The 72,089-nt window shown below is 36.6% G+C and overlaps 1 protein-coding gene and 1 pseudogene across 1 annotated transcript; one reads left to right on the top strand and one right to left on the bottom strand.

Annotated features, from left to right (window-relative positions):
- Nucleotides 1-18,258: 18,258 nt before the first annotated feature.
- Nucleotides 18,259-18,378, bottom strand: LOC129904860 (5S ribosomal RNA; annotated as a pseudogene).
- Nucleotides 18,379-33,765: 15,387 nt separating this feature from the next.
- Nucleotides 33,766-48,673, top strand: LOC129889959 (agmatine deiminase). Its single transcript, XM_055965477.1, has 10 exons — nt 33,766-33,958; nt 35,310-35,423; nt 35,543-35,632; nt 35,732-35,816; nt 36,591-36,646; nt 36,745-36,823; nt 38,292-38,426; nt 46,217-46,449; nt 47,262-47,420; nt 48,283-48,673. The coding sequence occupies exons 1-10, from the start codon at nt 33,872-33,874 to the stop codon at nt 48,370-48,372; spliced, it is 1,128 nt and encodes a 375-aa protein (XP_055821452.1). The 5' UTR covers nt 33,766-33,871; the 3' UTR covers nt 48,373-48,673.
- Nucleotides 48,674-72,089: the final 23,416 nt, after the last annotated feature.

Raw genomic sequence — 72,089 nt, 5'->3', positions numbered from 1 at the left:
GCTTATAAGACTCCCTCCAATTATCTCAAATAAGCCCTCACGACTAGTTTCATGTGGGACATTGCCAACTCATCAACTTTATTCTTATTTCAACTCAATTAAGTCATAATGGCAAGTTCCAATTAGGACCTCGTCCACTCGTCAATTTTATCCTCCAATCAACTCAATCAAGCCTCATTTAGATAAGCAATTATAACCTCTCCTTAGGGCTCATCACAACTCTAAGGCTTTAACTCAACTATTCAAGAGGGATATCACATTTAAGGAAATTGACACATTCAACATAAACACATGGTTAAGGAAATCAACAAAGCATATTAATAAGTCATTTCCATCAACTCATACTAACATGAAGGTTTTAGGAACTTCTTAGCTCAACGACATCAACACCAATAAAGTCAAATTAATAGGAGACAAAACTCATTCAAACATAAACCATACCAAGAAACTCCATTCTCATGGACCTCTAACCTCAAAGCAAGAGTAGGGCACATGGATGGACTCAACCCATGTTTTGGATATCCTTACATACCTTAGTGAAGACTTGAAGAAAACCTTTATGTTGGGTCTTCAATGGAGAACTTGAATCTTGAAGCTTTTGGAACTCTTCTTGTTGGAAATGGGGAAGAAGAAGAAGAGAGAGAGAGAGAGAGAGAGAGACTCCTAGGGCTTTTAGAGAGAGAGAGAGTTGGAAATTATGATCCCAAAATGACCAAGGGTGATACATATATAATTTGGGTAAATTCCCAAATTGCCCCTCCTCAAAAGTTCTGAAAATAGGCTAAAAATGCTCCTAGCGCGATAGTGGCGCATCGCGCCAGTGTAGCATCAGGCCAATTTCGCCTAAAAAACTGCACATCAAATAGTGGCGCGCCGCGCCAAGGACCAAACTACTGAGGCACATTCTTGGCGCAATAGTGGCACGTCGCGCCCTTACAGCGCCAAGGCCATATTTTCTGGGTTCTGGAAATTTGGCCTAAAAAACCCTGCACACCTCGTAGTGGCGCGCGCGCCAGGGACCAAACTACTGAGGCATGTTCCTAGCGCGATAGTGGCGCATCGCGCCACTGCAGCGCCAAGCCCAGATTTCCAGTAGTTGAACCCCAGGCCTGAAAATCCCTGCTGTGCTAGTTTATCTTAGGATCGACATATCTTTTGACTCCGAACTCCAAAAGTTACATTCTTGGTGGCGTTGGAAAGAAGACTCGACGACTTTTAATTTGATAGGTCGTGGGCCACCCAGATTGTCATCTTTAAAAATATAGGGTAATTAGAAGTCGACCCCATACACGAACTCATCCTAACTTAGCCACGACGAACCTTTTTGGACTTGGCTTGGTCCTAGGGGTCCTCTGTGACCCCACATTGCCTCCAACACTCTTCAATTACTTAAGGACTCATCTTAACTCAATCACATACTTCAAAATAATTGAGTTAGACCCTACACGTGTACAAGGAAGGTCCGAATCTTAGGGAAAAATTTTGAGGGGTGTTACACATATAATATGAAAAATATCTTCTAAGGGGGGGGGAACTCAGTTTTTAAAAATTTAGTAGCAGCGATGTTGTTAAATGCATTATAAAAAATACATAAAACTTTGTGTTGAAGACCATAATATTTTGCAACCATTGATATAGGATCAGAAATAAATTGTGCATTATGCTTTCGGTCTTCATCATATTGAAATGCTAAAATATATTTTTGTATGAAAAAATCACTATCTATCCAATGACAAGTAATAATTAAATAATCATTTTTATTTATAGCACAACCAATATCAAAAGAAAGTGAAACTCTAAATTAAAGATTTATTAATAACCAACGTAAATAATATGCATATTGTCCATGAAGTCTAAAAATATCTGATCTACAAGTACTTCTAGGAATACCATTAATCGTGAGATGATAAACTAATTATATATAATGAATAAAAGCATTAAAAGAAGCAAATGAAAAAGGTAAATAACCCATAGCTATCATTTTCGCTATTTTTTCACAGTCGCTCATTTTATCATACGTCCCCATTAATTTTTCGGTATGTGGGTTTAATCTACCTTGAACTGTCCCACTAGCACCCCTTATTTGTTCTTTCCAATCAGGATGATCATTCTCTAGATGTCTAGTTAATTAACTTATCCCGCCTTTATTACCCTTGGTCTTATGCTTGAGTTTTTTTTGACATTCTTTACATTGAACTTTAATTGTTCCGGCTATGTTTTCAAAATAATGTCATACTAAACTAGGTTTTTTCTTTCTTTTAAACGTCGTTCAAAATAATGACATACTAAACTATCTCTTCACAGTCGCTCATTTTACTATACGTCCCCATTAATTTTTTAATCTGTGGGTTTAATCTACCTTGAACTGGTCCACTATCACCCCCTACTCATTCTTTCCAATCAGGATGATCATTCTCTAGATGTCTAGTCAATTGACCCGTCCCACCTTTATTAACCTCGGTCTAATACTTGAATTTTTTTGACATTCTTTACATTGAACTTTAGTTGTTCCGGCTATGCATTCAAAATAATGTCATGCTAAACTAGTTTTTTTCTTTCTTTTATAGGTCATGGAAGAAGATTAACAGTTCTAGATTGAGCATCATTACCTATATCTACATCAGCACTAGTTGGTGTAATATCCTCATTATCATTATTATCTTGTTCTATTTCTACTTCAAATTCATTTGGTTCTTCTATACCATAAGTTTCTTGATATTCATTTTCATTCATACCATGTGCACATACACCTATTTCTCCAAATTCACTAGGTGGTTATTCAGGCATACAAAAATAATTTCTACTTGTACTACCTCTATCGGAAGAAATTTTTTTCTTACTACCACTACCTCCGGAAAATAATTTTTAAACACTTTTACCGATATTTTTTAATCTATCCATTATGCAAATTAAAATAATAAAAATTATTAACGCAAAAATTAAATATTTAAATATACTAAAATTAATTTACTAAATAAAAGCAAGAAAATGGACGATTATACCAAATTGCCGGAATCAAAAAAAAGAATCATAAAATTGATGAAATATTAAACACTTGAAAGTTAAAAACTTTAGCTTGATGTTGTTAATTGTAAAAAATAATATAAGATTGATATCACTTTAAGAGAGAATTGAGATAATTAAATGATTGTTGATGGAAAAAAATAATTAAATGTTGTAGGCATTTATAGAAAAAAAATTTGATTAATAATCTTTTTTTAAAAAAATATCCATTTTTTGCCACTTTTCAAAAAGTGGTCATTGGACTTTCTGAAAAGTGGCCCAACGGAAAAATGCTAATTAAAAAAAATTCTTTACCGAGCTGATGGGCCAGCTACCGTTCCTTTATCGGATCGGTCTTACTGGGCTTGGGCCAAAAAATCGCCAGACCATCCCAGTCCATTAAGAATATGGGCCGGCTGTCAGTCTGGGCTAACCGATGTCGGGCCCCTATTAGGCCGGTATTAATGGACCGGCCACCGGACGGACCATCCTATTTGACAGGTTTACTCCACCATCACAACTAGCACCCCATCAACTACCACCATATATTTTTCGATCACCACCGCCACCTCCACCCCTATTATCAGTCACTACTACCATTGTTTTAAATCTCGACTATCAACCACCTCCATTATCATAACTAACACTGCCGCCATCTATCACAAATACATCATCAACCATCACACATTTGCATTCAACATCAACTACTAACATCAATCAACTTCACCATTACAACTACTAAGACCTATCTCAATCATCACCATTATGACAGTTACCACAATACCAACCACCTCCACCCTTACAACTATCGTCGCCATTATTAATAGCCACTCAAAACAACTATTACCATCAACACCACCATTATAAACTATCTCCATCATCACTAGCAATCATAAGTGTTTCATTTTTTTAATCAAATATTGAGTTTATATTATTATTATTTTAATATTTAACTATTTTTTTAATTTTATTTTTATTTTTATTATGTACATATAAATAAATTATGTACATTCAGATATTGAAAAACAAACAGTCTTAATCATTCAGTCAACCCATTGCCTAGTAAATCCACACACATGTCTGTGCAATAGATTTCACTCTTCATTTATTTTATTTTCAGGCTTTACAGTGGTAAGAATAGTTGATAAGAATTCTTGACAAAAGCATATCTTTCATTTTCCCCTTTCAAATGACATAATTAACACAATTCAAAGTAACTATTCTACTAGTATTGACTTTCATATTCCCCCCCCCCCCAAAAAAAAAATATATAACTATTATAAATCAAAGTAAATCTTTTTTGATATGAAAGTTTAGACTATGCTGCAACCACAGAGCATACTCAGATAAAATCTTGCTCTCATACTAGTTTGTTGGGAAAATAGGGACTAACACAAAAATAAATATAGTCCAAATAGTAGAAATAAAATGAAAAAATAATGACAACAAGAATTTTACGTGAAAACCTTTTTAAATAAGGGGAAAACCACGGGCCAAGAGAAGCAACTGGTATCATTATAATAAAGAATTTTTACACTAGATAGTACCAAGTACAATACTCAAAAATGACTAGCACAAACTCAGAAGGAATAATACTCTTTTGATCTCTCAGCTTACTAAAAATATCGCTCACACTCTATATTTTTTCATAGACTATTTTCTTATATAGTCTATGGAAACCTCACAGCTCTCTAAATATTTTTCTCTCTGTCCCGTCTGTGAATTTTTTATGATGAAAATATTTTTCTCTCTATCAGTCAAGAAGTCACGAACCTTTAAACTATCATGTCTATCTGCATAATCTACTCCTAGCCCATGCCTGCGAGCCTGCCCTTCCATTAATCTGGTCAATAACTGAACTACGTCTCTCATGGCCCTATCCTCCGCCCCTAGCTAGGGAGCTAGAGGCTCAAGTAATGGGGCCTCAAGAGTTGGTAGTGGAGCCACCCCCTGATCTGCATCTGCTGTTGCTCTAAGCTCCTCTAGAGGTGGTGGTATAGCAAAGGTCGCTGACTAAAGTATAATATCGGGCATGGACTGGGCACGGGCCCTAGTAACTCTCTGAGTCTGACTAGTCTCTCCTGCTACTGATTTACCCTTCTGGACAGATGTCGCATTCTTTGGAGGCATAGTTGTAAACATAAAAATCTGTTGGGGGGGATTATCCTAAAAATATAGCTTTATTGCATGATTTAGAATAAGAAGGAAAGATAACATCCTAAATGTCCTGTAGCTTTATGTTTATAGATGTAGTTCACAACATACCGATAAACAAAACTCTATTAGACACAATCTATAGACACTCCAAGGATGAGCTGCTCTGATACCACTTTTGTCACGACCCAACCCCGTAGGCTGTGACTAGTGTCCGAACTAGGCACTCATGTACACCCATGTTGTCTATAATCAATCTGCAACTAAACATGATATGGAATTTATACGGGCGGAATGTTGTCTCGAAACTGTCATATATATATATATATCAATGCCACCTTTCTCTTGAGAAGTCACAACCATCAAAAGATAACATAGTACGTAAACCGACAAGGTTGTCATAATGTGTGGGAAAGTCCCAACTATACATGTAACATCCCCTAAAAATATTGTATACGATGTTTCAATTCTCGCCTAAAAAAATAATATAGCCTCTATATTTTGGGCATAACTTTTCATAGGATTATCCAAATTAGGTTATTCAAATTTTTGAATAACCCCAAGCTCATTACCTACAACTTTTGTGAAGACCGTATTTTAATTTTCAAAAATTAAGTAGGTCAAATAAATTAATTATTGTAAGATAAGATGTTGTGACGGAATGGAGTATTTATAGAAGCAAAATCATATCTTACTGTAGGTTATCCAAATAGGTTGATTCTTGAATAATATGAAACTAGACTTCCATATCTACAATTCTTATGAAGACACCTAATCCTAATAAAGAACTTATCATATTCAAACGCAACTCCGAAGAAGAGTATTCTGTTAAAAAGAACTCATCTCACCTACCATGGAAAGATCTAGATACATTTGACATCACTCATGACATCAATTGTTCTCTATTTAACATCACCCATGACATCTCAATTTTCCATTAAATTTTCAGATTTTTTCTTTATAATTATTTTATTTATTGTTAGGTCCCTCCTCCACACCTATAAATACCTACCTTATTTCCTCATTTTATTCATCAAACTTTCTCAAGCAACTCTTCTCTCTAAACACTTCTTTACTCATTTTCAAATATAGTTTTAGTTCTTAGTAGTGAAGAAATACTATTTCGATGATTCACATACTCCGTGTAGTACACAAAACATTCTGGCGGGGAGAAAAGCTAGGACTCAAGAGTGTTCATTAAGTCCTTCGGTTCCGACTAAAGCTTCAGATTCCAGGTATGTAAGGTTTCAATGAGAGTATTCCTTCCACTCTCATGCCTAAAGTATTTTAATTATATGATAAATTATGTTTATTTTCTTTAAGCTTTACTCTAAGTTATGTGGGTGTTTATACATGGGTTCTTCCACCTATGTAGTCCAAAAACTTTTTCAATTAAGTCTCTTGATTTCAAGTAATATTTTCTTATGGTAATTCTTATTTTTACTTAATAGTATGAATCGTGGTTAAATTAATAATTATTGATCTATTTTGATGCAACATAATTTCATATGTATGAATTGATGGTTTGCAAGTAATTCCTCAATTTATCTAATCAAAGGTTCTTGAAATTCATGGTGGGTTGTTTAAAATATGATTTTTAATTAATAAATTTCAAAGTATTTATGTATATTTATTTACATACATATTTGCAAGTTGAAGTGATTTGAACTCACCTAGTCTTACTATGTTTTTAATAAAGTTTGACTTGAAAGCTTTGACTCCAAATAAATATTTATGAAAGCAATATGTATGATCAAAAGAGAGTCTTATGAAATGAAAGAATGATGAAATGATATGAATGATGAATTCTTTATGCAATAAGGAGACAATTCTTGCATATTTGAATTTTCAAATATTTTAATGAGATATTCTACCGAATATGATGTTTGAATTCTCAAGTTATATGGTATTAATATTTTGAAGTATTAAACTATTCCATGGGATTGACTTAGCACTGAATGAGGCATTGAGGTGAGATTCGGTAAGGTAATCCTAGTAGCAACCCCTTGTCTCATTAACTATGTTCCAACATAGGAGCCCTTGTAGGCTTAGGCTAATGGATCCATGAAAGCCCTTAAAGTTAAAGTTAAAGAAATGAATGAAGTTGACAGAGTTCTACCTGGCAAGTATTCTCCCCGGCCAACGTAGGAGGTTATGTTGGATTCCATGTAATGGCTCGCATGGTCTTAAATGTTGGTTATGGTCATTTTCCCATAAAATGAATATTTTAAAGGATATCTATATGATTTATTATGCATGCATTATATTATGTTCTATATTACATAAATGTTATAATGTTTCCTCAATGTTCATGCATCCTTACATACTTAGTACATTTAAAGTACTAACGCATACTCTTTTGCCAACAAGATATTACCATGTAGGGATCAGTGCTCCTTCTCGTTCTCCTCCACGTGGCTAGTGAGATTTTGTTGAATACTACTTTTGGTGAGTTCCCATGTTCCGAGAACAATACTCCTTTATCTTTCTAGCTTATGATATGTTGAGATATTTTACTATGGCATTTCTTCTATTATGATTGAGGGTGAGCTAGGGACTTGTCTTAGCCCCGTTAAATCTAATAGTTAGAGGTATTGTTGGACATATATAATTTGAAGATTTACTATTATGATTTTCGCTTTTTTATTTATCATCCTTACCTATGAAAGGCTAAAAGAATGCTAAGAGGCTTGTTTAAGGTACTTTTAGGTTCCTCATTCACCATGTCACGTCTAGGCCCTAGGCTTGGGTCGTGATAATACATACGTAATCCGACAATGTTGCCACTATGAATGGAAACATCCTAAAATATAGGTCATATAGATACAACTGAACACATATACACACAACCCACACATATGTCTATAGACCTCTAAGAGTATCAACAGTATCATATTGTTACACCCCGAACTTTTGAACCTTGAAACGTGTTCTAAATCTTCTTGAAAGTGGCCATTATACCCCTACTGTCCACACACAAAAAACAATCCTAAGGAAAGAAGAATGCGACACCCCACAATAGAGAAGGTTGGAAATAGAGTTATAAGAATCCGAAAGGAGTTGGAGGCCCAGTAATGAGTCGTAGGACTCGCTTTACCTACGTAAGCTACTAACTTAGAAGTATTACATACTTAAGCTACTTGAAGATATACCAAGCTTACGTAGCACAGATTACATAGGCTCTTAAAATAAGACGAGATTATAAACCCACGAGGAAGGGAAGAGAAGAACACGTGGCACTCTAGGAAGGTGACACATGGCAGCACCTCAAGCAAGCAGGCAACCCACCTTCTTGGGGTCAATTAGCTGACCCACTTACTTGGGGGTGGGCCCCACCAAGGACACATGGCAGCCCCTCATTGGTTGCATGGTTGAGGTGGCCCAATAAGGGCTTGACATGTGTCACCCTTAGGGGCTAACACGTTTCACCTCCTAAGGGAATGTATATCTATCTTATTTTATGACTTAGTCATCATATTAACATTTTACAACCTGAGAAAATAAGAGAGACTTGAGAGAAAAACTTAGAGTTAAGGCAAGGAGAGCTATGGGTTTGCCAAGGAGAAAAGGTAAGGCCCGATTTTGTTCCATGAATTAATTATTTGAAGTATCCTACAGTGATATAACGGTGTTTAATAATGAAAATTTTCAATTTGGAGAAGCGAAGAAGGGATACAAACAACCCGCTCAATTTCAGCACGTTTAGAGAAGTTCCGAGGCGAGTTTTGGCGAGTTTTAGCAATTTTGGGTAAGGTAAGGTTTCTCCTTTCAATTTGGACTTTATGGGGTTGTTATGAATTGTATAATTGTACGTGGCTGGAAGTATAAAAATGTTCATGGAAATGCTCGATGTTAGAAACAATCTAAATTGAAGTCGTCGTAGCTAAATTAAAGTCGAATAGTGCATTGTGCTTGTGGTGTGTGGCTACTGGTCGTGTGGTGGTGTGTTAAGGTGCTAGAACGTGGTTTAAATAGGGTGTGGGAGCTGCTGGTTGCATCCACATGACCCTCCGTCTCATATGGTTAAAGGTTTTACGAAAAAGAGACTAAAGATCCTATTTTGATATCATAGTTTTGAACGAGTTGTTTGAAGTTGTATTTTGTAATATTGAGGTGAGTTAATTGTGTATATGCTGCTAGTTGTTGTTGTTAGTGGGGTTGTTGACACTGTGGCCGAGTTGCAATCTTGGGGATGTTGAAGTTATAGAGGAGATGCTGCCCAAATTCCGTTAACTTCTAACTAGTAGACTAGTTGGGACTAGTCGAGAAAGGCAAATAAGGAATTGGTTCCTATGAGTGGTTGGTGATAGAATTACAAGTTGGACAGTCGAAGAATACTAACATTAGTATCACTCTTATGTTAAATAGGTTAAAAGAGTAATGGAGCGATCTTGAACGCGATTAACCCGTAACAGGTATGTGAAGCTTTCTCTTGGTATGTTTTTGACATAAGTATGTAAAGCCTATCTTTTCTCTTCTTTTGGCATGTCTTAGATGTATACTATGGATGATGTAAGCTTTGGGGCAACTTCATTCTTAGGTTCTGAATATGACTTCAACACTCTTGATCACTTCTGGATGTTAAGACTCTTAAAGTAGTTAAACTCCTATTCCTTGAGTCTTCTATATGACTGTATAGTGATCGATTCGACAAAGCTCTTCTTCTTTTTTTAAAAAGAAGGCTCCGAGATAACCAACGCTCGGACTTCTATAAGATATTCCGCACTAGCATATGTCTAAGATTTCCAAAACTCCTTTCTACATAGTCCTTAGCGACATTTAGAGGGTATACGCCAGATACTTCCTACCCCGATCTCCAAGTGACGATTCGCTTGATGGCCTCATTGAGTCTTAAGTAATGATTTAAACTGTGTTTTGTTTCCCACTACTCTACTCGTGTATACTGTAACACATCATTCCTCGAGTCCTGGGCCAGCTATCAGATTTGTGCTCAACTCCACTGTATTGTTCATCGAGCCCTCACTAGAGGGCTGGGTACGTATGTATATATGTGATGATGTGTTGTAATAAGGGGGTGATGGTTCTATAGATATGATTCACCGGATCCCTAATAGGGCCAACTATATTGTAAAATTTGAGCATGTATGATTTTACTTCCCTAGGTACAGGTTTTTGATTTGATATTTTATCCCCTGCCTCTCTATTTCAGATATATTTCTGATCATATTATGTTATGTTTTACATACTCAGTACATATGTCGTACTGACCCCCTTTCTTTGTGGGGCTGCGTTTCATATCCGCAGGTACAGGTACAGGTTTTGGGAGTATGCAAGCCTAGGATTCTGCTCAGCCAATTTAGAAGAAGCTCCATTAGATCAGAGCCTAGTTTTGGTACTGATCCTTGATGTACATATTACTTTCGGTTGCATAGAGGTACGACGGGGGCCTTGTCCTGTCATATGTTAGTGCCACTACTTTTAGAGGTCTATAGACATGTATATGTGGGCTATATGTGTAAGTTTTGTTCAACTGGGTCTACGTGAAGTGTTGTAAAGGTTTATATGTATGGCAGCCTTATCATCTTATGTGCCCGTCCATGTTATGATGAAAGAGGCTATATGTGTATGAAAATGTTATACCCCATTGGGGTTCTGATTTGACTTGACCACAGCTGATAGATATGTATACAAGGGTCCAGATCGAACCCCAATTGAGGTCTACGGGGTTGGATCGTGACATATATGATGGGACACGGCCCTGTCGTACCCCTGGATACATAAAAAAAGATATGTACCAAAAGTCTAGGCTCCAGGACAATGGAGCATCCAAGATAGCTAAATAAAAGTCCTAAGCTGGCGGATCACCAAAGAAAGTATCTACATCTGTGGGCATGAAACGCAGCCCCCCAAAGAAGGGGGTCAGTACAATATTGAGTATATAAAGCATGAAATACAATATGAAAGATCATAACTAAGGTAGAGAGTCCAGGAGACAAGTATGATAATCAAGAACTCACTGTACCTATGCCTTATGAAACAAATCATGCATATCATTATCATATATCGTACCCGATCCATTATGGAACTCGGTGCCATTATCGTATCATCATATCATCATATACATATACCATACCCGGCCCCTTAGTAAGGGACTTGGTGAATAAAATCATGTGCATGTATACCGTACCTGGCCCATCATGGGACTCGGTAAATGATGTAGTAAAACTGTGCATGATAACATACCCAACCCAGGACTCGGTGAATAATACAATAACAATATGCACAGTGGAATATCATGAGCAACCATATACAATTAGATTATCATCTGAGCTTCAATAGAATAATCAAAATGAACCATCATTTGAAAATCAACACCGTAGTCATCTCCATTACCCTTTGAATGTCATTATGAATTATACCAAATATGAATTATACCAAAATATGAGTTATACCAAAATATGACGGCTAGAATCCTACACATGTATCAAGACATAATGATATAAGTTCTGGGAATCAAGAACATTAGCCATCCTAGTATCTCTAAGAATAGGAACTTCTTTGGAATTTATATATTCGTCGTCTATTTGTTTCCTTTGGATCATGCCAAAAGAAAGAAGGATAGATTTACATACCTCAAACTCTATCTAAATGTCCAACGTCTACTTCTCGATCTTGTGGGTCTAAAATTGAGATAACATAGGCCACAGTTAGATATCCACATCACTTACTAACTAATTCAAGTACGAATAAAACTCAACAAAATTCGAGCAGCATTTCCCCTGCAAACTTAATAATCCTCGAAATTCCAATTTATCCAAACACCAATTAAAATATCAACAATAATAATACCAATAATTTCATATCAAACTAGAATTAAATCCAACCTTAAGTTACTTCCAAAACAACTCAATATACATTCGGATGTCAATGCTTGTATACACTTCTTTATTTCCATATATCCATAGTATATCAACAACAACAACAACTACAGCCAATCCCCCGATATTCTAGCCTACAAAACAGTTCATAACAACCACAAACAGTCCCCAAAATATCATCGCAAAATAGCCATAAATATCTTACCAAACAGCTCCAAAATATCATCACAAAACAGCCATAAAAATCATGTAAAACAGCCCTAAATATTATCACAAAATAGTTCGGTATATGTTTTGTATACAATATCTTCATACACTTTATTCTTCCAAATTAAAGAAAAACAACTTATCAACAATATCAAAAATAATATCAACAATTATTATACATCATAACTCAGCTAATTCCATCCATTTAATCCACCTAAAATAGCCCCTTAATTCATAAATCTCAACAAAACAACAAACGAGTTTATAACGTTATTTTCTCCATTATAATCCATTAAAACTCTAAATAAACTCGTTAACAATGAAAAAGGGACTTTAATATTACCTTAAGTATGCAGCAACCACATTAACACTCCTTCTTGGCTGATTTTTAGCTCAAATTGAAGGCAACGCGACGTACACCACTTTTCTCTTCATGAACTTTGGGATTCGGGGCTCAGATTTTGGGTAAAATTGGTATTTCTCTCTAAGATTCTCCTCTTTCTCTCTTCTGGAAATTTTGAATGTTTTGGTCTAAAAAATAAAGGAGAAAGCTGAAAAATTTCCTTAAATGGCGTGGGTATTGGGCCTGACCTGACTTGGAATCAGGTTGGGCCAAATCCACTGTTCAGCTCGACCTTTCTTCCTTAAAACGTCTATATATCCTTATTACGATGGCACATCCCCTATGGTTGGAAATCTATTTCAATTATCTACAAGTTTTATTTTGAGAGGTTTCCCAAATTCCCAAATACTGAAGGGGTTATGATCTCCCGAAGTCAGATCACCCGAAAATGTAACTGAAAATTATTTTTTTTGGATGGCATCCACTTTGATTACAAATAAGTCATGCCATTTTAAAATTCGAAATTAAAAATTCTTGAATATATGTCCATTAACTCACGAATAGTCTAATGTGCAAAAATATAGAATATAACATTATCATGACCAAAATTTTCTTGGCATGACCCAACTCTTTCATTGCAAAAGACTTACACAATTCTTTCTTCAACTCGTCAATCTTGGAAGTATTCCTTCCCACAATCAACATATCATCCACATATAACAAGAGGATGATAAAATCATCATCAGGAAATTTTTGTACAAATACTTAATAATCTAAAGAAGTCTTCTTATAGTCTTGCTCCTCCATAACAGATTCAAACTTTTTGAACCACTGTCTAGGAGCTTGCTTTAGACCATAGAGACTATTTTTGAGTTTGCACACAAATCTTTCTCTACCATTTACTTTGAAGTCCTTAGGTTGTTCCTTATAAATCTCCTCTTCTAGGTCACCATGAAGAAAGTCGTCTTCACATCCATCTACTCAATCTCTAAATTAACAATAGCAGCCAAACCAAGAACTGTAGGAACACCCACTAGTTCTTCAAATCCTTTAACAACTAATCTAGCTTTGTACCTGGGATTCAAGCTATGTTCTTCAATTTTAACTTTGAACACCCACTAGTTCTTCAAAATTCTCATGCCTTTGTTACACCCGACATCTTTGAACTCGGAAGGTTCCTTAAGTTACTTAGAAGCTAGTATGTGACCTACTTAAGTTACGACCCTATTGAACAACTCTAAGAAGGGAGAATGTGACACCTCATGGTAGGGAAGGTTGGAAATATGATCAAGAGAAGTCGAAAGGAGTTGGAGGCCAAATAACGCATCGTAGGACTCGGCTTATCTATGTAAGCTACTAATTTGGAAGTCTTACATATGTGAGTTACTTGATTACATACCAATCTTACGTAACAAGGGTCTCATAGGCTCTTAAAGTGAGACGAGATTACGAACGAGATTACGAACCCACGAGGGAGGAAAAAATATTGGACACGTGGCAGCCTAGGAGGGTGACACGTGGTATCACCTCAAGCAGGCAAGTGACCCACCTACTTGGGGTCAAGTAGATGACCCATCTTCTTAGGGGGGTGGACCCCACTGCCATGTGGCAGCACCCCATTGGTCGCATGTTTGAGGTGACCCAATAAGGGCCTGGCACGTGTCACCCTTAGAGGCTGACACGTGTCACCTCATATATATATATATATATATGTGTATATGACTCTTCATGGATTCATTTATCCAAAAGCAGTAGCAACATAGGGAGAAAACGTGAAAGAGAAAGGCAGCCATAGCTTGGAAGCTTAAAGGTGAGTTTTCTAATTTTCTCTCCGTGAATTAATTATATGCGATGTTCCTAAAATACGTGGAGGTGTATATATGTATATTACAATGCTTACGAAACCATATTTTCAGTTCTACACTTGAAAAACTAAAAGAAGCTCAAAGAAGAAAACCTAGAGGATCAAAGGGAGAGGGCTATGGGTTGGGCCCTTTTGGGGTGAGATTCCGGGTTTCGTTCCGTGAATTAATTATTTGAAGTGTCAATAAGCAGTATAATTATGTTTAATAACATAAAATTTTAATTTGGGGCAGCGAGGAAGTCGCACAAACAGCTCGCTCAAGTTCAGCGCGTTTGAAGAAGTTCCGAGTTGCAATTTGGCTAGTTTTGGCCAATTTCAGGTAAGGTAAGACTTCTCATATAAATTTGGAATTTATGGTGTTATTATAGGGTGTATTAAACACCTTTTGGGCTGCTGGAAGTTGTGGAAAAGTCGTAAAAAGTTCGATGTTCGGAATAAACTAAATTGAAGTCGCTATAGTTGAATTGTTGCCGAAATAGAGTGTTTTTCTTGTAAGGTGCTGCTGCAGGGGTGTGGCTTGTGGTTGCAGGGTCTAAAAATATTCTAAATGAGGTGGTGGAGCTTCTGGTTTCAGCCACACAACCGCCCACTTTGTACGGTTAAAGGTTTGACAAAAATGGAAACTAGAAACCCTATTTTGATATCGTAATTTTGAATAAGTCGTTTGAAATTTATGTTGTATATGGTTGGTATGAATTGATGCAGGTTGTTGTTGTTGGTTGGCTGTAGGTCTTAGGGACCTAATTGGAAATTTTGATAGGGCACATTATAGGGGAGGTGCTGCCCAATTTTCGTCGACGCCTTAGCAAATAACAGAACTAGTCGGGGAAACGACTAAGGAAATAGATTCCATTAATACTAAGATGTAACCTGAGGTGCTGGAAAGTTAAGAGGGGTTGATATTTATACTAATTTCATGTTGAATAGGTTCAAAGGATGACGAGGCGAACAGGATGAGGAATAACTCAGACAAGGTATGTAAAGCTTTCTCTTGGCATGTTTTGGTATAAGTTCGTACAACTATCTTTCTTTCCTTTTGGCAATTTTTAGCCTTAAGTTAATTGTATATGAAGTTTGGGGATAATTCCATTCCCAGAATTCCGAGTACGCCTCATAACCCCTATCCACTGTTCAGTATTAGAGTTTCTGTGAAGATTAAGTATTGCATAGTAGGGCTTCTATGTGTCAGAATGTAATGTATGGGAAGCTATCTCTCATTTTCATTGAGATGTATTTGATACGAAAATGAGGTTACAATGCCATAGTGGTTCACCGAGCCCCGTGAAGGGACGGGTACTAAATATGTATATGAAGATCACCTGAAGAAAGGTACAGACTAAATAGAGCTTATTCTCTTTCTTCTTTTGGGGCATGTCCTTGTCTTAGTCGTAAGTTGAATCTGATCTGAACTCCGAGGTAACTCCATTCTTAAACATCTCTTAATTACTTTTGAATATCGAACTCTGATAGTAGTTGAACTATTTCCCTGGAAACTTTTATATGTTAAAGAGGTAACAAATATACAGGCTCCAAGTCTTACAGACTGTATGTTAACAAATGTTCCTGGTTCCATAAGCGATTTGGCTTTACTTTAGTACATGTCTAGGAGCCCTGAGATTATAATTGATATTTCCCATAATGGCATTTAGAAGTCACTCGAGATGACTACACTACTACTCGAGTCCTCCGACAAAATTTGAATCTTCTTATACGGTCAAGTCTCTAATAATGATTTAAATTGCATATAGTAACTCACTACTCTACTCGTGTATATTATAACACTTCTTTCCCTGAGTCCCAGGACAGGATATGTTCTCGTGCACAGTTGACTGCATTATTCCCTGAGTCCCTCAATAAAGGGCCAGGATACGTGTATAGATATATGATGATATGTTGTAATATGGTGGCGATGGCGCCAGACCTATGATGGTCCTACAGATGTGATTCACCGGACCCCTGAAAGGGCCGGCTATATTGTATAAATTGAGCATGCATGCTTTTGTGATTCATAGAGTACAGGTACATAACTTCAATTTAATAATTTGTTCCCCTGCTTCTCTATTTCGAATATACCCCCAGTGTATTATGTTACATTTTACATACTCATTGCATATGTCGTACTGACCCCCCTTTCCTGGGGGGCTGCGTTCATGCCCACAGGTACAGATACAGATTTTGGGAGTCCGTCAGCTTAGGGTTCTATGCAGCTCAGCTGGAAGAGGCTCCATTGTATCGGGGCCTAGTTTTGATATTGTCCACGGATGTATAGAAATTGTTTTATCCATTCAGGGGTATGGCGGAGGCCCTGTCCCGCCATATGTTGTGATTTATATGTTTAGAGGTCTACAGACATGTATATGTGGGTTGTATATGTCAGTTTGGTTCAGCTGGGTCTATATGATATATTGTACATGTTGTTATGTTATGGCAACCTTGTCGGCTTGCGTGCCCGGTCATGTTGTAACACGAACAAAAAGGGCTACAGGTATATGTAAATGTTATCGCCTAGTGGGGCTCTGTTACATGATATTGTTTTATTTACAGTTCAATATGACCACAGCTGATAGATATGTGTACGGGGGGTCCAGGTCGGACCCCAGTCGCGACCTACAGGATTGGGTCGTGATAGAAGTGGTATCAGAGCAGTTCGTCCTTGGAGTGTCTGCAGACTGTGTCTAGTAGAGTCTTGTTTATCGGTGTGTTGCGCGCCACATCTATAAACAGGAAGCTACAAGGCATTTAGGATGTTTCCTTCCTTTCACATCTGAGATGATGCTATAGATCTTAGTCATAGGAAAATTCTTTATAGTAACCTTGGATCTTAACAGAGGGAGGACACTAACAAAAGGAGGTAATTGATGACATGGGACATTATGAAGCACGCAGGTAAGTAAAGTAAAGGCACGGAAGATATCCGTTTGGTAATGTATTGAACTAATATTGAAATGTAAAGTGGAACCACTAGTCAGACGCACATAGTACGCGTTGACTAAGTTAAAGGCCTGCGTTGAGAACGCAGTAAGAGCATGGGGCTTACAATACAAAAAAATGACGCGAGTACACAACGTCGCCCCAAAAATAGTGGAACCCTTAAGGGACGAGGATGGAAAACTTAAGGAATAAATGGCGCAACTTCTATTCGCCCCAAGAAGCACAGGATATAGGTTGGGATAAAGCTACTACTCCAAGAAAACCTTATCGTTGGAATATTAGCACTACCTAATTGGAATTAGAACGACTACAGGTACAAACAAAGGAAAGTATGAGTACCCTCTAAAGGGGGGAAGTTAATGAGAAAATGGCAAAAGTAAGATGAAGGCAATCGATATGGGAATATATTTAAGATGGACGTCTAAACATCAACAAGATATCTTACCAAACCAAGTTAGAAAGGTCTGGAAGCTACCAATAATTGGATGGAAGCTAGAATGCTATCTAAGGCAGCGTTAAGGAGTTTTTGACGAGACCCTGACAGACATAACACTAGAAGGCAGCTGCGGATAAAAACAAAAGAGTGTAACCATGAAAGGATATCAACCAACTTAAGAGACATTACGAAGGATAATGACAGCATGCTAGACCAAAAGCCAAAATGTTGGTTATAGAGTTAGTCGCAAATGATGTTGCGATAGATAAATCACCAAAGAAAAAGGAATACAAAGCCTCCTGTGGTAGAAAATAAGAAGAACATAAACTGAATAGAGGATAGTGGAGTTAAAGGTCTACGTCGGTACTGGATGCAAGATAACAGACGAAAGTACAGGGCGAAACATAAAGACTCGCGAGATAACGCTGAGGTAAATCTTGGGCTAAATTGAGTGCCCGCACATCGTGGAAAGGATTACAATGAAATGCGACATGAAGACTTCCCAGGGAGGTTACCCATCCCAGTATTACTCTCACCCCAGCACGCTTAACTTCAAAATTCTGATGGAACTTAATGTGTTAGTGCTGGTATGATCACACGAGATGGAAGAATCTGAACTAGCGACGGAGAAATGATATGAGATTATGTACCTGGAGTATTATAAGATACGTTAAGGTAATTCTAACAAGGACTTAAGCAAAACAAGAAGGATTAGCTAATTGCTAACTGACGACATATTCGAATGCCATAGTTCGTCAACATAGTACCTGTTAATAAGAGGCAAACCACCGAAGGGCTATATGGGCTAGTGGGCGAGGGAATTTCGACACCACTAGGCAACCAACTCTGAGGGCAAGAAAAAGCAAAACCCAAAAGGTAAGGATATCATTTGATGTAACTTACGGATAACAGGAAGTAATACCCAAGGTCAAAAATTCCGCAGTATGACCTGGGCTACAAGACTCACTTCACACTCCATTGACAGATGGCTCTACAGGGAATGTTACCTGTGAATTAATGATATTAGTCCCTTCTCCTTCGATCACAGGTTACCTACTCCACCGAGAATGTATAAAGTTGTAAGGTAAAAGAGTGGTAGGACCTTACGGAGTATCCGCATCTATTGTCCTAGGCAAGGGAGCCCAAGTTATAATTAACTATCGAGAGATGCAAAGATAGGTTAAGTCAAACTATCGAGATGGAATTAATACTACGAGTGAAGTAAGACATGATCACGAATGGACCAATGATCTACCCCAATATCGAGGGTAGGATAAGGGAGAAAAATGTAGGGTAAACAGGAACACTCGTGAGGTAACACTAGGGTACCTCTTGTACCCTCTCATAATCTTGCAAAGGTAAAGAATAACACGAGACAATGTGTCTAGAGGATTACAAGCGGGGGTAAGGGAAATTGTGAAAGGGTCTAAGTAAAACTGGCAGAACTAGCTGATTTCTACAGGATGGCGAGCTTCTATGCCAAAATTCCTTCAGAGTTAGACCAGATCATGATAGGAAAAGCACAGAACGACTATGAGATCCACTATATGAGTGGACTTCAGCATTATTCAATAACCAACCTCTAAGGATTGGGAAAAAGAAAAGAAGAACCCAAAAGATAGAGTGCCAGTTGAAGTCTAGGAGAGAGTCGAGAAGAACTATACGAGGTTAAGGAGCCCTAAGTTATCAACGTTATTATGAACCTATCTTATACTTTGTAAAAGTAGGGTTCTATGTGGGTTATTGCGAATAGGCCGATGAATCATCCCATTTGCTCCAATCAAAAGCACCTATATAGTTGAAATTAGGTGGAATTATAGAATATGAAGAATAGTAAGGTTTCGTGAGGTTTCCCCAATTAATATCTCAGATAGAGGGACTTTGATTATGGTTAACGTCTAGAGATCAGTCCAAGAAAAGGTCGGGAGCACAGACAGGTCTTCATACCGTATTCTTCCTCAGGCTATTGAGCAGACTAAGCATACTATTATATGGTTGGCTTAGGAGCAACTGAGATGATCATCCACCACTTATTAAGATTACCTACCATAATGGCTACCACTCTGGTATCCCAATGGCTCCGTACAAGACTGGTAGAGTAAGATGTGTAAGTCCCCTATTGGATGGGTAGATGTTAAAAAGACTAAGCTAAGAAGGCCCCGACATGATTAAGCAAGCTATTGACTAAAAGCCCAAAGTCGGCAAAAAATGATATACAGATAATTGACATCGACATTCAGAGTTCAAACGGATGATTGGATGTTCATAACGGAGTCACCCAGAAAAGGGGACTTAACCCAAAAATATATTAGACTGTATTAGGTTGCGTGTAAGGTGGGTAATGCGGCTGGTAAGTTGAGCTCACCACCTAATTTGGAAACCATACGCCCAGTCTATCAGATATAGATGTCTCACAAAGGTACTAGTGATCCACCCATAGTATGTCTCATAAATAAAGTTCGTGAGATGGAAGAGTTATCCTACGAGGAGAAACTTATTTCCATCTTTGATTGGCAAATTGGAAGGTGACGAACTGAGGACGTGCCTTCCGTTAAGATACGGTGGAAAAACCAAAACCAGAAAGAGGATGACCGGGGAAATTAAAGAGAACATGAAACACAAGTATTCGCACCTCTACAGGTAACTCCAACTCTTGAGCACTCGTATGTTAATAATATAGATGGAAATGTATGTGCTAGCATAAAGGAAAAGAACCCCTCTATAATTTTTATAAAGTCTTAAAGGAAGTTGTATTTAACATTCGGGGATGAATGTTCTAAAGGGGGGAAGGATGTTACACCCCACATCTTTGAACTCGGAAGGTTACTTAAGTTACTTAGAAGATAGTATGTGAGCTAATTAAATTACGACCCTATTGAACAACTCTAAGAAGGGAGAATGTGACACCTCATGGTAGGTAAGGTTGGAAATAGGGTCAAGAGAAGTCGAAAGGAGTCGGAGGCCAAGTAACGCATCATAGGACTCGGCTTATCTATGTAAGCTACTAATTTGGAAGTCTTACATACGTGAGTTACTTGATTACATACCAAGCTTACGTAACAAGGGTCTCATAGGCTCTTAAAGTGAGACGAGATTACGAATGAGATTACGAACCCACCAGAAGGAAAACAAATTGGACATGTGGCAGCCTAGGAGGGTGAAACGTGGCAGCACCTCAAGCAGGCAGGTGACCCACCTGCTTGGGGTCAAGTAGGTGACCCACCTGCTTGAGGGTGGTGGACCCCACTGCCACGTGGCAGCACCCCATTGGCCGTATATTTGAGGTGGCCCAATAAGGGCCTGACACGTGTCACCCTTAGGGGATGACACGTGTCACCTCATATATATATGTTGACTCTTCATGGATTCATTTATCCAAAAGCAGTAGCAACATAGGGAGAAAACGTGAAAGAGAAAGGCAGCCATAGCTTAGAAGCTTAAAGGTGAGTTTTCTAATTTTCTCTCCGTGAATTAATTATATGCGACGTTCCTAAAATACGTGGAGGTGTATATATGTATATTACAATGCTTACGAAACCATATTTTCAGTTCTACACTTGAAAAACTAAAAGAAGCTCAAAGAAGAAAACCTAGAGGATAAAAGGGAGAGGGCTATGGGTTGGGCCCTTTTGGGGTGAGCTTCCAGTTTTTGTTTCGTGAATTAATTATTTGAAGTGTCACTCATCTGTATAATTATGCTTAATAACATAAAATTTTAATTTGGGGCAGCGAGGAAGTCGCACAAACAGCCCGCTCAAGTTCAGCGCGTTTGAAGAAGTTCCGAGTTGCGATTTGGCTAGCTTTGGCCAATTTCGGGTAAGGTAAGACTTCTCCTTTAAATTTGGAATTTATGGTGTTATTATAGGGTGTATTACACACCTTTTGGTCTGCTGTAAGTTGTGGAAAAGTCGCAAAAAGTTCGACATTCGGAATAAACTAAATTGAAGTCGCTATAGTTGAATTGTTGCCGAAATAGAGTGTTGTTCTTATGAGGTGCTGCTGCAGGGGTGTGGCTTGTGGTTGCAGGGTCTAAAATTTTTTTAAATGAGGTGGTGGAGCTTCTGGTTTCATCCACATGACCCCCCTCTTCGTACGGTTAAAGGTTTGACAAAAATGGAAACTAGAAACCCTATTTTGATATCGTAATTTTGAATAAGTCGTTTGAAATTTATGTTGTATATGGTTGGTATGAATTGCTGCAGGTTGTTGTTGTTGGTTGGCTGTAGGTCTTAGGGACCTAATTGGAAATTTAGATAGGGCACATTATAAGGGAGGTGCTGCCCAATTTTCGTCGACGCCTTAGCAAATAACAGAACTAGTCGGGGAAACGACTAAGGAAATAGATTCCATTAATACTAAGATGTAACCTGAGGTGGTGGAAAGTTAAGAGGGGTTGATATTCATATTAATTTCATGTTGAATAGGTTCAAAGGACGACGAGGCGAACAGGATGAGGAATAACTCAGACAAGGTATGTAAAGCTTTCTCTTGGCATGTTTTGGTATAAGTTCGTACATCTATCTTTCTTTCCTTTTGGAAATGTTTAGCCTTAAGTGAATTGTATATGAAGTTTGGGGATAATTCCATTCCCAGAATTCTGAGTACACCTCATAACTCCTATCCATTGTTCAGTATTAGAGTTTCTGTGAAGATTAAGTATTGCCTAGTAGGGCTTCTATGTATCAGAATGTAATCTATGGGAAGCTATCTCTCATTTTCATTGAGATGTATTTGATACAAAAATGAGGTTACAATGCCATAGTGGTTCACCGAGCCCCGTGAAGGGCCGGATACAAAATATGTATATGAAGATCACCTGAAGAAAGGTACAGACTAAATAGAGCTTATTCTCTTTCTTCTTTTGGGGCATGTCCTTGTCTTAGTCGTAAGCTGAATCTGATCTGAACTCTGAGGTAACTCCATTCTTAAACATATCTTAATTACTTTTGAATATCGAACTCTGATAGTAGTTAAACTATTTCCCTGGAAACTTTTATATGTTAAAGAGGTAACAAATGTACAGGCTCCAAGTCTTACAGACTATATGTTAACAAATGTTCTTGGTTCCATAAGCGATTTGGCTTTACTTTATTACATGTCTAGGAGCCCCAAGATTATAATTGATATTGCCCATAATGGCATTTAGAAGTCACTCGAGATGACTACACTACTACTCGAGTCCTCCGACAAAATTTGAATCTTCTTATACGGTCAAGTCTCTAATAATGATTTAAATTGCATATAGTTACTCACTACTCTACTCGTGTATATTGTAACACTTCTTTCCCTGAGTCCCGGGCCAGGATATGTTCTCGTGCACAGTTCACTGCATTATTCCCTGAGTCCCTCAATAGAGGGCCAGGATACGTGTATAGATATATGATGATGCGTTGTAATAAGGTGGTGATGGCGTCGGGCCTATGATGGTCCTACAGATGTGATTCACCGGATCCTTGAAAGGGCCGGCTATATTGTATAAATTGAGCATGCATGCTTTTGTGATTCACAGAGTACAAGTACATGACTTTAATTTAATAATTTGTTCCCCTGCTTCTCTATTTCGAATATACCCCCAGTGTATTATATTACATTTTACATACTCAGTGCATATGTCGTACTGACCCCCCTTTCCCGGGGGGCTGCGTTCATGCCCACAGGTACAGATACAGATTTTGGGAGTCCGTTAGCTTAGGGTTCTATGCAGCTCAGCTGGAAGAGGCTCCATTGTATCGGGGCCTAGTTTTAATATTGTCCACGGATGTATAGAAAATATTTTATCCATTCAGGGGTACGGGGGGGGCCCTGTCCCTCCATATGTTGTCATTTATATGTTTAGAGGTCTGCAGACATGTATATGTGGGTTGTATATGTCAGTTTGGTTCAGCTGGGTCTATATGATATATTGTACATGTTGTTATGTTATGGCAGCCTTGTCGGCTTGCGTGCCCGGTCATGTTGTGATACGAACAAAAAGGGCTACAGGTATATGTAAATATTATCGCCCAGTGGGGCTCTGTTACATGATATTATTTTATTTACAGTTCAATGTGACCACATCTGATAGATATGTGTACGGGGGGGTCCAGGTCGGACCCCAGTCGCGACCTACGGGGTTGGGTCATGACAGCCCTTAGGCAATTTCACCAACTCATAAGTGTGATTCTCATGTAAAGATTTCATCTCATCTTATATGATTTAATTAACTGATCCTTTTGGTTATCTTCCATAGCTTCCTCATAACACTCTGGTTCACCATCATCAGTGAGTAGTACATACTCATTAGGTGAATAGCGAGAGAAAGGAATACGTTATCTTGTGGACCTTCTAAGAGGAATATTTGATTCGTCTACAACTTCATGAACAGGAGAATTAACAATAACATCATTGGTATCATCAAAATCAACATGTTAATTTGATACATGATTCTCAGCATCACCATGATCATCAAGCCTACCAACGTCATGCACACTTGTATGAGAAACTTGATCAAGATGGACTACTCCATCTGAACTTGAAGATTTTAGCTTCTCCGTTCTGTCAATATCTTCAATAGTTTGATTTTCCATGAAGACAATATCGCGACTTCTCACAAGCTTCTTCTCAATTGGATCATATAACCTATAACCAAATTTATCAAGGCTATATTTAACAAAAATGTACTGCCTTGTCTTAGCATCTAACTTTGACCTCTCATCTTTCGGCACATGTACAAAAGTTTTGCAACCAAATACTCTCAAATGGTCATAAGAAACATCTTTATCATACCAAACTCTATTTGGAACATCATTTTGCAAAGCAACAACAAGAGATAAGTTAATGACATGTACAGCGGTCAATAAGGCTTCACCTCAAAAGGAGTTCGGCAACTTTGCTTCAGAAAGTAAACGTCTAACTTTTTCCATCAAGGTCCTGTTCATCCTCTCAGCCAACCCATTAAGTTGAGGAGTTTTAGGAGGAGTCTTTTGGTGCCTAATACCTTGATGCTTGCAGTATTCATCAAATGGTCCATAATATTCACCACCATTATCAGTACGAATACATTTAAGTTTCTTTCCAGTTTCTCTTTCAACTGAAGCGTGAAACTGCTTAAAGAAACCTAAAACTTGGTCCTTAGTCTACAAGACATAGACCCAAAGCTTTCTTGAGAATTCATCAATGAAAGCGACAAAGTAGAGTGCACCACCCAGAGTCTTTGTCTTTATTGGACCGCATAAATAAGAGTGCACCAACTCAAGCAACTCTGGCTTTCTTGAAGGAGGGTTAGACTTAAAGGAAACTTTATTTTGTTTTCTAGCCAAGTAGTGCTCACACTTTTCTAATTTAGCACTTTGGAAATCTGACAATAATTTCTTCTTGGCCAAAACATTAAGTCCTTTCTCACTGATGTGGCTAAGCCTCTTGTTCCATAAAGTTGAAGAGTTATTGCTCTCAACTGCATTCACCGTATTGGCACAAGTAGAAGTTGTAGTCCAGTATAGACCACGGCGTTTGTTACCATGTGCCACAACTAAGGAACCCTTAATAAGTTTTTATTTTCCTCCACCGTTGATACTAACATATCCTTCATTATCTAGAACACCAATAGAAATTAGAAGCAGACGAACATCAGGTGAATATTTTACATTGTTCAGAACTAGTTTAGTTCCAATACTAGTTTTCAAATAAATTTTACCAACACCAACCACCGTGGATACAGTCTCATTACCCATACTCAAGGTTCTAAAGTCGCTCGGAGTATAGAAAGAGAAAAACTCCTTCCTTGATGTCACATGAGATGCGGCACCAGTGTCCACAACCCAGCTTGACTTATCACAACTAATATTTAGCAGATCTGCATCAAGGACTATAACAAGATCTTCGGTGAAGATGGTGGCTAGACAATTTTCATTGCCATCTTCTTTATTTTCTACTTTGTCTTTGTTCTCCCTCTTTAATTTCTGGAAGAACTTCTTTGTGTGCCCTTTCATGCCACAATGATAGCACTCAATATCCGTAAGTCTGCCTCTAAATTTGCTCATGCTATGTTCTTTATTCTAAGAATCATGATTTTTATTTCTCTGTTTGGAGCCAGTTACCAGGACATTCGATGAAGAAGAAGAAGAACCTTGAGATTTTCTTCACATCTCTTCGTTCAAGACACTACTCTTGGTGAAATCTATAGAAATCACATCATCCGTAGTAGAATTTGACAATGAAGTTCTAAATATTTTCCAAGAGTCTGGTAGGGAACCAAGTAGAGGCAAGCCTTGAATTTCTTCATCAAATTTAATGTCCATAGCAGACAATTGATTCATGATTTCCTGAAAATTATTCAGGTGATCTGTCATCGGAGAGCCATCATGATATTTTAAACTTAACATCTGATTTATTGAGAACATTTTATTGTTCCTAGCCTTCCGAGCATACAAGCTTTCAAGATACTCCTATAGGGTACGAGCATGTGATTCCCAAAAATATGGTTCAACACATTATCATCAACCCATTGCCTAATAAATCCACACACCTGTCAGTGCAATAGATTTCACTCTTCATCTATTTTATTTTCAAGATTTACAGTGGTAAAGACTGGTTGATAAAAATTCTTGGCATAGAGCAGATCTTCCATTTTTTCCCTTCCAAATGGCACAATTAACTCCATTCAAAGTAACTATTCTACTAGTGTTAGCTTCCATCGTTTCTCCCCCAAAAAGATGTAACTATTATAAATCAAAGTAAATTTTTTATGATGTGGAAGTTTAGACAATGCTGCAACCACAAAACATACTCAGATAAAACCTTGCTCTCATACCAGTTTGTTGGGAAAACAGGGACTAACACAAAAATAAATATGGTCCAAATACTAGAAATAAAATAAAAAAATAATGACAATAAGAAGTTTACGTGGAAACCCTTTTAAATAAGGGAAAAACCACGGGTCAAGAGGAGCAACTGATATCACTATAGTAAGGAATTTTTACATTGGGTAGTACCAAGTACAATACTCAAAAATGACTATCACATACTCAAAACGAATAACACTCTTTTGATCTCCTACTTTACTAAAAATATCGCTCACACTCTATTTTTTTTCTTCATAGACTATTTTCTTATATAGTCTATGAAAACCTCACAGCTATCTAAATATTTTTCTCTCTATCTGTCTGTGAATTTTTTATGATTAAAATGAGGGGCTGAAGAGCTCCTTTTATAGGAACTCTTTTCACCAACTTGCCTACAAAATTTGACAAAACTCTGGAATTGGAGGAGCAATTTGGCAGCCACTTTTGACAAAAGCAGGCACTTTTGACAAACGCAAAAGTGGGACTGGACCCCACAAATGGCTCATGTCAGCATAAGCTAGCATGATTGAGGTTTAAAGATATAAAGTCAGTTTATTTGATTTTTTTAAATACTAATTGAAAAGTGAACAAAATATTTGAAATTAGATTCAATGTTTCAAAAGATACCTATGTACATTTTATATATTAACAAAATATGATGTATTAAGTTCCACTAAAGATCAGACAGGGTATAGTACTCTCATTTATTGTGATCGTCAATAAGAACATTGGATCCTGTTACATAAGGTAAATGATACGCTCAAATCACGCTTTTGAAAAATTTATAGCGGTCACTATCAAATGTAGAACTCAAACAAGATTGGAATCGAATTCCATAGAGAATAAAACGAGAATATTATTCTTAGGCATAATTAGAACAACCGATCTTTATTTCTAAAAACAGTGTGTAGAGTAAAGTTTAAAAAGTTTGTTTAGTATGCTTAATAAATAAAGATTTGATCATGCTTTAACAACGAGAATGTGAAACTAAGGTTGTGGATTTTCATTTCATGTCATAGCTTTAATTCGGTTGCCTTTACAAAATTCTAATTAAGTAATGTTAAGTGTAAAAAGATTGATATTTAAGGTACGTCTAGAGTCTTTCTGGTCCATCTAAAAGATATTATCCTAAGTTCATGCGGTACTTCCTATGTCTCAAGTAGACTATATCTATCAGATGTCAAGTCCTTAAATGAAACATAAGTCCCAAAGACGTGTGCTTAGTTCTTTTCCATTTTTCTAATCTTAACCTCTTTTTTTTCAAGCAAGTCTAGAAGACAAGTCAGTTTTAATGTAGACCTTTCATTAGAATCCATACAAAACGAAAGAACTAATGGAAATGTTGCTTTTCTTGAATAAGGTATCGTTCCATGACTCATAAACTAATAAAAACTAACCTCTAAATTTAAAGGACCAAAACTGCTATGTGCATAATTAAGAGACTACTTTGAATCTATCCTCAAACATGAGGGGCCATTTTGTTGCTTTCTCATGAAATAACTAATACTCCTTCCGTTTCAATTTGATTGTTCTGTTTTGACTTGATACAAAAGTTTAAGAAAATAGTTTTTTTTTTGAATTTTGTGGTCTTAAATTAAAAATATGTAGAATGTACCATAATCTCTTTTAATCTTGTAACCTTAAACATGTCATGTGAAAAGTTAAAATTAAAGAATAGCAAAAAAAAGATATTTTTTAAATAGACTAAAAAAAAAGTAAAACATACTAAAATAGAGGAAATGCATAAATAACTAATACATAAATAATTAAATTATACATAACTAATCGTGCATAAGATTATACATAAATTTTTCACAACTAATTCATATTATTATTAATACAATTATAACGTTAACTAGCCGCCAAACTATCTTTAAAGTAGTGTGAAACCAATATAATTTTTTAACTTTAATTACTTTAATTAAAGATCACATCCAATGATTCCCTCCTTTTTAATATTTTTAATTCCTAAAAGAGGAAAAGAAAGAAATGGCGACTTGCGATTTTTTTCCTTTTAAAAAAAGTTTTATGCTTTTTTTCTAAAAAAAAATTCATTTGCTCATTGAATAAAAATAACATGCATAATTGAAACATACAATTACTAAAGACAGAAGTTAAAAATAGTTAAAATTCGAGAATAACATTCCCGAATTTGAAGATTAAGTGTGAAGAACTCTAATTAATTTTTATATTCAAAATTAATGGATTAAAACTAATTATAATACTAATAGAGTCAATTCAAGAATTTAAATCAAAGGTAGATCGCTATTTCGAAAAGATTAGAGACTATAATAATTAACATAAGACCAAATTTCTCCTTTAATTTACTTTAATAGAAATCAAATATATTAAGTTAAGAACCTGTTTGGATGAGCTTATAACTATAATTTATAAGTCAAAAGCCATAAGTTAAATTTCTAACGAATTTCACTTATTTTTGTGATTTTGAATTATAAATAAGTCCTTAAAAATATTTTTTATTTTACCCAAATACTTTAAAGTTATTTAAAACTATTTTGACTTAAAAATACCTCAATTAAAAATCTTATCTCTTAAAGAATATTATTTTACAGGATAAATCTATAGTCCCCGAGCAGAGGCAAATGTAATATTTGTAAAGCATGGATGCATATTAAAAAAGGAAAAATGTTTTAAGTGAGACCTAGTTTCTAATCCTACAAGTAAATAATTAACATTCAGTGTACTATTTAATCTTTTTTCTAGGATGAGTGTCAACAAAAGATATTATACCAATTTTATATATTATATACATAAACACTTAATTTTATGAGAAGATCACGAATTCACGTGTTTCAATTTTATTTTATTTTTACATAAATTCGATCCAGCACTAAATAATTTTCTTTTAATTCAATTTGTAAAAATCTCACATTTTACACGACACACATTTTTTTTTTCAATTTTTCACCTGGTGTTCAGAGCTAATGGAGCCCCGATTAAATTCGGATCGCTCATTTGGGGATGGTGCTCCCAACAATTTTTTTGTCATATCCAAAACTCAAATATAAGACCTCTAATTAAGGGTGGACCCACATTTATAACTGGCACACATTATTTGAAGTGCTTTCTGAAATTAAAAAAGGAATCTCTAGTGTCACAAACACTTTATTTTTGTTGTCTTTCTGCAGGTTCCTGTCTTTTTGTTCGGGCCATTTGGACGCCATTAAGATTTGGTAAAAATAATTAAAAATACTACGTAATATATATATATATGTACGTAATGTTTTAGGCGTGAGGCGAGACATTTTATTTGATGTGAGGAAAGGTGTAAGTTGAGAGGTGCTGGATTGTTAGCCCTTGGATTTTTCAATTTATACTAGTATTTGTATTCGTGTAATGCACAGAATATTAAAGTATTATTTTTAATTATTTTAGATTGTGATGCATTGTTCGAAGATATTAAATCTTATTATCTTAAAAAAATCCAACTATTATATTGTTACTCAATGAAATATACTCCACCTTCTATCTCTCCACAATCAATCTATATGCATAGATATAACGAATCATGCAATAGTCAAATAATTTTTCTGTTTCTATATTTTTTCTTATTACATTGTTCCCTATTTTAAATTATTAGTTTGTAATATTAATTATTATTAATTTATCACTTGACTTAATATAATCAAGAGCTCTTTTATTAATATAAAATAAATATATTTATTATGTTTACTTGTAATTTTTATTTAATTTTTAAATTTTTATTATCTAAATACTTCATTATATTATCAAATTACTTCAAAATATTATCTTTTCACCCCCACCCCGTCGTTGTATATTTTTTTTTCTATGGTAGTTTAATTACATTTTGCTAATTAGACTTTGATATTTTGTGTGCGTTACATGTCATAAGCAATTGATTTTTTTCTTTTATTTTTTGAGTTTAAATTTAAGCTACTAAGATTTTTATATTTAATGTTCTCTAAAATCATTATTTATAAAGAGTTTAGTTACATGATATACACAATTTAAGACTTAGCATTAATCAAAAACCTATTATCTCATCTAAAAAACTACAATTTTTTTTTCTAATTTTATCTGCAGTTAGGCGGATTCAATCCTCTGTAGAGTGCATCGAGCCCTACCTAAACGCCCAAAACCAATGGACTACACCTTCAATTTGTTCCAAGGGTGTTCAAATTGTGTTATATTATCATATAGAGTAGTATTTTATCTATATATAGAATAAAATTTTATGAAAAAGGCCGTCCGCCTAGCCACCCTCAATACACTGTAACTCCGATCCTGACGTGAGGATGATGTTAACAACTCTTACGGATATAAATTGCATATAAGTTTGGACTCTAGGTCCTTGAACAACCTGTTTTTAAAAGCTTTGCCAAAGGTAAACTTCCATATTAAATAGTAGGATAAAGATGATAGCATTGTTTTAAGATCTGATCTCAGACTCATACTTATTTTACAGTGTCTATATAGTTTCTTTGAACACTTTTGATTTTCTCCAAAAAAAATTACGAAAGGATAATAATTAGACAAAGTTAAAGGCAAGCCAATATAATAATAGAGAAGAAATTAAGAGACAACAATTCGTATAGAAGTCACTAGTCTAGTTTTCTCATATTGAAAATTTCACAAACACATTACTTTATTGAAATTTAATCATTAATTGCTAAAACTAATGTTTTAGGACAAAACCTACGAAAGATAATGCTCAAAAATCACTAACATCAACTGATTAATAACAGTTGACAATTTGTAAGAGAATGAGGAATGGAAATTTGTTGACTTGAGATGCTCGCATGGAAACAACATTGTTTATACAATATTTTAAATATAATATATCTCTTAATTTGGGTGATTCATCATTAATGTTTTTAATGGAGAACAATTAACCGTTTTGAATTTATTTTTTCCAGACATACGACACTGAAGATCGGGCTTCCTCCACTTATCATCTTCGTCATCAAAATATATAATTCAGTAAGCCATTTTTCGTCAACTCATTTGACATTTTTTGCCTTTCCTTCTTCACCACCTAACAATACAAAAAATCCAGCAACCATCGTGTGAATTCCCTTACTTTTCTGTCGTAACAACTCTTTTCTCCACCGTACGTTTCATTTTTGTTTTACAGATTCAAAATTCAAAATCTGAATGCATACCTTTGAGTTGACTGAATGCGGATCCGCTATGAAAGTGATTTGTTCTGCAATAATAGAATCCAAATGGATTCTTTAAAGCATTATAATGTCAAATAACTCCATGATGATTTAAGTGTAGGAAATGTCAATTGCAAGTCTAAATGAATTATCGGATGTAGTTTGCAAAGAAGTTCCTACTTAGAAAATGAATAATTGGTTTGAATTGAAAATGGAAAAAACGGATACAATAGAAACAGGATAGGATAAGTAAAAGGTTTAACATGATAACAGTTATACGGTTTCAGATTATCAAACCTGAAATTTGATAGTTTTTGTTATCCAATTTTGTCAATTGGAACTTTTAAATTTCTGCATCTTTTTATAGATTGACATTAACAGTTTTTAATTAATATTTTATTTGCTATTTTAAATTTAATTAATTGATTTTTTAAAATTTGAAAATTCGAGAATAATTGTAGCGATGACACGTGACACTTAGAGCCCGTTTGGATTGGCTTTAAGTTGGTCAAAACCAACTTAAAGCCCCTTTTCAGCTTTTGGACGTGTTTGCCTAATGCTAATTTTAAGCCAGAAAGTTCTTAAAGTCTCAAAAATGAAAAGTTAGGATTTCTAATTTTTTTTTTCTAAGTGCTTAAAGTCATTTTCTTTGACCATGAAAATTACTTTTATATCCCTTATATTTTAACTAAATTCCAAACTACCATTTTTATTCTTTTGATCCTAAAATTCACATAATTTTCCTCATTTAAGCACTTTTATCCAAACACTCAACTGTTTATTTATAAAAATAACTTTCAGCACTTTAAAGTTCTAAAAGCACTTCATACATAAAAGTCACTTTTTTAAGCACATCCAAACGGGCTCTTATGCTTCTCCTATTATATATATATAAATTTTATAAATTAATATTCTCTCTTACGCCTAGGACGTTGTCTGGGTCAAGAGCCATAGTTAGTTGCTGTTGCTTATTTTTTCTTCCTCGTTGTTGATACCGGCACGAGCTTGCTCGATCTGTTCAATTAAGACCTTATAATGCAATCAATCACATTCTCTGGAATCATCAAAAGACCAAACCATATAATGTAAAGACGATTTTCAGTGCTGATTATCCAATTACAGAAGCGACCCCATAGGCTTTTGCTTTCGCCTCTCTCTAAAATTTGCAGTAAAAATAAATAATAAAACTTAAAATTAAAATTAAAATTACATAGAAATTATAGAAAATTCAAAAATAAAATAAAAAAAGTAAAAAAAATACATATAACCGCTTCATCTTACAATGTTAATCAAAATCAACAATTGATTTAAAAAATAATCAGAATTGCTCATTATAAAGAATAATTAGATTTTTCTTTTAAAATTTTAAATAGAAATTTATAAATTAAATTGTAAAAACAAGAAAATGCCTTGAAGGAACCTATAATGAGAAGCATCAAATCAGAGCAAGCGATAACGCATTTTTGCTCTGTAATTTGCGCAATAATTGTTTTTTTCTTTTATCCCATGAAAGACGAAGAAAAAAAGGTTGGGACTATGAATAAAAAATAATTAAATTTTTAACTTTTTAGCTTTTTAAAATTTAATATTTATTAAACAATTTTAATTAGAAGATATTTTATGAACTTAGCCCAAAATAGAAACTCACCTGGTGTTACATGAAAAAATAATCTAAATACATAATTTATTTTATTATATTCTTTAAAATTTTCTACTATTTAAAAAAATTACAAAATTCTATTCTCTTATATTTTCGGACATTACTTTACGCGATGTGTCGGTCAGTTACATTACTTTACACGATTTATCTGTCAGATATATCACTTTACGCGATATATCAGTTAGATACATTACTTTACGTGATGTATCAAGAAGAATACATCCATTTACGTGATGTATTAAAATGATTTAGGATATATTCAAATTTTACTGTATAATTTGAAAAAATTTAAAATATAATGTAATTAATTCTTTAATATTATGTAATTTTGTGGAATCCTTCCGTCAACTAATATGGCTTACGCCCCATAGATGGCGCAGTGCTTTTCTAGTAGGCCCCGCCCCAGAAGGCCTTTTAAAACAGTGTACATAATGTAAGCTTGTGTTGGTGGTGAAGGAGAAGAAGAGTTTACTGATGGATCTGAAAGGGACGCCTGTTGAAAATGGATACCGTATGCCTGCAGAATGGGAACCCCACTCTTATTGTTGGATGGGTTGGCCAGTGAGAACACTCTATTCTTTACGCACTTCCTTCAACTTGTTATCTTCCTGCTCACTGTTTCACTCAAATTTACTCTTTCTTGGACTTTTAGTTGTTTATGGTACTCTTCTTGCTTAATTTTATTTTTGGTTCTGGTTCTTTGTTTTTAGGGTTACGTTAGTTAGCTGTGTCTCTGTGGATACAATGGCGATGGCTAATCATGGACGTTTGCCTCCGTTTAGTCTCTTCACGTAGGAGAATATGATGAATTTCAATAGGAAGTTCATATTTGACTTGAAATCCCTTCACTTGGGGTTTAGCAGAAACCACTGCTTCCATCTTGGACCATGTATGCATATGCGGCAAAACATAATAGTAATACTAATACCAGTAGATAATTGAAGTAAAATAACATGTAATTATATATAATCTCACCCCATAGACTCTAATCCTTAGATAATTGATAAGTGAGAATGCATTATATAACATGTAATTCAGTAACATGCCAAGTTGTAGCTGCAAAAGTATGTATTGTGCTAATCAGGATGAATGGAATTGGTGCCACTCGTTGTTTAATGTGAATTTGCATATCATTCAGGAATACAATTCATTGCACTACTTGTATAAGAGTGAATTGTCGTACTAGTATTTTAAAACAGTTTTGTTGCAAGTGAGAAGAAACTTCACTCATCAGCAATCACGAACACAGTTCCTGATTCTATCTTTTCTAATTATCTGTTAAAGTTATCTTTAGTTCCCTTTCGTATCATAAGTGTCAGTAGTCTCTGGTTGAAATTTTGTATTGGAGTTCCATCTAGGTAGAGTCTGACCAGAGGCGGATATATAGAATATATCCCCACCTTGTATATGTGTTGGGAATTTGAACCTCCATGGCAGCGGTTTGTGTACATTTTATTAAAAAAAATAGGAAATGTTGGGAAATCCGCTAAATATGTACATATATAAACTGCCAATACAGTTGCATAAATGAGTTGTGGGTTTGATGGCAAACTAGAATTGCTAAAACCCATAAACTTCAAATTTTAAATCCGCCTCTGAGCATGGCTGGTTGAGTAGATTTCGCAATGTGAACAATCTCTTTGTTTGAACAACAGATTTCACATTTCTTAATGACATTTTATGATACCATTTGTATGGTTGACATCTTGACATGACTCTTTATAATCTCTTAAAAGGCTATGTATCTTCTTCCCTGGTCAATTAGTACTATCCCCAATTTTATTTCTTTTTCCTTCCCTTTCTTCTAGACTCAACTTTCCGTGCAGCACGATATTGTGGTAGTAATTGCTTAAAAAGAACCAGAGAAAAGTTTGGGTGTCTATTTGCTGATAGCTTTATTATTGAGATGTAGGAGCGTCCAGATAACTGGCGAAATAATGCAGTCCACGGTCAGCGTGCATTTGCAACTGTAGCATCTGCTATTTCAAGATTTGAACCAGTAACAATCTGTGCTAGTGCTGCTCAGGTTGACAGTTTTTGAAGGCACCAAAAAAGTTTTCTTATTACATCATGATAGTCCCTCTTTAGTTCTAAAAGAATCATATTCCCTAGCGCGTGGTTCTAACACACATCTATGTTGTACAGTGGGAAAGTGCATGCAGCTTGTTGCCTAAACATATCAGGGTTGTGGAGATGAGCATGAATGATTCTTGGTTTCGTGATACTGGTCCAACTGTGAGCTACTGTTTCCTTTCTGTGGAATTCAAATGGTATTACTTTTAACCGTCACACCCCAGAGGAAGTTACAAGAAATTTTTTTCTTTATCTATGCAGTTTGTCATCAGAAATACCGCAGCAAATGCAGAACATGCAGCGTCAAGTGTTGCAGGGATTGATTGGACCTTCAATAGCTGGGGTGGTAAGAGATTTGTATCCCACTCTTGATATCTCTGAGGAACATCTATGCTGTTTTTCTTTTTTTGTGCAAAAGCTGTCAACTGGAGTATCCCGTTCCAGGAGCTTTCATCTGTTAGCTGCAAAATGCAATCCGCTTTCCATTAATTTTAAGGTTTTTTTTTCTTTGGAGGCTTAACAAATATACTCAGTCTCCAATCTGCAATTTATGGGACTAAAAGTTCGAACTTATGATTATCTTGTTTGTAGAAAACTATTAGTCCTCCATAGGTTGATCTTTAAAGCTATACACGCTGGAGTAAAAAATGCGAGTTTTTTTTTTTCAAAGGAAAATTCTCATCTATCCCACTAAGAAAATCTTTTTTACCAAGATGTCAATCATCAGATAATTTAGCTAATAGCCAATCTGACATGATGGTACTTTATGTTGACCTTTTCCTTCTCAAATGCTTGAGGCTTTCTTAGCATTTCAGCTACAGCATATGAAACGATTATTCTCCTGCTTGTCATGTCATATGGAATCCATAGAAATATAGTTTGTGATCGGTTGAAGGACTCAGGATATTATCTTCTGTGTTTAGTATTCTACTTTGATTGCCTAGAACTTCCACAAAGAGAAACATACCTGTGTGTGTTTGCTTAAATCATATGTGCCATAGTAATATTGTCTCAAAACCATATTCAGCAATATATGGTTGTCCTTGGATTGATGCAAGATACTTTTGGTTTCTTTCTCTCTGGCAAACACATTCATGATGGTGATATTTGAAATATCTAGGTGTTGATGAGGGCTGTTACAAAGACTGGAGTCTTGACCTTCTTGTTGCAAGAAAGGTCTGCAAATTTTAAATGCTGCAGATGTGTCTTATTGATAGTACATTATTGGTTATTAGATACTCCATTGAGTTAACCATTCTGTTCTTTTTGCTTAGATTTTGGCAATTGAAAAGCTCCCAAGGTTTTCGCAGTCTATGATTCTTGAAGGTGGAAGCATTCATGTTGATGGAGAAGGTAGATATATTTCGTTTATTTTCTGAACTCGACTTGATTTCTTTATAGTTTGAAAACGAGGCTCTTTCTCCATTTCAGAGAGTTTTGATTTCGGTAGTTGTGATCTATTTGTGAAACTCCAGTCACAGACAAACTCCCGATCATCTGGCTGTAATATATTAAGCAAACGAATTATGGAAGCCAAAAACCACGTCATAGCTTCTCTGTACAAAACTTAATTATTAACTCTTGAACTAAATGACATCTTAAATTTTGTAAGTAATACAAAGTACTGAATGTGCCAACAGATTGAATTTAGAATGCTGAAAACAAGAGTTGAAAGTTCTAATGGTAATTTTCTTTCATGTACTAAGAGTGCAAGTTCAGTGAGACACCTCAGGAGGTTGGCGCGGAAGTTAGGCTTGGTGACCAGGCCATCCAAAAGAGAAGTAGTTTCAAGTACCTTGGGTCTATCATTCAAGGCAGCGGGGAGATTGACAATGATGTCACACATCATATTGGGGCAGGGTGGATAAAATAGAGGCTCGCTTCCGGTGTGCTATGTGACAAGAAGGTGCCACCACAATTTAAGGGCAAGTTCTACAAAGTGGTGGTTAGACCGGCTATGTTATATGGGGCGGAGTGTTGGCCAGTTAAGGTCTCCCACGTTCAAAAGATGAAAGTAGCCGAGATGAGAATGCTGAGATGGATGTGTGGGCATACCAGGAGCGACATGATTAGAAATGAGGCTATTCGGGACAAGGTCGGAGTGGCCTCGGTGGAAGACAAGATGCGGGAAATGCGATTGAGATGGTTTGGATATGTGAAAAAGAGAGACACAGATGCCCCAGTGCGGAGGTGTGAGAGGTTGGCCATGGATGGTTTCAAAAGAGGTAGGGGTAGGCCGAAGAAATATTGGAGAGAGGTGATTAGACAGGACATGGCGCAGTTACAGCTTATCGAGGACATGACCTTAGATAGGAAGGTGTGGAGGACCCATATTAGGGTAGAAGGCTAGTACATAGTCTCGTTATTCTCCCGTATTAGTAGGCGCATTAGCGCACTATAATTTCTTGTGCTCTGACTTCTGTTATTATCTCTCTATTTCTTTCTGTACTCTGATTACTCTATTTAATCTGTGTCGCTTTCGTTATTTGCGTTATTCGTTATTTGCTTTCCCATATTGCTTTGAACTTCTTAGCCTTATTTGACCTCTTTTTATGCTTCTTTTGAGCTGAGGGTCTCTCGGAAACAGCCGTCCTACCTTGGTAGGAGTAAGGTCTGTGTACACTTTACTCTCCCCAGACTCCACGTTGTGGGATTTCACTAGGTTGTTGTTGTTGTTGTTTTTTTAATCAGTTCCATGGGGTGTCTTCATCTGTTTTCTTGAATCTCATATTGTATGTATTCTGAATTCAGATACCGATCTAATGATTGTTGTTTAGATGCAAATAGTATGCTGTCTTATCCTCTTTTATCTTCTCTTCAGGGACTTGTCTCACAACAGAAGAGTGCCTCCTGAACCCAAACAGGAATCCACATTTGTCTAAAGAACAGATTGAGAATGAACTAAAAGCATATCTTGGAGTCAGGAAGATTATTTGGCTGCCTCGAGGGTTGTATGGTATTCATTCTGCTAATATTAGTCAAATTGTGTCCTTGACCTGCAAAAGTCCATGCTTTCATGTGGTAGTGTTGGATTTAACAAAATTCTATCCTTGGTTGTGTCATTAGAATGATGCGTATCCATTCTCATTTTTGCATAAGACAAAACAGCCCTGAGACTCTTGAAATTTCATAGGTTAATTAGCACGACAGTTTCCATTGGTGCTTTTGATATATGTGCATGTTCCCACTTGGAGGTCTGAAGACTTCTTTTTGGTCGAATCTTTTTTGTTTATGCTTCCCATTTTGAGACAAGAATTTTGGAAAGGAGATTGTGTAATCATTGAAATTTTATTGGATTTAAATCCTTAAAATAATTTGAATTATATTTTGAAATCAATATTTAGTCCAAATAAATATATGGGCTAATTTAATTGGATTAATTATTTAAGTCCAATAAATATGAATTTAATGAATGTCCAATTCGTTGGGCTAGTCTAGTTAATTGGGCTACAAATGATGAGCCCATTTTGTTGAGCCCAAAATGTCATCTTCCTAGAGGTCTAGTTTGATGTTACGTGCGAAATTGAGATGGCATGCCAAGTCAATGAAAGAGCCAATCATGCCACATGGCAAAATGACTCATTCTAGTCAAATCAATGAAAAATGCACCACGTGTACAAATGACATGTTCTGACCAATCAAATGTCGTCACGTCAACTTCAACCTGATTGGTCAAAAAAAGTTTGTCGTCATCACTACTCTTCCATTCCACAACTATAAATAGGGGTCTCATAATTCAGGAAAAATGACCAAATTTTCTAACAAGAAACTAGAGAGAGCTCGTGGATCGAATGCCACAAATTTTTCTACAAGCATTCAAGCACTCAAGTATTTCTGTAAAAGTTCTAGAGATCTGGACGAAGATTCAAGATCAAGCTTTAAGCCCTTGAATTCAAGTACAAGTCAAGATCAAGCCCACCAAATTAAAGACCAAGCTTCAAGCCATTAAATTAAAGAACAAGTCAAGATCAAGATTCAAGACCATCATATTCAAGATTCGACTTCAGACCCTTAAATTTAAGTACAAATCAAGATCAAGCATGTCATGACCTGAGCAAAATCGAAATGATAGAAGAATTATTGCTCCAAATATCGTCCCAGTCAACTCATGTTTCTGGTTTATCTTCTCCAAATGGAGTGGTATCCTCTTCCCACATGCTAGAAGAAGGGAATTATATATTTGAGGTAGTCGAAAGAACTTTGGCTCAACTTAATTTTCCACAAAAACGCCATTGGAAGTCCAACAACCCCTTTGTGCAAGAAGATTACGATGTCTTGAATGTTGGATAAGCTCCAATTTCGTATAAAGTCTCTCCCAAGTCCAATCTCTATTCAATTAGTGATCCGCATCATTCTTCATCCTTCTTGAGGTCGTGCAAGCAATGATGATTGATGCTTCCACTATAGAAGAACAACTTGCAAGTTTGACTAAAGCAGATGAAGGATTAATGAAGCACATGCAAGAACAAGATACTAAACTTTTCAAGTTGACAAATAAGGCGGAGAACATGGCTGAGAGAGAATCAAGTCAAGAACTTACAAGGCTTCTTAAAATTTAAGAGAAAGGAGAGCGCTACATAAAGTAAACAATAACGACCAAAGAGACCCAAGTCTCCTCAGAAGGTCTAATTGTTGTTACCAATTGAAGGAGTTCATCATGTTGGCTATCAAAGATAAATCTGAGTCCTCAACCAAATCTTCTCTCACACATGCAAATCCATATACACAAAGGATTGATAACTAAAAAATGCATGCGGACTATCAACCTCTTAAATTGCAACAATTCGATGGAAAAGGAAATCCCAAACATCATATAGCGCACTTCGTCGAGATGTGCAACAATGCTGGTACTTATGGTGATTATCTTTTCTAGCAGTTCATTCGATCTCTGAAAGAAAGTACTTTTGATTGGTATGAGATCTCGAACCTAGTTTTGTAAATAGTTGGGTGCAACTAGAGTAAGAGTTCCTCAATCGTTTCTATAGCACAAGGTGTATCATGAATATGATTACAACAACAACAACAACAACAACCCAGTGAAATCCCACAACGTGGGGTCTGGGGAGGGTAGAGTGTACGCAGACCTTACTCCTACCAAGGTAGGACGGCTGTTTCCGAGAGACCCTCGGCTCAAAAAAGGCATAAAAGGCAGAAAAAGGGGGTCAGATAAGGTTAAGAAATTCAAAGCGCTATAGGAAAATAAATAACGAAGGCATCACAGATAAAATAGAGTAATCACAAGTACTGAAAGTAATAAATAGTAACAGAAATAGCAGAAATGAGAGCACAAGGAATTGTAATGTGCTAATGCGCCTACGAATAGGGAAGAATAACGAGACTATGTACTAGCCTTCTACCCTAATGTGGGTCCTCCACACCCTCCTATCTAAGGTCATGTCCTCGATAAGCTGTAACTGAGCCATGTCCTGTCTAATCACCTCTCCCCAATATTTCTTCGGCCTACCCCTACCTCTTCTGTAACCATCCATGGCCAACCTCTCACACCTCCTCACTGGGTCATCTGTGTCTCTCCTCTTCACATGCCCAAACCATCTCAGTCGCATTTCCCGCATCTTGTCTTCCACCGAGGCCACTCCTACCTTGTCCCGAATAGCCTCATTTCTAATCCTGTCGCTCCTGGTGTGACCACACATCCATCTCAACATTCTCATCTCGGCAACTTTCATCTTTTGAATGTGAGAGATCTTAACTGGCCAACACTCTGCCCCATACAACATAGCCGGTCTAACCACCACTTTGTAGAACTTGCCCTTAAGTTGTGGTGGCACCTTCTTGTCACATAGCACTCCGGAAGCGAGCCTCCATTTCATCCACCTTGCCCCAATACGATGTGTGACATCATCGTCAATCTCCCCGCTGCCTTATCATGAATATGATTGAACTTACAAATGCACGCCAACGTAAACATGAGCCAATTATTAACTTCATCAATCATTGGAGGAGCTTAAGCCTTCAACTACAAAGTTCGCCTTTGTGAAATTCTAGCATTGAAATGTGCATTTAAGACATGAATACATGAATTAGGGTATTCGCTACATCTTGCAAGGAATGAAGCCCGATACATTTGAAGAGTTGGTGACCAATGTGCATGATGTGGAATTGAACATGGCTGCAATTAGAGATCAATGGTTGTTTGTCTGTGAGCCTCACAAAGTTGAAGATATGGAAGAACTCCATAGTGGAGGAAAGTTTTATTTGAAGATGAAACTGAAGAGTCCACGCATGTTAAAATGCTCCTCAACTCATGAGCCTAAATTGCAAGTTATAATGATCCTCATCTCATGATCCTAAAGTGCAAGTTATAATGCTCCACATTGCACGAGCCTAAACTGCAAGTTATAATGCTCCTCATCCTTACCATATTCATTCTCATTTTTGCATAAGACAAAACAACCTTGAGAATCTTGAAATTTCATAGGTTACACGACAATTTTCATCGGTGCTTAATATGTGCATGTTCCCATTTGGAGGTCTCCAAGACTCCTTTTTGGTCAGACCTTGTTTTAACTGCTGACCTTTTTGAGACGAGATTGGATTTAAATCCTTAAAATAATTTGAACTATATTTTAAAATCAATGTTTAGTCCAAATAAATACTATGCGCTAATTTAATTGAATTAATTATTTAAGGCTAATAAATATGAATTTTATGAAGGTCTAATTCATTGGGCTAATCCATCTAATTGGGTTACAAATGACAAACCCTTTTTGTTGAACCCATGATGTCGTTTTCCTAGAGGTCCAGTTTGATATCACATGCCAAATCGACGTGGCACACCAAGTCAATGAAAAAGCCAATAAGATCATGCCACATGTCAAAATGATACATCATGCATCATCACAACTCTTCCATTCCACAATTATAAATAGGGGTCTCATAACTTATGTAGGATACCTGTTGGTGGTGGTGGTAGGTATCACGTGGAATTAGTCGAGGTAAGTGCAAGCTGGCTCATATACCATGGTTATACAAGAAAGGATGTTTCTTCCTCTTAATTAAGGTGGCAGTTATAAAGTAAAGCAATGTAATTGCATAAGTGGGGTCTGGGAAGCATAGTATGTATGCAAACCTTACCCATACCTTGGAAGGTAGAGAGGTTGTTTCTAATAGACCGTCGACTCAATGAAATATAACAAAGCAACTTGGGAAAAGAAATAACAGAAGTGAAGAAACCATAACAAAATAGCCCATGGTCTTTCGAAAACAACCTCTCTACCTCCATGAGGTAATGGTAAGGTCTACGTACACTTTATACTTTATCCACCCCAGACCCCACTAGTGGGATTTCACTAGGTATGTTGTTGTTGTTGAAGAAGCCACAACAAAATACTGAAGATAGCATGACAAAGCATTCTGCAAAAAGGAGCAATATCTACGACAAAATAATACTATAGTCGAAGTACAAGAAACTACAAGAGTAATGGTACGACTACTAGTATGGAAGGATAAGTGAGATAACACTCGACTACCTACTAACTTCTTACCCTAATATGTGTCCTCGATAGCCCTTATCTAAAATCATGTCCTCGATAAGCTGAAACTGCAACATATCCTGTTTATTCACCTTTCTTCAATACTTCTTTGGCTTGCCTATGCCTCTCCTAAAACTATCATCCATAGTCAACCTCTCATACCTCTGCACTGGAGTATCCGTGCATCTCCAACCATTTTAGTCTCACTTCCTGCATCTTATTTTTCACCGAGGCCACTCCCACCTTGATCCGGATATCTTCATTTCTACTCATATCTCTCCTAGTAAGCGCATGCATCCATCTCATCATTCTCATTTATGCAACTTTTTTGAATGAGAGCGTTTTTGAATGGCGTATACTCCGCCTCATATAACATAGTTGGTCTAACCCACTTTGTAGAATTTGCCTTTGAGCTAGTGTTTGATCATAGATTTTCAAATATTTTTGGCAAGCCATTTTTGGGTGAAGTTTCACCATGCGTTTGACTATAGATTTTGAGAGACATATTTGACTTTCTAAACAAATATGATTTATACCCATAAGTTCTAAAAATTATTAAAAATACCCATATGTTTGTATTATCATTTTATAATGAACATGTTCCGTAAAAAGTCATGACAACGAATACAATTAATATTAATATGAAAAAAGAGGAAAAAAAAAAAACAAAAGGAAAATACCATTGATTTGGATATGAAAAACTTCTATTTCTGTTACTATTTATTGCTTTCAGTACTTTTGATTACTCTATTTTATCTGTGATGCCTTCGTGATTTATTTTTCTATAGCGCTTTGAATTTTTTTAACTTTATCTGACCCCCTTTTCCGTTTTTTTTTTTTTTTTTTTTTTTTTTTTTTGAACCGAGGGTCTCTCGGAAACAGTCGTCCTACCTTGGTAGGAGTAAGGTCTGCGTACAATCTACCCTCCCCAGACCCCACGTTGTGGGATTTCACTGGGTTGTTGTTGTTGTTGTTGTTGGATATGAAAAACTTCTATTGATACTTGTAACTAGAAGTGAATTCGGAGAGCAAGTTCGGATAAAAATTGTATAAATTTTGTACAACGAAATAGGACTGAAATTCAGTCCAAAACTATAAATGATGGATGTTTTATAAAATATAAAAACTTGGGGTAATTTTTTAAAAATTTCAAATAATAGAATTTGGCCCAAATACTAGTTTTTTTCCCTAGTATTAGGGAATTTGACACGTTTAGTTAAAATATTTGCCAAATAATTGTTAGTTGTATAGCCAAACACTAAAAAAATGAGCAGTCCGGTGCACTAAAGCTCCCTCTATGCGCAAGGTCCAGGGAAGAGCCCGACCACAAGGGTCTATTGTACGCAACCTTACCTTGCATTTCTGCCAGAGGCTGTTTCCAAGGCTTGAACCCGTGACCTCCTGGTCACATGGCAGCAACTTTACCAGTTACTCCAAGGCTTCCCTTTTGTATAGCCAAACACTATTTCCCAAATATTTTTGGGAATATTTGTGGTCAAACGACACCTAAGTTTTGGTGGAACATTCTTATCATACAAGACTATAAATGTGAGCTTCCATTTCATCCACCCTACACCAATACAATATGTGACATCATTGTCAATATCCTCACTACCTTGGATAATAGATCCAAAATACTTCAAACTTCCTCTCCTTTGGATTGTCTGGGTATCAAGCCTCACTTCCTCGCTAGGTTCATGTGATTCATCATTGAACTTGCACTCAAAGTATTCTGTCTTGGTCTAGCTCAACTTGAACTCCTTAAACTCCAAAGTCTGAATGATAACGATCATAGTCCGAAACTATAATCAAAATGCGGAAAATTGAAATAAAGAAAAGGATATGTGGAATTATTGAAATAAAAAAATAATTTATGAGCAATAAAGGACTTTATACCTTCACCTCTCAATTGAATCTCATCAAACAACAATAACCCAAACTCATCAAAAACGAGAAAATTAAATTGAATCCACAAAGAGGGAAACTCGATGATTGATTAAGCTAGAAGAAGTTAACACGAGCAATATCGGGAATCCACCCTAATCATTCAACTACAATTAACAACTATGAACTACACTAATGCTAGGCTTCACCTAGAAACTACAAGCTTCAAAGCTCTCAAGTATTCAATTCATCATAATATAATTTTTCCAAATAAAAAAGACTACTATTTATACTAAGGAAATAAGAAGACACTTTCTTTACAATTTTACCCTTAATGAGATAAGGGCCTTGGCCTTGTTTGGTTGCCTTTTGTGAATTTTTGAATTTATGAAATGGCCATTTGCGCACATGGCCTCTTTCCATATTCTTCACTTTGTGGGACCTTCCACACATGGTATATCTTTCTATGGTGTCCTTTAAGCTCCTTTAAAGCTTCCATGTGATCCATGCTAGTATCAGTCTATCTCCAAACTTCCAACTTAATATTAACTTCACTACGAGTCTCATCACTCAGAACTATATCATCTGCAAATAACATACATTATGGCACCTCACATTGGATTTGCCATGTCAATTCATCCATTAACAAGGCAAATAAAAATGGGCTAAGAATTTATCCTTGGTGCAACCCCATTACAATTGGGAAGTGCTCTGAGTCTCCGTCAGTCCTTAACCAGGTCTTGACTCTATCGTACATACATGTCCTTAATCTCCCTAGTGTACACCGAATGTACACCTCTAGCCTCCAAGCATCTCCATTGAAGCTCCCTAGAAATGTTACGTATAAAATTAGCTAACTTAATGGTGTTGACCTTTAAGTCTGAGCCAATTATAAGGATTTCATTACAAAGAAGTCTTCAAAACTAGATAAAAATCTATGTTGTTTTCATATTTGCGAAGAAGAAATTAGTTGAAGGAAAGATAAGGAAAGAATTGATTACCGAGTCGGTTATAACATAATGAAAGGATCAAAATACCCTTAAATAGTCCAAAATACTATATTTTTAATGATAATGGAGAATCACATTCAATCTTTTTCTCTAATGAACAATCCAAAGGGACCTACATAAAAAGATTATTAATTTTAGTAATCGAGTTTATCTCAAATTTGTTTTTTAGTAATCGAGTTAAGTGTTGTTTTCAAATAACGTAATAGGATGTTAACTGTTCAATGAGTTCGCAGTTTTATTGTTTATCTTTCAAAATCTATGCATTGGACCTTGATGATATTTCCCTTTCTTTTTCTTTTTTAACAAAATAATCATAGAGAAGTGAATAGTTAGGCTTTAGTTTACTGTTGACGTTGCAGGTGATGAGGATACAAATGGTCATATTGACAACATGTGCTGTTTTGTGAAACCTGGTGTTGTTTTGTTGTCTTGGACTGATGATCTATCTGATCAACAGTATGAAAGATCCTCTGAAGCGCTCTCTATTCTTGAAAATACTTCTGATGCCAATGGTAGAAAAATACAAGTGATCAAACTCCATGTACCTGGGCCACTCTATATGACAGATGAGGAGGCAGCTGGACTAGTTCAGGTGATGTTTTTGGTACCTTTTTGGTAATATTCTACAACTGTCATTCACAAAATAAAAAGAAAAAAGAAAAATTGCAGACCTGTCTAAAAAGTCAATGCATCTCAAGTCGATGTTTGGTAGAATATGTTAATATGATATAGACATCATGATTAATTATCTTTCTTTTTCTATTTATATGCAACACATTCATAGGTAGGATGATGTTCATCAGTTGAAATTTTGGATCAAAGATCACTATATATGGATTACATTTGTTTTTTCTATGATGCTGTCTTCCTTTCTGTTGATTACACTGGGTGTGTTGTTGTTTTCGTCTTCCTCTCTGTTGAAATATAACTTTCTTTTTACTCACAGAACAGTAATCATAAATCCTTGTATACAATTAATTGAAACAACTATGCTTTTGCATCACTGTATCTATTCAGAAGTCAGTCTCTAGAGAAATTGTGTGGCCTTTTAATTCCAAGCTTTTGACAGACTTCTTGGTCATGTTCTGTGAAAAGATAGAATGTAATGACCTTCTGTCACGACTGCTTGAATGAAATATTCATGATTCAGGGGACGTACACCTATGTCTTTTTGGAAAACATGATCCTCCGAAACTAAATTATATCTTGAGGAACATCATATTAGTGACATCATAGATTTCATGCAATAGTAATCTTTCCAAAGTCTCCCAAGAACTTTTCCAGCTTCACTATTCTACTTACTTTCTCGAGAAACTACAATCTGAAAGTAGAAAATCAAGCATCTTTCTCAGTTCTTTCTTGGAATCTATCATTCTGATCTCATTGTACTATTGTCTTTTACAGGATGATGATGCTAAATCTAGGCCTTCAGGTACAAGGCTTGCTGCTTCTTATGTGAACTTCTACATTGCTAATGGTGCAATTATTACTCCGCAATTTGGGGATAAAAAATGGGATGAAGAAGCTATTAGAGTCCTCTCACTGGCATTTCCAAATCATGAGGTAAGCAAAGAACTTCATGTGGTTGCTATTTGCAAGGGTCAGTAGTCATTGAACATAATGGAAAGACCAGTATACAAAATTACCAGACAACCCTTTTCTGTAAATATTGCTGTTCATGATCTAGAGTGATTGCTGTTCATGATCTAGAGTGATCTCAGTTGATCAGGATGTAACACCACCTACTTATACTCATCGAAGGCAATAATAATAAAGTCATGAGAAAGATTCCTTATAGAAACTCGGATGTTAGACAGAAGAATCCATTGAAAAAAGAAAGGAACAAACAAGGCCAAGCATATGATTATAAAAGATGACTATTGATGTACTCATGGAAGGGGAGCCTTGGTGTAACTGGTAAAGTTGCTGCCATGTGACCAGGAGGTCACGGGTTCAAGCCTTGGAAACAGCCTCTGACAGAAATGCAAGGTAAGGCTGCGTACAATAGACCCTTGTGGTCGGGCCCTTCTCCGGACCCTGCGCATAGCGGGAGCTTTAGTGCACCGGACTGCCCTTTTTTTTTTATTGATGTACTCATGCATCCACATGCTTATGCATTAGTTTAGTAATCGTTAAACCTACTCCTCGTACATGCACATAGTTCCATTATCATTTAGCACCCATTGATTTGGTATTGTAATTGAGAGGTGCTAATGTGTACCTAAATATGTGAACTTTCTATAAACTACTATGGTCGTGAAAGATTCAATGAGATGGCTTGATCAATTGCAGTCTGATACTGTGATGGAAAGAAAAAATCATGCTTTTAACTCATTCTTGCACCCAATATTTCCTCACATTTCAGTTATAAAATCTGATTTATTTTCCTCCAGAACTCATTTAATTTTGAATATGATTGGTGCAGGTTGTAGGAATTGAAGGTGCTAGGGAAATTGTATTGGCAGGTGGAAATATACATTGTATCACGCAGCAGCAGCCAACTGGCCCAGAATAATTACCCAAGGTTATAAATGGTTCCATATCTTAGCAGAATCCAACTAAGATTTGACATGATTTGACATGTGCAAGTGATAACATGGAATTCTTAGTGATCACATGTGCAAGATGAACTTTAGTTTCTGTATTTGCTTTTTGTTTCAAGATTCTGGAGTGCAAAAATAATGTCTGGGATTTTATAACTGTACTGTTGGGTCAAACTACAAATTGCTTGTTCGTTATGTTGTTCTTTTTTTGTAAGCTTCAGACTTCAATAGCAGCTCCTTTTTTGGCTATTATACTGAAATCTAGAATGCATACTGCCTCTTGCTTGCTTTTTGAGTCTAAGATTGATGCCTACATAGACAATACAACACTAGAAGCTAAATATTTCTAGTACAATTACACAACTGGAATGAATTTTAGCATTGATCAAATAAGATAGAGATAAAATTTGATACAATGTGTACGTGTCAGTTGTCACTATTGGAATTGGTATAACATTAAACATGTACATTATGAGATAAACTAACTATGACCAATGTGTAGATTGAGTAATAACAATTTTGATTTTGGTATGACAAACGAAAAGGGCTTGGGGTCACAGGCTGTCAAAAGTTTAGCTTTATAGATTTTGAAATATAGAACGAGAACTTCAAATAAATATTAATAATTGGATATTAAACTTAATATATATATGTATATTTGACAAAATTTTAAAATATCAATATATTATCTATTTATACTATATTTAAAGCACGAAGACCCTTAAATGTTGGTTGAACTTTTTGTCTTTCATTAAATGAATTTCTTTAGACAATCGTTTTTTCACCATTTTCTTAAATTATTATTTAATTATTCTCTACTAATTAAAATAATCATTTAATTATTTTTCTAATAAGTATTAATTAAGACTTTGAGATCGATTAGAATATATCTATAAAATCCTTCCTTATTGTAATAGATAAGACCGAGTGTTTTTATTTTTTAGAGTCCAACCTAAAATCAAACATTAAATTATCATCATAATTATACTTGTAAACAATATTGCTTAGAGAAAGTTTTCTACTAAACATTCTTCAATTGCCTAGAGTGCTTATAAAGAGTTGCATGCTTTTTAATATATACAATTTCATTAAGTGATTTGAGACACACATATAAAGCATGTATACTAAACTATCAAACTTATATTTTTACGCCTTAATTGTGGTTCATTGAAATTAAAAAAGAAAAGGAAAAAGTCGGGCTTGTGGTGGACCTGAGGATTGATACTCTACCGACAGCGTAGTGATATTTACACCATCAAATAAAGGAGTTGCATGTGTATTAACAACCATTACTTCATAACATTAAACTCGACTAGGCTCCATCCTTACAATTTAACGTTGAATATTTTTTTGTTTTGCGGCATTGCAAAAATGTTCCACACACACAGAGTAAAAACTAGGCAGTAATATTAGTTGCATTCAACAAAATGCAAATTTATTTTGAAAGAATTAATTTTTATTATCTCAATCCAGAAACATGATAACCTAGTTTGGATCGACTTTTGTTAATACCGTCCGTATCAATTCTTGATAATATTAAGTTTAAATCATTTTGGTACATATTCTATATTGATAGCCTAATTGGTTAAGTTTCTAAAATCAGTTTATTTTGACAAGTGTTTTTTAAAGTGCTTTTTAAAAAGAAAAAATAATTAAAAATACCTCTCTAATTTCATCTATTAGCTAAGTTTGTCTCTAATTGTACTACTAGGCCAAATATATCCCGTTGTTATCAAAGTTGACAAAAATACTCCTCAAATTGACGGAATCTCCCAAATCAACCAAAAATATTCGATTTCAATTAAATTACCCGTTTAGCCCATTTAACCCTACCCAAACCCACCAAACTAAGTTAATCCTTTTCCCAAAATTCTGAATCTCTTTTTTACTTCATCATCACAGTATTAACACAAACACAATAATGCTTACCGTCATTTTGGCGCTCCCAAAGCTCTACAAATTCTCCACGACTCCAAAACCCATTTCGTTTTGTTCTCCAAAAGCCACCCTCTCTTCTTCTTTTTCCATTTCCTTTGTTCCACTCAAGGACAACACTCAGAAACTGTCACTTCCTTGGAGCTTGTAAGTTGATTGTTAAATCTCTCGTCAAGCCTTTTAATTGTATCATTCATATTTTTCTTCATTCAAGAATCTTCCAGTTTCGTCACTAGTAGTTATATAATCGCAGTTCAGGATTCATTTGCCAGAATCAATAGACCAATTAATTTATCTGTAGTAAATCATGATTATTGAAGCATTACCTTCTAGGGGCTGTAGCAACAAATATCAGGAACAATGAAATGAGTGTTATCCTTGATGTATTCAAAAATAAATATTGAAACTTTAAACAAAGTAAATCAGAAATGAAGATAAAACAAAATATATATTCGAAACCAATGAATTCGTAATGTGTCCTTAAAAAACTCAATCTCCTCCTAGTATTCAAAATACATGATTATTTTCTCAAAGAATAAAACGAATAAACCACACTGATGTAGCAGTCCTTTAAACCCCAGTGTACATCGAACTCAAAGAACAGTCAAATCATTTAGAATTTACTTTACAATTGCAGGAAGTATTGCGGAAAGATAAGAAAATTTTCAGAATTTTCGTAGTGCAAAAACTGAAAGGACATGTATGTATAGCTAATAAATGGTACTGCGAACACGTGTTAGTACCTTTTTCGAAAAAGTCACGACCTATTAAACGTGAAAAAATATTTTTCCGAATTGCATCCTTTCTACTAGTGTCTTTTCAGGAAAATACCTATTCATTTACATTCACAACTTTTAAAAAATCCAAAAATCTCTCACATCATTTGAAAATGGCTATAAAGAAAAAAAATACGTGTAATTTGCTGGTAAGAATTAATCGCATCTGAATAAGTATGTTTTCTTTTAATTTTTTCATAATGAATGCATAGGATATACTCAGTAGATATGATATCTTTGAACCATCAAGCTTTAATATATACCAAGACATACGTCACATAATTGACCCTTGACTGTCTTCGGATCTCATTGTTGTGTTCATTTCAATGATGAATATCGTTTGATCTCATAAATGCATAGAGAATTAGCCTTACAAAAAAATTCTTAAAACGACTTACACTTCACACTTACGTAGGTGATTACTAAATGTGTCATCCCGTAGATACACCGTTTGATACCCGGTATCAAACTTAGAAATAATTAAAAGGCCTTAATGCCTTATCTTTGTTACTGAATTGTCACAATCCAAGCTACACCCTAAACGTGACACACCGAATAGGATCCCTAAGGTCCCTGAACAAGCCTCTTAGTAAAAGCATGACTTACGATCACAAGATAATCAAAATAAACTAAAAGTGGAAGATAAGTCTCAATATAGCAAACTCAACATAAGGAAGAAATTTGAGTATAACATATGAAAATACGGAAATCATACTAGTCTAACATAGCCTCTACTATCATATGTGTGGCATAGGACACGCCCTAACTCACGAAATAAACCAAAATTGAATGAAGTATGAAAATGAAAAGACATAAGAAACTCATAAAGTGGACATGACCTCGAACCATGAGGATTCCCCAAGCATTGCAACATAGGTAGGATCCAATACTAATAGCGAGTCGGACGGAGAGCATCTTGATCTATATTATAAGACAATATAGGCAAAGAAAGTATGTGGTCAGTCCTATGAAATGTATTGAGTATGGAGAATATGCGATGCATGACATAAAATATGATATTGCAATGACCAAGCTCAAACATGACATAGTCCTTTAAAACAATGTTAGAAAGATAAAACATGGTCAATACAATATTCGTAAGAAAATCATAAGCTTAAAATAACATAAGTGAGAGATACCGTTACATGACTATAAGACCTCGAAAATTTGAAAAGTCCTAAACCAAGGAACAAAGGAGGAAATCTCAGAAAGTTACAGAAACTGGCACCAGAACTTGACCACGGAAGCCATCACGGGCCGTAGTAAGCACCACGGATCGTGGTAGAGATTCAGAGAGTCAAACTTGCAGGGAAGGAACCACGATGGAGGACCACGGACAGTGGTGAGCACCACGGGCCGTGAAGCCCTCCGTGGTGACCCCTTCCCAAAGACCTCAGAAAATATTCTAAGGCAAGGGTCACGAATGACCACCACAGATCATGGAACCCTCCACGAACCGTGGTGTGTTTCTGTGATGGTTACTCTGCAGGTCTCTTGTAGGACCTGCACCATGTCCACATTCCACGGCCCGTCATGCTATTCACAAACAGTGAAGGGGCTCCACGAAGAAAGTTCAGAGACTTTCTCTGCTGGCTTTCCAAAATATTTTCTGAAGTCCTTTACCACGGGACACCACCACGGGCCGTGGTGAGAACCACAGACCGTAAAGGGTCCCCTTGAAACCAGTTCTGGTCAGATCATTGAAAAGGGATATTTTGGTTTTTTACTGTATTTTAAATCAAAATTGAGTCGTTTTGAGGGCAGAATTCTCCCATTTAAGGAACCTAAACCCTTCCAAACCCTCATTCTTCACACTTAGATTCAAGATACACAAATTTTCTCTTCTTAAACTCTCCCAAGAACTTCAAGCCAAGCTAGGGTTTTATCTTAGGGCATCTTTAAGTCTCCTTTCCTTCCCAAGCTTTCATTAGGGATTTTGTATGTGGGTTTCATCCATGGGTTCTTCAACTCATGTAGCCCAAGTATTTTCTCAACTTGATATTTCAAACTCTAAATGATGAATTCTTACGATTTTTTGCATGATGACTCTAAATGCATAGATTATGGTATATTTGAAACTGATTTATGTATATTGATATATATTGACTCTCAATTTCATGAAATGAATGATTTGTTAAGGTTCCTATGTGAAGGCTTGAAAGTGGTTTTAAAGTGTAAATGGTGGGTTGTTTTAAGATGTTTTTAATAGATGTATTTCCATCACTCTCATGCATGAAAATAGTGTTTCAAAATGTATTTGAAGGTTTTATGTGAAATGAACTCACCTAGTTTCCTTATGTTGAAATGAAGTTGCATTGAAAGCTTGACTCCAAATGAAATGTTTATGTTTAAGGGAGTCTTATGAAATGGTTGAATAATGATGAAAGAGATTCTTAGCCAAAGAAAGGATTCAATGTGAAAGGACAATTCTCACATATTTGAATTAAATGAAATGTTTTAATGAGATATTCCACCGAATGATGATTTGATGACTAAAGTTATATAAATGCTTATGCTAGTATGATATCTAATTGTTATTCCGTGGGATTAACCTAGTACCAAATGTAGCACGTAGATGGGGACTCGACCTAAGGGGTGCTTAAGTAAAGTCTGATGTTGCATTAACTATGCGCCAACATAGGTGTAACATCCCTCAAAATGCTCATAAGTACTTTAAGAATGCCTTGAGAATAGGCCGCTCAAGTAATGCATCATCCTTAATCTTTTTGGAAAATCCAAGTTTGGAATATCGATCAAGGGGTCAAAACCTACGGGAAAATAATTTTGGTGGATTTTTAGGACCCGTAGATCAAAAGATAGATTTCTCAAGAAACTGCACAAAACAGAAAGGTCCACGACAAGTCTGCATCGCAGACCTAGCAAGGGTTTTCTAGCCGAGTTGGATTTTTAGTAAGGGCATTTTAGAATTTTCTTAAATTGTTAGCGAATGAACTAGACATTTTTAGCACCTAATTCAACTCTATAAATAAACCTAAACCTCTAATTCTATTCATTCTTCTACAATTCACCTACTCAAATATTTCTCTCTCTACAGATTCTCAAGGACTCCATTGAAGACTTCAAGTAAATTCACTCAAGCTTTCCATCAAAACTCTCAAGTTCTTCCAAATTATTTGGTGTCTTCACTTAAGGTATGTGGGTATTGATTCATGGATCATTTCATCCATGAAGCCCAATCAATTTCTCAAGTCTTCTATCAAATTAAAGTATGATATTTTATGAGTTTTATGATCTCTACTCCTATTGCATGAATTATGATTCAAAGTATGATAATGAGTCTATTTTGATATAAATTTATGGTTATTGCATTAAATTGAAGAGTTTTTCCATGAATATTCCTATTTTGAGTTTTAGGGTTTATGATGTAAAATATGAGTATTTTCAATTATATATCATAGTGATATTATCTATATGAAATATGTGTGGGCTGAAAGAAAGTTTATGATCATACATGTTTTCAAGTCAATTTCATGATTTTCAAGTCAATTGATCATGCATTCATGTCTTACCTAAATTTCAAGTATAAGCTATGATCACGAATCTCCAAGTATGAGTCATGTCTATGTAAGTATGATTGTAATGATGAAAGAAAAATTCTCACATTACAAGTATATTATAAAAATGAGCTATTCCATGATTTCAAACCTATGATCATGACTAAGATATATGAAATTATAATTTTTATGCTATGTATATATTCTGTGGGATTTAACTTAGCATCGAATGTGGACTTGAGATGGGGGATCGAAGTACGGGGTCCTTATGCAAAGTCTCTTATCTCATAACTACGTGGCACCGTAGGATTACCTTCATGGCCTTGCTAGTGGATCTACATATAGCATATTTATGACCCGCTTAGCGGGGTAGAGTCTACCTTGGCAAGTAGATTCCCCTTTTCCTTGTTGTATGAGGAGACAATGGGATTCCATGCTATAGCTCACATGGTCTTATTGTCGGTTATGGTTCCTATCCCACATATGTATGATCTCTTATATATGCTACGATTTTAAATTATGTTTTTTTTAAAATGCTTTGGTCGATATGATTTTCCTCATGTCTTTACTTACCCCATCTTATCATGTGATTTACTTGACCATTGCATTCCATGATTTACATTGTATGTCACACCCACATAATTAGTACATTCTAACGTACTAATGCATACTTTTTGCCTACATTATCTCATAATGTAGGGTTTGAGGTTGAATGTAAAAATCATCTACGTGGCTAGTTAAGCTTTCCTATCAAGCGGTTGTGGTGAGTCCTCATTTATCGGAGACTAGTTATCGAGTTAGTCATTGTTTCAAAGACTTTTCCTATGTTCATATTGAAGGTGAGCTAGGGACATGTCTTATCCCCCGCCCATATTCATGAGTAAAGGCATTTAGTTGGACAAATGTTTCGAGTTTATGTTGTCATGTGCCGTTCTTAAATTTCTATTCATGATTTAGACTCTCTTATGATGTTTCCGCTTTTGCTTTACTTTATATATGCTTATGATATGTACACGAGGCTTGGTTGGAGCCCTTTGGGGATTCAATCACCGTGTTACGACTAGGCCCTACGTCGGGCCGTGAAAATAGGAGCCCTTATAGGATATTTAGGCTAGTGGATCCACAGTTAGACCTTAAAGTTAAAGTTAAAGAAATGATTAAAGTTGACGGAGTTCTATCAGCTAGTAGTCACCCTGTACCAATGTAAGGGGTTATGTTGGTTTTTATGTAATAGCTTGCATAGTTTTAAATGTCGGCTACGGTCATCTTCCCACAAAATGAATGTTTTAAGGTTTCATATGTTGATTTCTCATTCATGCATTAACTTATGCAAATTGCTTATAAATGTCTTAATGCTCTTCCTTATATAGTATACTCAGATACTTAGTACATTCAAATTACTAACGCATACTTTTGCCTATATGATATCACTATGTAGGGACCGATGTTGCTACACTCCTCCTCGTGGCTAAGTTCAATCATTGAAGGATACTACCATTTGGTGAGTTCTTATGTTTCGGGAAAACATTTCTATCTTTCTAGCTTGTGTTATGTATCGACTATTGATTTAATTTTGAGTTATATCTTGAGGGTGAGATAGGGACATATTTTAGCCCCCGCCAAGTCTTTAAAGTAGAAGGTATTATTGGACAAAAAATTATGACGTTCGAATGACTTGAATCTTATCATATGTGGAATCTCTTAGTCCCATTATCCCTTACATTTTTCGCTTATTTTCGATTATCATTACCGATGAAAAGCTAAATGAGCGCTAAGAGGCTTGGATGAGGTACCTCTGGGTGCTTCATTCTCCATGTCACGTCTAGACCCTGGGCTTGGGTTGTGACAAATTTTGTATTAGAGCTCGAAGTTTTGAAATAGTCCGCGGAGTCCAACATACTGCATCAAATAGAGTTTTGCTCATAGTTGTAAAGCGCACCACAACTATGAATAAGAGACTATGGGATATTTAGGAAAGTTTTCACTTTTTTCAAATTCATGTTGAGCCCTAGAGTGTCCTAAGATTTCCTCGAATTAATGACCTATTTTATGTTTTGTAGATAATGCCTCGAGGAATGGAACCTCCAAGAGAAAGGGTTGATGATAAGGACGAAATTCCTCAGGTTACCGATGTCTCACATCATGAGAAAGGGGTAACCCATGCAAAAATTTGAAATATCATCACATTGTTGGCTCGAGACATAGCCAACCAAGGGAACCAAGGTGTTCCTCCTCTTCTAGTGCAAAATTAGGATTTTAGGATTTAGCATTTGTAGAGGATGAATCGACTTTAGTTTGATGGTTCTAACATAGATGAGAGTTCGTCGATGAGGTATACTAAATTATGGCTATCATGGGTGTGCCTCCAAATGAGAAGGCTGAGCTAGTGGAATATCAAATCAATGGTGCGGCATGAGTTTGACACGAATAATGGGTTTTTAAGAGGGATGAAGAAATAGGGTCAATAGGATGGAAAGATTTCAAAAGTGACTTTCTAGACTGCTTCTTTCCATTAGAGCTAAGGAAGGCCAAGATCCAAGAGTTCATCAATCTTTTTCAAGGGAGTATGAGTGTGAGAGAGTATTCCCTTAAATTCACTAAGTTGTCTAAGTATGCTTCCTTCATGATCTCCGACCCCTAGGAAATGATGAGCTAGTTCATTTTCAATGTCTTTATCTTGGTGTCCAAAGAATGCAAACCAGCCATGTTGGTCAAAGAGATGGACATCTCCCGGCTAATTACAAATGCAAAATAAATTGAAGAAGAGAAGTTGAGGGAGAAGTCAAGAGGGTTTAAGAAGCCTAGGGTGGATGGTGGAGGGTTCAACCCTCAAAGGTCCGGTTATGGTAACAATGGAAAGGTCCAAGGCGGGCAGGTTTATGGGAATAGGTTCCACCAATGCTCCTTATCCTAGGGTCAACAAGGATAAGAATGCTAACCTATTGGTCTCAAAAGATAATTTTGGTGCCCAAGATTTCCCTGTTTGTAGGAAGTGTGGGAGGACTCACAAAGGGTAGCGCTCAGCCGGCTCCAATGCATGCTTTAAATATGGTAAAATGAGTTATTATGCTCGAGATTGTGGAGATGGTGGTGGTGGTAGGACTTGAGGCAAAATTGCTCATATTCAACAAGCTCAAGGAGGTGGCCAATGCACCAACCGCTTCTATGCCTTTCATTGGAGGAAAGAGGTTGAGGAAGTATCAAATGTGGTTACCGGTATGTTAAAGGTATTTTCTTTTGATGTGTATGCATTGTTAGATCCAGGTGCAAACTTTTTATTTGTTACTCCATTCTTAGCTAATAGGTTTGATGTATTTTCTGAAATGTTAGTAGAGCCTTATTTAGTGTTTATCCCCGTTGGTGAGTCGGTTGTTGCTAGAAAGGTCTATAAGGGTTGTCTCGTGTCTATCTTGCATAAAGTTCCTCTTTGTGATTTCATTGAGCTTGGCATGGTAGATTTTGATGTTAAACTTAGGATGGATTGGTTACATGCATCTTATGCTTCCATAGATTGTAGGACTCGTTGAGTCATATTTCAATTTCCATATAAGTCTATGCTTGAATAGAAGGGTCATGATTTGCTAGCGAAGGGTAAGTTCATTTCTTGTCTTAAGGCATATAAGTTGATTGCTAAGGGTTGTATTTACCATATTGTGAGGGTTAGAAATGTTGACTCCAAAAGGACTCCTCTTGAGAGGTCCCCATAGTCAATGAATTTTCCGATGTCTTTCCCGATGACCTTTCTGGTATACCTCACAAAAAGGAAGTTGATTTTGGTATCGATCTCCTTCCTGATACCCAACCTATTTCTATTCCTCCCTACCGAATGGCCCTGGCAGAATTGAAGGAACAATTAAAGAACTTGTTTAAAAAAGGGTTCATAAAGTCAAGTATTTCACCATGGGGTTCTCTCATGTTATTTGTAAAGAAGAAGGATGGGTCACTTCGGATGTGCATAGATTACCGCCAATTGAACAAGGTGACTATTAAGAACAAGTACCCAATACCTAGAATATATGATTTGTTTGATCAATTGCAAGGGGCAAGTCAATTCTCCAATATCGATCTTCGGTCCTGCTATTACCAACTAAGGGTTAGGGAGTGTGACATTCAAAAGACGGCATTCCGAAAAAGGTATGGTCACTTCGAGTTTATGGTGATTTTGTTTGGGTTGACGAATGCACCGACGATGTTTATGGACCTAATGAATACGGTGTTCAAAACCTACCTTGATACTTTTATTGTGGTCTTCATTGATGACATCTTGATCTACTCTCGGGGTGAGGAAGAACATTAGAACCATTTGAGGGTTGTGCTCTATACGTTGAGGGATAGGCAATTATTTGTAAAATTTAGTAAGTGCGAATTTTGGTTGAAAGAGGTGGCGTTCTTAGTCATATAGTGTCCGGTGATGGGATCAAGGTTGATCCTAAGAAAATGGAGGCAGTCAAGAATTGGCCTAGACCATTGTCTCCTTTGGACATTAAGAGGTTCTTTGGTCTAGCCTGGTATTATAGAAGGTTTGTTGAAGGGTTTTCTTCCATCTCATATCCTATGACAAAATTGACCCAAAAGAAGGCGAAATTCATATGAATGGACAAATATGAAAGGATTTTCCAAACTTTGAAAGATCGACTTACCTCCATTCCTATTTCGACTCTACCAAGTTTGTGCTTTATTGTGATTATTCAAAGATTGATTTGGGTTATGTCTTGATACAAAATGGTAAAGTTATAGCCTATGCTTCTAGATAGTTGAAATTGTATGAGCATAACTACCCTACCCATGATCTTGAATTGGTGGTTATCATTTTTGCTTTATAGATTTGGCGGCATTACCTCTATGGGGTGGTTGTAGATGTGTATACCAATCATAAAAGTCTCCCATATGTGTTCACTCAAAAAGACCTCAAGATAAGGCAAAAGAGGTGGCTAAAATTCCTCAAGGACTATGAAATGAGTGTGTATTATCATCCGGGTAAAGACAATGTGGTTGCCGATGCACTTAGTAGAGTGTTTATGGGGAGTGTAGCCCATGTGCATCTTAAAACCATAGTTCAAAAGTCATGATGCATGCATAATTATCAAAAATAGTTCATAATCATAAAATTGGCATAATGCATGGGTTCATAAGAAATTCATCAAAAACATGTAATTATGATCAAATCATGCATAATAAGATCAATAGAAATGAAATAAACCATAATTAATTGAACCTAATATCAAGACACGAACTAGAGCTAAGCTGCGACACGATGATTCGAATGCGAGGGACCCCAACCAAGCCATGTTAGCATACATTACATTCATAAGGTAAAGAAATATGATAATAAGAGCGGAAGTAACAACTCGAGGGAATAGGTCTAAGGGATAGAATCAGTCAACCAATGTCCGAATGAATTACATCATAATACCGTCTAAATATGCCTCTAGTTTAATCTTTGATGGGAACGTAGGACAAGCTCCTAGTTCACCTAAAACAACAAATGAAGTCAAAATGTTATCAATATGAAAAGAAAGTCATTTCCCTCGATAAGATGAGGACTCACCAACTCTTGACATCTAAATAACTTTAGCCACGAATAGGATGGTTGTGAGTATCGTCCGCACCTACATTATGAAACAATGTAGACAAAATATATGTTAGTACATAGAAAGTACTAAGTATGTGAGATATTCATGAACAAGTAATAGGAACGTGAGCAATATGCCATAAGATGCATGACCAATCATAATGAACATGAGTAAGGCTAAAACATTTGAAACATATGAAAACTCATGGTCAATCATGTCATAAAACTTCGTCATAAAACTCATAGTTTAACTTTCAACTTGAGTGGGATAAGACCTTTAAACTACATCTTAGACCATGCGAGCTATAACATAAAATCCGATGGAACCCTCATCGAGAAGGGATGACTACCTTGCTAGGGTATACTCTGTCATGGTACTCAACTCAGCTCAACTGTGCTATATGTGGATCTACTAGATAGGACATGAAGGCAACCTATATGGACAATGTAGTTTGAGATTTTAGGTTGCTATTATGATTCACTTGGGTAACTAATTGCGTTACCGGACCGAACCCCACATAGAAGTGCTCTTGGTGCTTAGTCAATATCCCAATGGAAACTCATAAAAACATGATCATAACATAATAGGAAAATATAGTAACTATCTATAAATCCATCTTTATAAAACATATTAAGAGTAGCTCATTAACTTTAGTGATTCATAAGAATCCATACTTCGGTGAAAATTATCCTTATCACCATCTTTAAACATGACTGTGTGAGAATTGTACTTATCACACCATAATAACTATCTTTGATCATAACTTGATCATCATCATAACTTCATCATTAAAATCATAATCTCAACTTTAATTCATGAAAACTTTCCTTGAAAATCTTTGAACTCATAATCAACTCATGAAAATTATCTTTAACTTCATAATCATAACTTGAAAATAGCCTTATGCATGGACATTCATAATTCAACTTGAAATAATGTAATTCATGTAGAAACATGCTTAGAATGATCATTGATAACAATTCAAAATAAAATTTAATCAGCCCAAAGCAATTCGTCAAAACTAAGGTTCATAAATCAATTGAAATTAAAAGAAATTTTAAGGATCCTTTAGGACTCCATGGGTGAAAGGAACCTATGGATAAATTCCCACATACCTTGCTTGAAATCACTTTAGAATTGAGAAAAACCCTTGAAGAAATCTAAAACCCTAGCTTGTAGCTTGGAGAAGAAATATTGAGAGACTTTGTTCTTGCTTTAGAGAATTTGGGAGAGTGATTTAGAATGAGGGAGTTTTGAAAGAATTAGGTAGATATAGGGTTGGACGTAGCCATAATTATGTCTAGGTTCATTGAACTGAACTTGAGAAAGGACATAATTACCCTTAATTAAAATTGGATTTCTACTCTACAAATTGACTCTATGAGTCATAGAGAGGATGATGAGTCGTCAAGATGACTCATCCTACAGGTCTGAAAAAAGGCATGATTTCCAAGTCTTTGAAGTTTGTAAATGAGTCATTTCTATGAATCGTTCTCACAATGACGAGTCATCAACTTGTCTCGTCTTGCAGGACTAAAAACCTACAAGTTAAAGGGTCTTTGATATTTGGTCACAAGTCATTTCTATGACTCGTAACAGTTTTTATGAGTTATCTTGCTAAGTCATAGACTTAACCTTGAGGGACTTCTGAAGCATGGACTCTGAAGTTGGGTTACAGATCAATGGTTACGAATCCTAGACACTCTTACGACTCATCCTATTAAGTTGTAGGGTGACAAAAAATCTTCTTTCTAAAGAGATTCAATTTGGAATGGTTATGAATCGTAGACAGTCCTACGACTCATCCTGTTGAGTTGTAGGGTGTCCTCTGAGGTTTCTTCTAGATGAACCCTTGGGACTTAATCTAAAACTCACTCTTATGAGTCTTAGAAAGCTCCACGAGACGTAGAATGACTCGTAAACATGAGTCAGTTTGAAATTTTGAGAAATTTCTCCATGGTTCCAACTTGCCAACTTATGGTTTCCTACACTAATGAAAGATCATCAAAACCTAGGATTTAGGAATAAATCATAGAGAGGAATTGAAAATACTTTGGGACTCTATAGATGAAATTCCCATACAACGTCAATGGAATCCTAGCTTGAAATTGAAAACTAGGAGACTTGAATCCTTGAACCTTAGCTTTGTTGAATAAGATAGCCTTGAGATAGAATTTTCTTAAAAAGGTTTTGGGGTTTTGAGTGAATAAGAAGGAATTGGGAAATTTTGAAGGGTTTGGTGTAATGACTTCACTAGTCATTTTTGTGCTTTTGCATATTTTCTACTATTTTACCCCTCTTGTAGCTTCTTTATAGTTCTTATGTGATGTTGGAATGGGTGGCACGCTCTGCAAGGTGTTCGATTGAGTTTTGAGGTGGTTTGACCAATTTTAGGGCTCAAGGTTTGAAAGGGTTGACTTTAATCAACATCTAGAGATTCAGGCATCGTATGAGAATTTTGATGGTTCCATCAGCTTCGGAAGGTCCATTTTGGTCTAGGAAAAAGCTTGGTTTGGGTTTTGGAGTCTTTATTTTGAGTTTGTGTGATTTGTCGTTTTAACTTTAAAAATTTGGCCAAATTTGACTTTGGTCAACATTTTAAGTAAATATGCTCGGATAAAAATTTCATCACCATAGTTAGCTCCAAAATACCGAATTTGGTCTAGAACGGCCTTTGGTTTGGTTTTTGAGCTGTTCGAAATGAGTTTTAGGCCGTTTGTGCATTTTGAATTCTTACTTTAGAAAGTGTTGACTTTGGTCAACATTTACATAGAATGACCTCTTTTGAAAAATCCGTCGATTCCATTGAGTTCGAAATTCCATTTCTGATCTTGTATAATAATCCGTTTGCATTTGCGCAGTTCCAAATGAACTCTGAACCCCCATCGGAGGGAAACCCAGCTCTTCAAAGTTTTGCACCAGCTGAACCGCTGGTGCAGGAACTTTTGCTTTTCGTATTAACGACCTAGGGGTCCATGATCATGAAGGTCTGAGACCCTAGGCATCACAATCGTGTGATTGACCATCGCGATCACCATGGGTTAGCTAAGTCGGACCTCGCGATCGCGAGGACAAGCTCACGATCACGAAAGGTAATTTCACTGACTTTAGTGAAATTAAATGCCTGTTTCCAGCATCTAAGTCCCATTTTAGGACTTAGTAATTTTGGGATTTTGAGAGTCCTCTTGGCCATTTTCGATCATTCATTCTCCAGTGCATTGGAGATTCTCGTGGGAACATTCCAAAACCCTTTCACATCCTAAAAACCTCATAAATTTAGCATGAATTCATTGTTTTTTTTTACAAATTTTGAACTATTTTAGGGCTTGAATTTGGTGGGATTGTTTGATCTCCTCCGGTGCTCAAAATGTGCCCATTTTTGGGGCATAATTTCCTTGAGTTATTTGGGACCTTCTGATGGATTGGTTTTTCAATTTCGTGTGCAGGTCCCAAAGTGACCCAATTTTTAGTTCTATTTTTAATTATAGTAATATGGGTATTGTTGGCCTTGTTTTGATTTGCTCTTTAATAATTTGATAGAGCGGCATCGTTTGGAGGTGGCCAACAAAGGAAAGGATCAAGTTTAGCAGTTCGGGTGCGGTTCCGTCTTGAGGTAGGTTATGGTTTAATCTTGTTAGACTTGGAATAGTAAGAATTGGTATATTTTGAGTAGTAATACATGATTAGGTTGGTGATTTAAGTGTTGATATCCCATTGAGCGGTTTAGAGTCGATGATCATCGTTAGTGAGTATTTTGGGGTTTTAGTCATGGGATCCTTAGTCTAGGTGATATCTTATCTTGTTTTACATTGCTTAGAATCCTTAGAACTCGCTTCTAGGTGATTTGAACTTAGGATACTGTGGTTCGACTTGTTTTGTTTTGGTTGCCACTTGTTGTGAATTTTGGCTTATTCTTGTGTCTTGTTTGGCTTTGATATTGAATTATTGGGCCCGAGGCCATTTTTTCCTACACCGCAGTCTCAGGTTAGTAATTTGGTGCCTTTGATGGGATTTTTACTTGGATTGAGCTATATATGATTTTGACATACTACTTGTCTAATTTACCCCGCCGGTGTTAAAGAAATCCTTTTACAAGAAAGAATAAAAGTTGAGATTAAGATTTTTGACCGATAAATAAGTATATGAAATTTAAGGAAATGCGGTGGTATCTTATTTATGACATTTCATGGTTGATGAGCTCGAGGTATGATTTCGGGCGGTTATTTTTATTGATTTTGGGCTATACTTTATTTCACTTGATAAGCTCGAGGAGTAAATTCTGGGCGGTCCGTTGATATATACTTTTGGTTATTATTTCGATGTTGATGAACTCGAGGTATGGTTCTGAGTAGCCCTTTTATTTATAAGCTCGAGGGTTATTCCAGGCACTTCATGATACTTTTTTAGGATATTGAGCTATAATTATGAGTTCACCTTGTGCATTTTTATCAGTATTTTATGAGTTGAGATTATGTACTTGATGACATAATTTATTGTATTTATGTAAATATTGTATGATCTTCCCGTACCCCATTTCCTCGAGATCGTAGTTTAAATGCTTTTTCCCTGTTATTATTAGTATCATCATTACTCTTATTGTATATTATTTATTTCTAAGCTCGGTCGGCCTATGATTCCTACTGAGTACCCCATATTTTGGTATTCATACTGCACTTCTACATCTTTTTGATGCAATTACCAGTTCTAGCCACCCTAAGAGCGCGCCTGATCATCCGTAGCTATGCCTGATCCAGATTGTGGTGAGCTCCCGATATTCAGAGACTTGCTACACTCCTTATTTTACTCTGACTTGTATTTTGTACGTTAGACAGTTAGCTCTACATTGCATGTATACATATATTGTCAGCTTTTATACTTAGTAGCTCCTGTATAGGAGACGCTAGGTCCGGGGTTTGGTCTAGTATTAGTTCATCATTTTTGGTCACTATAGGGCCTTTTGTATATTTTGTATCGTATTTACATATCTATACCCTGATCCGACTTTGTTTTGTTATATTTTTTTTGCTTTTGCCTTCTTATATTATTAATTATTTAATTAGATTGAGATTTAACTTCCATTTGACTTGCCTACCGGAAGGTTATAGTAGGCGCCATCATGGAATGGATTTGAGTCGTGAAAAAGTGGTATCAGAGCTTAGGTTCCTCGTGTCACTGTTACAAGAACAAGTGTCTTGAATAGTCTCACAGATTGGTATGATGATGTCCGTATCCAACCTTCTGGAGACTATAGGAAATTGTTAGGAATTAAGTCACTATTCTTTTTTATGATCGTGCGCTAATGATGATGAATATCTCTAAACCTAATTGTTTTACTCCATTTTAGATGGCAAGGACGACATCCACCTAGGACGGATGAGGACCCCTATGCCTACAGATAGAGCCCCAGCTTAGGGTAGGGATCGAGGTCACTATAGAGGCCGGGGTAGAGCCTAGGACGCAACACTAGTGCTAGAGCTAGATATTGAGGTTGAGAAGTTCAAGCATCAGCCGGCGGAGGAGGATCAACCCATCCCCTACCCAGATTCCTGGCTGCACCTGTGCTATAAGATACTTTTGCCCGGATCCTCAACTTCATGAAAGGTATGTCCCAAGAAGGGATACTACCTACCACATCAACGAACCTTAGGTCAGAGAGGAGGCTCAAACTTTGGGATAAGATTGGGCATAGTATGATCTGGTCCCAGTTCTACAACCTACAACTACAACTCCTCATCCGATAGTTCAGCCTATTCCTACGATTGTTCAGCATACGGAATCTAGGCCAGTTATGACTGTAAAGGAGCAAAAGATATTGGGAAAATTTATCATATTAACCCCTCCTAGGTTCTTAAGTGCCACAGGCGAGGATGCCCATGAGTTTATAGTTAGTTGCCAGGAGAGGTCGCATAACTTTGGATTGGTAAAGTCCTATGAGGTTGATTACACTACTTTCTAGATAGATGGACCAACAAAGTAGTGGATATCTTATCTTTGCTGCATACCCACAGGATCACCGCCTATGTCATGGACTCAATTCTCTAAGGCTTTCTTGGAGAAGTATGTGCCCCACAGTTTGAAGAAGATACTGAGAGATGAGTTCATAGTGCTTGTATAGGGATCAATGACGGTCACAAAGTATGATTCTCGATTCCATGAGCTATCCAGACATGCTACCATGATTATGCCGGCAGAAGAAGAGCGGGTGCACCGATTTGTTAGAGTGCTATCTGTTCCCTTGAGGTTAGATATAGAGAAGATGGGTGCATCAGGCTTTTCATTTTTACAGATAGTAAACCATTTATATACTATTAAGGCTATACGTTATGAGGCCTATGGAGGCAGCAACAAGATTCCTCGCCGCCAAGGCAGTTTCAGTGGACACAAGTCATACGATAGATGTTATTTTGGAATAGGCAATCCACAACAGTATCCCTCTAGTAGAATGGTTTAGGCAGCCTTACAGCTTACTGATAGTGGATCAGTAGGTGACGATGGTTAGAGCAGCCAGTCTTTAGATCAGTCTTCTCGGGGTCAGACTTCTTGGTATTTAGGTCATGGTGTCTATCCAGGTTCAGTTGGAGATTTACAGGGAGGTTCACTTAGAGGGTCGTGCTAATAATGTTGTATGATAAGCCACTTTGCTAGGGATTGTCCTATTATCAGCCACCACAGACTCCAAAGTCAACAAGGTCCACAAGGTTAACAGGTTTAGGCCCCTAGTTCATCCACCCATAGAGAGTGTGCAGGGTGGTAGAAGTGAGTCTCAAGGTACTAAGGGTGGGTCCCTAGGCGGTCCAGATAGGTGGTAGATATGGATGTAATTATATGTATGCCTTTTTAGGAAGGCTGGAGGTGGAGATATCGGATGCCATCATCATAGGTATAATCTCCGTCTCTCATCAACCTGCATATGCTTTATTTGATCCAAGGTCTACTGACTCATATGTGTCTGCTCATTATGCTACTCGTTGGTATGTCTTATGTGATCCATTGCCTATGCCTATATGTGTAGCTATCCTCGTAGGTAATTCTTTAGTAGTGGGTCTAGTGTATTGGTCTTGTGTGGTGAATATCTCGGGGTATGATACTAGGGCGGACTTAATTATGCTAGATATGGTTGATTTTGACTTGATTCTAGGCATGAATTGGTTGTCTACTCATCATGAGGTTTTGGATTGCTTCTCCAAGATCGTTACCTTGTGTATGCCTAGTATTCCTCCGGTCGTATGGTAGGTAAAGTTAGTCATGTACCGTGTGGTGTGTTATCTTTCCTCAGAGCTCCGTGGTTAGTGGGAAAGGGGTTTCTAGCCTATCTTGCTTATGTCCTTGATACTTGTGCTGACACTCCTTCTACTGATTCTATTAAGGTGGTCTGAGAGTTCTTTGATGTATTTCCCACTGATTTACCTATCCTTCCTCTTAAGCGTGATATTGATTTTAGCACTGATGTTGATCTGGGTACACAACTCATCTTTATTCTACTTTATTAGATGGCTCCAGTTGATTTGATAGAGCTTAAGGTACAGCTCTAGGATCTTTTGAGTAAGGGGTTTATTAGGCCCAATGTGTTTCCCTGGGGTGCTCCTGTTTTATTTGTGAAAAAAAAGGATGGCACCTTGCATATGTGTATTAATTACAGGCAGCTGAGTAAGGTGACCATCAAAAATAGGTACCCAATGCCGCAGATTGATGACTTATTTAACCAGCTCCAGGGTGCAGTAGTGTTCTCTAACATAGACTTGAGGTTAGAGTATCACCATTAAAGAGTCAGATATCCCTAAGACTACTTTCCAGACTCGATATGGGCACTATGAGTTTATATTCATGTCTTCTGAGTTGACTAATACCCCCGCAACATTCATGGATTTGATAAACCATGTGTTTAGGACCTACTTGGACTCCTTTTTCATTATATTCATTGATGACATTCTAGTCTACTCCAGGAGCAGAGAGTAGTATGAGCATCACCTGAGGATAGTACTTCAGACCTTGTGATATCAACAGTTGTGTGCCAAATTCACTAAGTGTGAATTTTGGCTTAAGTCAGTGACATTCATAGGGCATGTGGTGTCCAAGGATGGGATTATAATAGATTCGGTGAAGATAATGGTAGTTCGTGATTGGGCTAGGCCCTTCTATCCTACCAAAGTTTGCAGTTTCATTAGGTTGGTAATACATTATAGATAATTTGTGAAAGGGTTCTCTTCTAGTGCAACGCCTTTGACTAGATTGACTTAGAAGAATGTTCCTTTCCAGTGGTCTAAAGAGTGTGAGACGAGCTTCCTGAAGCTCAAAGCCTTATTGACTTCAGCTTTAATTCTTACTTTTCCTATCGGGGAAAAGGATTTACAATGTATTGTGATGCTTCTAGTGTTGGCTTGGGTTGCGTTCTGATGCAACAAGGTAAATTTATTGTATATGCTTCCTAGCAGCTGAAGGTGTATGAGCAAAACTACCCCACACATGATTTAGAGTTGGCAGCGGTAGTCTTTGCAATGAAGATTTAGAGGCATTATTTGTATGGATCCTATTGTGAGATCTACACTGACCACCATAGTTTTCAGTACATATTCAGCTAGAAGGATCTTAATTTGAGACATCGCAGGTGGTTGGCGTTGCTGAAGGACTATGATGTCACTATTCTCTATCACTCAGGCAAGGCAACTGTAGTAGCAGATGCTCTGAGCCAGAAGGTGGTATGGGAATTTTGGCATTCTTATCAGTTGAGAAACAGTATTTAGCTTTGGGTATTTAGTCCTTAGCTAACCAGATAGTCGTCTTGATATTTTGGACCTGGGCAGGGTACTTGCTTGTGTAGAGGCTAGGTCTTCCTTAATGGAGAAAATTTGGGCACAGCAGCTTGAGGACCCACAGTTGAGGGTGATTCATGATAAGTGGCTCATTGGTGTGGCTTGTAAGGTGACCCTAGATTTGGAGGGAAATTTAAGGATTGAGGGTCGTATCTATATTTCTAGAGTTGTAGATTTAGTTAGGCTCATCCTTGAGGAGGCCCATTGTTCTAGATATTCTATTTATCCCAGTGTGGTGAAGATGTATTATGACCTACATCAATATTATTGGTGGTGTGGGATGAAGTGGGACATTGTAGGTTTTATGGCTAGGTGCTTGAACTGTCAGTAGGTTAAGTTTGAGCCTCACTAGCCAGGTGGTTTGACCTAGCGACCACCTATTCTAGAGTGGAAGTGGGAGCCGATATATATGGACTTTGTAGTGGGTTTACCATGTACCTTCCAAGGTTTTGATTCTATTTGGGTCATCACAGATTAATTAACCAAGTCTTCTCACTTCTTACCGGTCCAGACTACCTACACTTCACAGAGGTTGGCTCAGATTTATATCTGACAGGTGGTCCGATTGTATGGGGTGAAAATATCTATTATTTTAGACCGTGGTACTCAGTTCACATCGCATTTTTGAGGTTCTATTAAGAGAGAGTTGGGTACCCGAGTCAATCTCAGCATAACCTTCCACTCCCAGATTGATGGTCATTCAAAAAGGACTATTCAGGTCGTGGAGGACATGCTAAGGTCCTGTGTTATTGATTTTTGGGGTCAGTGGGATCAGTCTTTGGCTTTGGAAAAGTTTGCATATAATAATAGCTACCATTCGACCATTGAGATGGCTCCCTTTGAGGCACTATATGGTAGGAGATATTAATCTCCAGTAGGCTAGTTTGATGCTTTTGAGGTTAGGCCTTGGTGAACCAATTTGTTGCGTGACTTGATGGATAGAGTTCGTATGATCCAGGAGAGTCTTCATACTGCCTAGACTAGACAGAAGAGTTACGCTGATCAAAGTATTTGGCCTTTGGAGTTTATATTTGGAGACCGAGTATTCGTGCGAGTGTCACCCATGAAGGGTGCGATGAGATTCAGGAGGAGGGGTAAGCTTAGCCCTAGGTTCATCGATCCTTTTGAGATCTTGAGATGGGTAGGGAATGTAGTTTATGAGTTGGCCTTTCCCCTAGTAATTTGAGGTCTTCAGCCTGTGTTTCATATTTCTATTCTACGATGGTACGTCCTAGATGTGTCTCACGTGCTTCAGCGGATTTGATTCAGTTTGATGAGTCCTTAGCCTTTGAGGAGGAGCCTGTGGCTATTTTGGACAGGTAGGTTAAGAAGTTTAGGTCTAAGGAGATTCCATCGGTGAAAGTCCAGTAGCGGCATTATCTGGTCGAGGAGGCTACTTGGGAGACCGAGTAGGACATACGGACCCGATATCCTCATCTTTTTGAGCCATTAAGTACCTTTCTTCCTTGACTTTAGAGGATGAAATTCCTTTAAGTTGTAGATATTGTAATGACCTCCAAGGTCATTTTCATACTTTTACATGTTTTTACCATTTTACCCTTTTCTGTATCTTCTTTATAGCTCTTATGTGATGTTGGGATGGGTGGCACGTTCCCCAAAGTGTTCAGTTGAGTTTTGAGGTGATTTTGCCATTTTTGGGGCTTAAGGTTTGAAAGAGTTGACTTTAGTCATCATTCGGAGATTCAGATATCGTATGATAATTTTGACAATTCCATCAACTTCAGAAGGTCCATTTTAGTTTAGGAGGAAGGTTTGTTTGGGTTTTGGAATCTTCATTTTGAGTTTGTGCGATTTGTCGTTTTAACTTTAAAGTTTTGGCCAAGTTTGACTTCGGTGAACATTTTGAGTAAATGTGTTCGGATGAAAATTTTATCTGTGTGGTTAGCTTTGGAAGGCCGAGTTTTGTCTAGAATGAATTTTGGTTTGGTTCCCGAGGTGCTTAGAATATGTTTTAGGCCATTTGTACATTTTGAATGCGTTCTTTGAAAAATATAGACTTTAGTTGATATTTCAACGAAACAACCGTCATTGGAAAATGCGTTGATTCCATTGAGTTCGGAATGCCATTTCTGGTTGGGTAGCATAGTCCATTTACATTCGCGGGGTTCGAAATGAATTCCAAACCCCTATCGAAGGGAAACCCAATTCTCCAAAATTTAGCACCAGCTGAACTGCTGGTGCATGAGCTTTTTCTCTTCGCATTTGTGACCCAAGGGTCCGCGATCGCGAGAGTTTGAGACCCAGGTCATTTTGATTTCGTGATTGACCATCGCAATCGCCATGGGTTAGCTAATTTGGACCTTACGATCATGGGGACCAACTCGCGATCGTGGGAATGAGCTCACGATTGCGAAGGGTAATTTCACTAACTGCAGTGAAGTTAAATGCCCGTTTCCAGCAGCTAAGTTCCATTTTAGGATGGAATTGGTTTTTAGATTTCGTGCGTGGGTCCCAAAGTCAATTTTGACCCAATTTTAGTTCCTTTTTTAATTATAATAATGGGTATCGTTGCCCTTGTTTTGATGTGTTCTTCTATTATTTGATTTAGTGGCATCATTTGGAGGTGGCCCGCAAAGGAAAGGCTCAAGTTTAGCTGTTTGGGTGCGGTTCCGGCTTGAGGTAGATTATGGTTTACTCTTGTTAGACTTGGCTTGGTTAGAATTGGTATATTTTGAGTAGTAACGCATGATTAGCTTGGTGATTTAAGTATTGATATTCAATCGAGCAATTTAGGTTCGATGATCATCGTTAGTGACTAGTTTGGGTTTTAGTCATTGGATTCTTAGTCTAGGTGATATCTTGTCTTGTTTTACATCGCTTAAAATCCTTAGAACTCACTTCTAGGTGATTTGAACTTAGGATGCCGTGGTTTGACTTGTTTGGATTCAGTTGCCACTTGTTGTGAATTTTGGCTTATGCTTTTGTCTTGTTTGGCTTTGATATTGAATTGTTGGGCCCGAGGCCGTGCTTTTGGTATACCGGAGTTACATGTTAGTAAATTGGTGCCTTTGACAGGATTTTTACTTGGCGTGAGAGATATATGATTTTGAAATACTACT

This window comes from Solanum dulcamara, chromosome 1 (genome assembly GCF_947179165.1).
Source record: "Solanum dulcamara chromosome 1, daSolDulc1.2, whole genome shotgun sequence".
NCBI classification, from domain to species: Eukaryota; Viridiplantae; Streptophyta; class Magnoliopsida; order Solanales; family Solanaceae; genus Solanum; species Solanum dulcamara.
The sequence above is the reverse complement of the archived record's forward strand: the minus strand, read 5'-3'. Positions and strand labels throughout refer to the sequence as shown.

Coding starts and splice junctions, on each gene's coding strand:
- LOC129889959 (XM_055965477.1), top strand. CDS start 33,872: ATGGATCTGAAAGGGACGCCTGTTGAAAATGGATACCGTATGCCTGCA. Junction 33,959..35,309: donor ATTGTTGGATGGGTTGGCCA/GTGAGAACACTC, acceptor ATTGAGATGTAG/GAGCGTCCAGATAACTGGCG. Junction 36,824..38,291: donor CATTCATGTTGATGGAGAAG/GTAGATATATTT, acceptor TCTTCTCTTCAG/GGACTTGTCTCACAACAGAA.